Raw genomic sequence first — 60,948 nt, 5'->3', positions numbered from 1 at the left:
GAAGAAATAACATTTAGTTCAATATGTATAGTAAAGATAATACCTGAGGTATGCCCCGCATCCCTCTTATCTTTTAACGCTTTGAGATAGGTCGGACAATTCCTTTTCCAATGACCTATCTCTCCACACTCAAAGCATGGATCTTGCGCCGCAACCTTTTGCTTCTTTTCCTTCGGTTTGATGGGCGTGATGGCTTTCCTCTTTCCCTTTCCTTGGACGTGGCCCTTGCCCTTAGCAACACTTGCTTTGGGGTTGGAGTTATGTCCCCTTTTTCCTTCATTGATTGTTAGAACGGGTAAAACCCTTTTACCCATTCCCGCTTCGGCCGTTCTTAGCATTGCGTGAAGCTCACCAATGCTTTTGTCCCACCCATTCATGTTATAATTCATGACAAAGGTTTCAAACCTTTTGGTCAAAGAGTTGAGGATCAAATCCGTAGCCAACTCATTAGACACGGGACAATTCAACCTACGAAGCTTTTCGATGTAGCTTTTCATCTTTAGGACATAAGATGAGACGCTTTGGGTTTCCTCCATACGACATGCATGAAACGCTCGAACCGTTTCGAAACGTTCCGCTCTAGCTTGTTGAAGGAACATTTCCTTCAATTGAGTTATCATGTCGTATGCCCCATGATGCTCGAAATCCTTTTGGATTTCGGGAATCATAGTCCCCAACATGAGGCAAGAGGCTTGCACCGAATCTTTGGTGTACTTGACCCAATCGTTATAAGCCTCCTCATCTTCCACGTTAGGCTCGTCGGGAATGGGATCGTCTAAGACATATGATATCTCTTCTTGTTTGAGAACTATTCTCAAGTTGCGATACCAATCCATAAAGTTATTATGGTTTAGACGATCCTTTTCAAGGATGGTTCTTAAGGATAGGTTACGGGTGTTATGGGTAGAGGTGTTTGCATTGTTAGCGGCCATCTACAAAATTTAACAAAGTTTTATTTTAGTATTATAAACAATTTTAATTATTAATACCCTTTTATTCCAGATTTTAAAATAATAATTAAATTCTAGAATCCAACGATAAATCAAATTTCGGTTAGGTGACCTTTATCCCGTTATTTGATTTAACAAGGTAGTCAATCTTGACAATTGCAATCCTTTGCAACTTCTAGAGGTATGGGACCATTCGAAATCCTTATTTCGTGTTGGCATGTTTATCCCATCAACACCATTAGATCCCATGCTTAGGTGACCTTTATCACATGGTTTCCAATTCAAGTCGTCCTACTTGTATAAACATGTAAGATTAACATACAAGTGGTTAGGTGACCTTTATCCCACAAATATGTTAATATTACCCTAAGTATATTAGTTTGCTCAAAATGGTTAGGTGACCTTTATCCCATTTAAAGTTCCCTAATACGTTAAGTGTCATACAAAAGGATGGTGTTAGACTTGTTTCCTTGGTAATTATGAAAAAGGGATTTTTAAGTTTTCCAATATTCTAGTTTGAAAAACATTATGCCATATCCTAACATGCATTTAGAAATATGGCGATTTTGAAAACCAATTTTCAAGGTTATAATAAAACCAATTTTATTATATGTGAGTAATCGCTTAGTTTTAATAAACCCATTTAATTAAACTAATTGACGCGATATTACCAAATATATATTAGAACCCGTTTCATGCTTGTTGTCGTTCCTATGTGACGGTTTGGATATCCTAATATCTATCAACCACACATTACATAAAGTAAAACAAACAACCAAGCATACATATGCAAAATATAGTCATAACCGAGAACCGCTAAGTTTGACCATACTTGTTAGCCGAAACAAGTATAGGTCATAAGTCACACCTAAGGGACAAAACATGACACAAGGATGGATTGTTGACTCCCACTTGACCTTGCATCCAAATGCTTCAAGTATCCTTTCCAAGTTGTTGTGTTCTTGTTGGGCTTGTTAATGGGCTCCAAACTTCCAAAAGTCTTCTTGGGCCCAAGAGTGAAATTTATGGGCCTAATGGGCTTGAATCCCATGATGGGCCGGTGAGGCCCAACAAGCCCAAAATTTCGGTCCAAGGCCCAAATCCACCAATTCTTGCATCTTCAATTTTTACAAAATGTATCCTAATACATATTTTTCTAAAAAAAAGAAAATGCAACTAATCTATTTATTACAAACCAACTTATGAATAAATAAATTACACAAGCCTAAGATTATGAATTATTACAACCATATTGAATAATAAACATAATCAACATACACAAACAACAATCAACACATCCAAGGTCTAGGTTTCGGTTATGACACATCCAAACATACCAAATGTTCTAAGCATGCAACCTAAGCAACCAATGCCCAAAATCACCAAATAAAATCGGCCCCCCCCCCCCCCCAAGAGGCTACGGCCCAAAATTTTTTATTATATTTTTTTTTTATTTTCAACATCCAAATGTTAATAATGGTTTCCTAAGATCTTTCCATGCATGTCAAGATCTTACAAATCCATGAGGGGTAAAAACCACCAAAATTTCGGACCCCTTTTTCACCCATGAAAAACCCGAAATCTATGAACATGTAAGAAGCATAAGTCCTTGTAACCGGCTCTTGATGCCATTGTTGGGTTTTAAACAAGAATATCAAAGTTCAAGTTAACCATATTTAACTAGAAAACGCAACGGAAGCTAAGATTTTAAAACTTGTTATGAACATACCATTATGTTAAAACTAAAACCCAAAGAACAAGGATCAATATTACAAGAACAAAATGCTCACAAAATGTAAAATGTACCTCTTCTACCTTTAGAAGAAGATGTAGGTGGATGAAGATGATGATGTCTTCAAATGGCAAGGTTGCAAAGGAGAAACCCTCAAGCTTTGTATACCCCAAGCTTTGTAGCAACAACACCAACTTTATGCTAGGAATTGAACACTATATGAAGCTCACAAAACTCCCCAAAATTGGCCAAAGTGGCCGTGAGTTTAGAGGGAGAAAGAGAGGATGTTTTTGATTACTTGAAATTCAAAAATGAGACAAGAACCAAAATGCATGTCTTGTGAATGGTTATTAATAAAAGGTGGTCAACACAAAAGGACAAAAGTTTGGATGGGACCAAACCCTCCACCCACATGGGGTGGCCGGTTTTGTTTTTTTTTTTTTTTTTTTGTGTTTTGTTTTAACCATTTAAAACACCTCCATTTATTTTATAAAACTCACTTTTATAAAATTGTACATACATTTATGTAATTATTTAACCAATTAAATAATTTATTTATATAAACAAATTATCCAGATAATTTATTTAAATCCTCAAGTGTGTTTGTTTAGAAAACCAATTTTCTAAACACGTAGTGTTCGGTATTCGTTTAAATGATCAAATCACTAAAAGAATACATTTGGTGTTGTCTAGCTTGTTATTGGGTATGACCCGACTTGGATCAAACACAGTTAGCCACATTAGTTTAAGTATGTGTCTCGGGCATACGTAATTCCAACAAGACCGTCACTTGCACTTACAAGGATGGCTAAACTTTACCATCTGACCTGCGTGTAGGTTTTCCTTATTTTTAGCGTTGTGTTTATGCGGGTTTTGCCGCCTTCCACACGTAACGACTTACTTCTTCCCCATTTATGCGGTGAATACCGGCACCAGTGTGAGAAGTTCATAAGTATAAATGTAAAGTTAACACATTATGAAAGGAGAATCATTTCCATTAGAAGTGGCTCTAGGCCTTTTCTTTACAAGTTTTGGAATTGATCTACATATAACATTTGCGTAATTGAGCTCCATTCCATGTTCTTGGGATGGGAGTGCCATCGAGCCTTTCGAGCCGGTATGCGCCCTTTCCCAGGACTTCTTTGATAATGTATGGCCCTTCCCAGACCGGGGCCAGCTTTCCAGGGCGTTCTTGGTTCGAAGCCTCGTTGTTACGCAGTATGTAGTCTCCTATATTGAAGTTGCAGAGTTTTACCCGCGTGTTGTAGTACTTTTGCATTTGTTGCTTATAGTTCTCTTCACGCACTGCGGCTAAGTCTCTGCGTTCCTCGGTTAGCATAAGATCCAACCGTCCCACGGATGGCGCCAATGAAGAAACACTAAGTGAACCCACGGGCAGATTATAGATAATCTGGGAGTTAAGTAATGTTTCCCACGGATGAGGTCTAGCAGAGAAGGTTGTTCTTCTGGAGACCTGCAAAACAGACACCGTAAGCTCGTCACTGAGAAGGGGGGGTTCCTCCTTGTGACCACCCTCCGGCGTGAGAATCAGACTAGATTGCTCTGAATATAAGTGTATATTAAGAGATTGCTAGATAAGATTGAGATATCAGATGATGTCCTTACCATTCCAAGGTGTTGGAGTATTTATAGCCGAAGGTAGGTTTCCAAGCAGGTACAGCCGGCTGAATAGTGTTCCTGTTCTACCAACAGTGGACTGCGCACAGGCCATGCTGGTTGGTGGATAGGTTACGGCCAACAGTAGTAAGGTCGGCTGTATACTGTTCCTTTACTGCCGGCTACGCACTGTTCCACCAACTGTAGGCTGCGCACGTCCCATTGTAAGGGTTGGTGAGTAGGCAGCGGTTAATAGTGAAACAGTACTAGAGGGTGCTCCTCCTCGTATTGTTGTCGGTGAGCTGTCACCCTGTGATTAGTTCATGGGCTGCTCTGGTCAAATTGTCTGTTCCGCCCATACCTTAGTAGGTATAGTACGAAAGACCTTCCAGAAGCATATGGACTGGCTCATTTAGGCGGGAGTGTTCTCGCCTTGCTCATTCCTTCATGTGACTACTGAACGAATGCCTTGTGCGTGTAGCCTTGCTGTTAGTGCGGGTAGCCTTCCCTGATGGCTTGTATCCGCAGCTGCGGGAACAGGCGGGGTACTTCACCATTGGGAGGCTTTCCCTGCGGGTACAGCTGGCGTACTGCGCGTAAGGTTCTTTGAGCATGGTGGGTCCTGCTGGAGCAGTTGGTCATTGCGCAGACGTCCCTGTTCAAGGTGAGTCTTGCGGGTCCAACTGGGCTCTGCTGGGACCTTCCTCTTCACACAACTTTCAGCCTATTACCCTATTTTTAATGTTATTGAAAAAATTACTTGGGAAGTACTGTTTCATAGATTTTGATTTGATCTTTAATCTATATGGGCACTTAAACTGAGGTAATATATCTTAGGGGTTGTTTGGTTCATTCAGATCTAAATGAGTCAGATCTGAATGAGCATCTGTCTCATTCAGCAACAGTAAGTCTGAATGATTCAGACATAATTTTAACCATTTAGATGTTTTTCTGTTTGAAACAAAACAGCCTGAAGTCTGAATGAATCAGATGTTTACGTCTGAATGGTTCCATTCAGATGTAAACAAACAACCCCTTAGTTTTGGTTGTTGTGGCCCATCTGTTTACGCTATAGACTTAAAAGCCTATGTTTGTTATCACACACATTCAATACTAACTAAAAGCTAACTAAATAATAAGTGGTTGAAGTTACAATAAAAGAGTGTTTACGTCCAATTTAACTACATAAATTACGATATGAGTGAGGATGACAATATAAAATATGACAAATGTTCCGCTCTTGCCTCGTTAATTTCACAGCATACGCAATACTAACTTTATAAACACGTGAGTTTATAAAATTATACGTAATTTTTTAAAAAGTTCCAGGCATATTGTTAGTTGTAACTCTTTTTTATTTACATATTTTGTTATGTTATTATTATAATATGCATATTCAATTTGATAAATTATTTAAACGAGCCAATAAAGAGAGCCAATGAACCCACTATCAAGTGAACCACGAACACCTGATCCAGTGGCTCGGCCTATTTACAAACCAACTCCGCTTGACTTGTTTGCATATGAGCTATTTTTGAGCGAGACGCTGGCTTTTTTCCTCCAAATCTTCGATGTGGGTACTTGGTCTTGGTAGTAGCTAGTTGCTACACCTTTCCAGAAAAAAAAAGTTGCTAGCTGCTACATAAGAATTAAGATATTAGAAGATATGACACGAGACAAACATGTGCATTCAAGTAAACAGGTGGAGTCTTGAAAAATTGAAAAGCACTTGCATTTTACGAATTATTCGAATTGAGTTATACAAATGTAAGGGGCCGTTTGGTTCACAGAATGTTTTTAGCGGAATTGGAATCTGTCAAAGGAATTGGAATTTGAAGGAATTGGAATGGATTCCTTTTATACGTTTGGTTTGACAATATGCAATGGAATCCTTTGACATATTATGTTTGGTTGGTAAAATTATCAAAGGAATTGGAATTTAAAATACAAGCAAATGACATAATTACCCTTATATATATATATATATGTTCTTAAATTAATAATGAGAAATTGTAAAAATTTGTAAAATGCATTTTAGAGTAATTTTACAATGCTGTCAATAATTTGCAAAAGTATTATATCAAATAATTATAAATGAAATTAAAATCACAATATTTCAATGTACCATAAACACATCAACCATTGTCTAACAAATCAATAATGATACTATCATGCATAACATAATTATACTGTCATAATCATATTCATAACAAAACTCATTCCTCTATAATAAACCTCACCCAATCCTCCCTTTCTTCTTCACTCAAGTCCCAAAACGTTCACATTATCTTGATCACTCTTTATTTTTTTCATTGCTTTAAACCTTTCAAACTGTGTCATGGATGTCATTTTGGAAAGCTCGTTAGTTATCATGGCTCTCTTTCTTTCCAGATCCAATTCAAACTTAATACCTTCACTCAGTTCTTTTGATGATTCTTTGAGACGATCGGCAAATAAAGAAACTGCATCGTTGAAACTCTTAAGCATAGAATTTGATGTGCTTATATCCTTTCTCTTCTTAGTGCGCACACTTGAAGTTTCTTCAACTTGGACACTTGGAGTGGAATTATTTCCATCATGGTTATCTTCCATCTCTACATCAAAATCATCATCCCTTTCTTGCTCTTGTTCATGTTCATGTTCATGGTCTTCATTGTTCAGTTCATCTTCCATCTCGATAACACTTTTAGCTCGATTACCTAGAGCTCTATCTTTCCCCAAAATGACACATAATTCTTCATAGTGAGGAAGCTTTTTGTTTTGCCATTTGGTTGCCCCCCTATGATTCTTTTTTCCGCAATAATTAATTCCCTTGGAATGTTTTGAAATTCCATCACATACGTGATGGAAAGTTAGAATCCGTGTACGTAGGAATTTAAAGGAAAATTTTACAATTCTATTCAATCATTATCCAACCAAACAAGATTTTAGATGGAAAGTTTTCCAATTCCATTTCCAATTCCATTAGAATCCATGAACCAAACGGCCCCTAAAACTTAAATTTGAATTCAACTTGAATTCTCTAATTTTCAAATAAGTGTACTCGAATTCAAAATTATTCAAATAAATCGTACTAGGAAAATAAACTAACTCTTTTTTCAAAACTATTGAAAAAAAATGTTTCTGAGCTATTATCTAATTCATACATAATACTAACTCCATAACTTGAATCGATCGTATTGTTATTTGTTAAACGCTAGAACGAGTATTGTAGAAAAACTAACTCCATTTTTTCCTAAAAGTATTTGAAGGGCTATTTTAATTTGAAGCACAATGCATGGTATATAAAAGCAAAAAACACATAAATATTATTGAGGTAACTTGAATCGTTCGCACTTGAATAAAAATTTTAAATCGAATAAAGATTCGACTTGAATAAATCGAAATTCAAATTTGGTTTAAATCGAATTTCGGGTTATTCAAGTCCGTTTCAAATAATACACACCTACTTTAAACTGTTATTTACTATCCAAGAATGCAGATTCAGAAACCAAAAGAACAGAAAAAAACATTATATAATATAGAGAAAATGACTGTTTACGTCCCTGTAGTTTCAAGTCGGAGGCACAATGAGTCCTCAAAAGAAAATTTGAACTGGTTGAGTCCCCGTGGTTTCAAAATGAACCATTTGAGTCCATGTCAGATCTAAAATTACTAGTTTACCCTTTTTTATGATTCATATGAGTCCTTGTGGTTAAGTAATTGCTCAGTTTTAATCCCTCTTTAAAAATTACCTCCAAATTACATGATTAACCTCCAAACTATAATCAATCAAGCCATAATCAACTAACTAAACTGTAACCAACCAAAAATAAATGAATCGAACTTTTTTTAACAAAAAAAAAAAACTTAAAAAAACGAACTAAACTAATTTTTTTTAACAAAAATAGACGAACCAGACTTTTTTTAACATAAATACGAACCAAACTATTTTTTAACCGAAATACGAACCGAACTACATTTTAATAAAAATAAACGAATCAAACTACTTTTTTAACAAAAATAAACGATCGAAGTACCTTTTTAGCGAAAATAAACGAACAATTATTTTTAATCATTTTTACTAAACTAAACGAACGTAACTACTTCTACAATAAGCAATTAAATCGCATTCCCACTCCACCTTAGCACAAGCTACGACGATATTTTTGTTAAAATAAGTTCAGTTAGCTTCTTTTGGTTTAAAAAATTTTGGTTCATTTATTTTTGATAAAAAAAAGTAGTTCGTTCTGTTTTTTTAATTTTTGTTAAAAATAAGTTTGGTTCGTTTTTTTAAAGTAATTCTATGTTTGTTTTTGTTTAAGAGAATTGTTCAGTCTATTTAGTTTAGTAAAAAAAGTAGTTTGTTTTGTTTATTTGTATTAAAAAAAGTATTTCGGTGTTTTCTTTTTGTTAAAAAAGTTGTTCAGATAGTTTACTTTTGTCAAAAAAGTAGTTCGGTTAGTTTATTTTTGTTCAAAAATAAGTTTGATTCGTTTTTTTTTTGTTTAGTTTAAATGTAGTTGGATTCGTTTATTTTTGTTAAATGAAATGAACTAAACTACTTGTTAAAAAAAGTGGCTCAGTTTGTTTAGCTTAGTAGAAAAAAAATAGTTCGATTCGTTTATTTTTGTTAAAAGATAAGTTTGGTTTGTTTATTTTTGTTAAAAAAAAAGTTTGGTTCGTTTATTTTTGTTAGAAAGATAGTTTGATTCGTTTATTTTTGTTAAAAAACAAGTTTGGGTCGCTTATTTTTGTTAAAAAATAAGTTTGGTTCGTTAAACGAAATGAACTACTTGTTAAAAAAATGATTCGTTCATATAGTTTGCTTAAAAAGTTAGTTTGGTCCGTTTATTTTTATTAAAAAGTAGTTCGTTTCGTTAATTTTTGTTGAAAAGGTGGTTCAGTTTATTTATTTTTGTTAAAAAAATTGGTCTAAGTTTATTTATTTTTGTTAAAAGGTGAAAGGGACTCAAAGTGACCAATTATGAAAGTTAAAGGACTTAGAGTGACAATGTATATATATAGAAGTGAAATGTCAAATCTACCCTTGAAGCTAACATAGTTAAGTAACAGCAGGGACTCAAATAGTTCATTTTTAAAACCACGGGGACTCAACCAGTTCAAATTTTTATTTGGGGACTCATTGTGCGTCTTTCCTAAAACCACAGGGACGCAAACAGTAATTTTCTCTATAATATATTGTTCCCCGTTAACTCAACCAACTTTTAGAGAGATCTTTACCATTTAAAGTCTTCAACTTTTAATCCTATCCGTCCAAACTAAGAAAAAAAAGCTTATAGAAGGGAAGTTACAAGCGGTTTCACCTATTCACTCTCTTCCCTAATTTTCTCCCACGTTCGTCGCATGAATCGTTCTTCTCCTTCTATTAAACCTACTTGCTTTGCTACATGCAAAATCCCAAGTTTGAGACGATCGTATCTTGTCCAAATAATATATTTTGTTTTTTATTTGTACTTTTCAGAGCGTCTGCTTCTAATAATGCATTTAGTTGCTCAAGTAAATCATTTCTATGCTCTTACTCAGAATAGCTTTGCGTTGGAAATCCAGGTGCGATTTTGATTTTTGTCATCTTATGCAATTGTTTTCTTTATATTTTCGTTTTCGTGTTTTAGTTATAGTTTGGTAACTTGTAGGAATTTTACAAAATTACCGTTAAATCTATGTTATAATTCCCGTTAATAAAATATAGCTCTGTTTTTATGATTTGTTTTTATCTTATACTTTAATTTGATATACACCGGATTGTCCTGCATCACAGCTACGAAGCTAATTTATAGCATGCAATTTCTAGAAATGGATTAGAGAGCAACGAAGCTAATTTATAGCATGCGATTTCTAGAAATGGATTAGAGAGCAACAATTTTTATAACTAGTGGATATGTTCAAAGTTCATTGTTACAGAATGAACGTCTTTTGCTACTAATTTCAGGCCAGTTGTGTCTGTGAGTAATGAAGGGATATACATACAGATCATTGTTACTGAAATCATAAATCGCGTTAAAGGTACTTCAGGGGTATTCTCGGCACTAAGATATTTGCAGGTCCGAAAAGGAATACAGTTATTGTTGTTGGTTTTTGAAATTGATGTTGCAACTTGTAGTTAATGGTAGTTTGGTCAACTTTTCATAGTTAAATTTCGGTACTCAAAGCAGATTACAAGTATTCATAAATTTTTTTTATGGGGCAAGGGCATTTTTGAATAAAGGGCAGTTCTGTAATTTTGCAGCAAATGTAGTCAAAGGTTGATTGTTAACATACAAAGGGTAATCTTGATTTTTGGTTCCTTTTTGTTTTGATCATATTAAAAACTCCTTTGCTAATTCATTGCTTTGTGTTTCTCTTAATGAAGTCGTCGGTCATTTTTTACTTATGATTTAAACAAGATGAGCTTTTATCTTAAACATATACTATTTTGGTTTAGAATGCAAAGAAAAATAGTTATACTATTATGACATTAAACGCCCGTCCACCGGACGGGTATAAAACTAGTTCTCTATTGTTATGGCATAAACCTTATCTTCTATAAATTAAAGAATATAACAGTATCCAACCAACCTCTTATAACAACTCAACAAACTTCAAACTAAAAAACAAACCAAAACTCCATCAGATCCACATAACAAAACACTGAGGATCAGATCATCTCATCTCATCATCACAAGATGAAACAAGGTAACTCAACCAAGCCTATAAAACATTTTAAAAAAAAACTAAGTATACAACCCTGTCACGACTTCGATGACCCCAAAAAAAAAAAGCATCGATCTTGCGAGGTTTAAACTTCAAAATTATTAATCACCTTATTTTAACCGTGCAACATTCTTTACATCTCACCGTGTTCTTAAATCTTAATTTCTCATCCTCCACCTATCCACCATTGCTCGACCTGCGGGTTTCTTCAAATGACCCCTATCCGTTTCCATCTCGAACTGGATCAAAGATTTAACCCGTTTCAGATGCCCAGCACATAGTTTGTGTTGAGAAACAAACGAATCAGAAACGGGTTCGGTTTCAGGGTACATTTGTCTTTGGTAAGAAGAGTCCCATTTTGATTGAAGATATGCAAGTGATCTCCATGGAGGAAGTGGCATGGAGTTTTGCTTAAGTGATGACTTGGCAGCTTCCACCATTACTTGAAGATACTGTTTTAGTTTTGTTAACGGGCCCATGTAAACAACGGGAAGCGAGTTTAATATCCGGTTGTAGGACGGAACGGCTCTAGCTATCTCAAAATGACTTCTGAAATCGATGTCGATGATTAAACGATCGGAGTTTGTAGGATCGGTGTAGTTTATGATATCAATGTATTCATGATCGCCTGTGTTTTTATTATGCAATATTTCTAATGTCAATAACACAAAATAATATAAAAAAAAAACATCAAAAGATTACCTCCGGGAACTTTTCCGGTTCCCTGCCACCTAGAAGTGCAAACAGCAGCATCATAACCGGAAAGTCTGAGAAGTTTGACAAGAGAGAACCTAATGCAACTACTATTACATGAACATTTCATATATTCAAGATCCATGGAATTGATTGATAAGATGAGAGAGTTAACCACTGATAGCATGTCAATCCCGTGTTGATCTTGCAAACCTTTGTAGTACTGCATGAAAGCAAAATAATAACCAAAATTCAAACATTCATGTGTCTAATTCGTCAACTACAAAGGCGTATTCTTTCTTGATTTGTAACAAAAAGTCAAAAACTATACATTATAGCTCCTAAAGTAACATAGGCATAAACTTTTGAAATTTGGACAAACTCAACAAACCTACTTCAAAATCAAGCAAAAGTATTGACGAGAAGTCCAAACTGAACATCACAATATTGTCATTTTCCACCTAATGTGCCTAAACAAATCAAAATCCAATGAATTTAGATAACTCAGACATCTTTATTAAAGATCATTAGGCAAAAAATGGAAAGTAGGATTATAATAATCCAAATTATTACACATTGGCTGATAATAATCCATACTACCAATTTGACTGCTGACAACCTTGACTTTCACTTTCATTATTATGCGCAATCCCAGTATCATAATCGTCAATGATTTACATTTATTTTTTACTCAATTTCGCTCACTATGATGATTAAGAACCAAACTGGGAAACATATTATCGACCAATGGGTCACAGTGTAAATTCTTAAAATCCATTTACCGCAAAAAAAAAAAAAAAAAAAAAAAAAACTTGACAAAATAATCAACAGAAAATATATTAACAAAACTTGCAAACATTTATGAGGCATGAAGCAATAACTAATTTGGACAAACTCAACATACTACTTCAAAATCAAGTAAATATATTAATGGAAAGTCCTAACCGAACATCACAAGATTGTCATTTACTCATGTTCCACCTAATGCATCTAAACATATCAAAATCCAATGAATTTTCGATTTTGGACAACTAATAATCTTCAAAGTATGGCTGAAAAAACAATGGCATAATTAAACTGATCATAAATAAATAACCAATTATGTATAAACACAGATTAACAAAGATCAATAAACAAAAAGTTGACATTTTTTAATGAAAAACAGCAAATATATGAACCAAACTTACCGAAATCTTGTCGGCGAGGTGAGCGAGTTCACAGAAACCCGAATCGCTATCGCTACTGCACCGAGAATCAGCGCCACAACTACTTCCATTCTCCAAGAAATCGCTGACCATCGCCGCCAAATCATGTTCACTTTCATGGCTAAACGCCCCACCCAACACCCTCCCACCACCACCGGACCCACTTCCCGCCACCATCAACCACGGGTCCCCTGTTTCAGGGTACACCCTACAATCCATTTACTCCAATTAAAAATCAATCGCCCAATAAACCACCTTCAATTTAACACCTAATTACAATATAACACCCAATTACAAATTCCAATTTTAAGAAACAAAAACCCTAAATTCACGATGACCCATTTCAATTGAGCGAAAAGGGTATCCGAATCTGTTAATTGATTCGCAAACCGCTCAATTTTTAATTTTTTCCAAGATTATTGTCTCTGTTTGTTTGTTCGCATGTGGGTTTTTTATAGGATTGTGATTACATCAAAAAGAAGGGATTAATAAAATGTTTCACAACAATATTTGAAACAGAGATCCAAAGAGGAATAAGATTGAGAGAAATTGTGTAAATTGAGATACAATCAACCCGCAGAGGATGAGGATGAAGACGAAAGAAACGGGGGAAATTGATATATAGAAGATTTGGGTGGAATGTGAAATGACTAAAAAGGGCATGGAATTGGTAAGTGGAGGATATGGGTGAATGACGTATTTAGACACCAAATTGAAGTATATTCGCTTGTGGGGTACTTTCGTCTTTAGGCCACATATTATTTTAATTTTAAAATATTTGTATGTTTGTTATCCACTCAAGTAACTTTGCAAGAAACATAAAGTCGAAGATCATGATCTTTTCATGATAATTTTGATAACATATTGTTGAATCCAAAATTCGCATCATTGAGGTTTTGAACTCGAGTAGTTAGATCCGGTTTAGATCCGTCTCCCATACAATAATATAGAATTTATCTTTTTGTCGTGTTACAATGCAAGCTGCAACCAGAACCGATTACGAAGTTTACATATTTGAAGCCCAACATACACTTTGACGTATAAGTTAGACATGTCCATCTTGTAAATTATATTTAAGAGAGATCTTAATCTGATTTGTGAGGCTTAATCTTAATCGGAGAGTCCTTAATTTAGGGTCACCAAAGTTTGATTAACAAGGTAATTTCATAAACGTTTTTAGAAATTAAATTTTCAAAAATATAGTATTTTTTGTATGACTTTATAAAATACTAGTTTGAGACCCGTGTATTACACGGGTAATGTTGAAAATTTTAAACTTTGACCATTAAGTAAAATACAGTCAACAAATTGATTATAAATTGTTAATACAATTACAATTAAATTAAAATTACATAACTAAAATTACACAAATATGCTACAAATAGGTAAAAACTTCCTTTTACTTTACATTTGTGATTGTATTAGTAGGTATACATTGTTTATTAAAAATCAAAATATTTAGTCCATGTCTGCTTGTAACTATTAATGAGAGTAACATATAGACATGTTTATAACTCTTGATATAGCCATATATAGTTGTTCGTGTAACAAAAAAGGTTCTCCAAGTAGATAACAACTCTAGATATTCATACACATAAAATATTCATACACATAAAATATCAGAGCTTTTAATCAATTAATATGATATAATTTGAGAACATCTGCTCATGTTTATAAAAAAAACATAATTATCTCAAAAACAATATACCTGAACTTTGATAATATAATCATCCTTAGAATCTTTAAAATTTGAAATTGATTGATCATGATAAATTGTTATCATTAATATTCAGTGTATGACAAATTTTTAATTGACTTTATATTTTACAACTAAAAATTGTATAATCAAACAACATAAAAACCGAAAATTTGAATATAACAAAATGATTTTATTATTTCATATGAATGTAATTGTCAGGAAAATGAAAAATACATACTAACATTAAGAACATGTTCAAATAATAGTGATTATTCTAAGTTAGAAGAATATTAGAAGATTTAAAGTTGCATAAAGTGAATGTAGTGATTCTTATTTATAATTGTTGAAAGTATGGCTGTCACTTTTACCCGTAACATGAAACCTAACCCAAGAAAACCCGTACCTGAACCGAAACTAACCCGACCAAGAAACTCGAACCCAAGAAAATACTAGCCTGAACCGAAGTAATTCGGTTTGATTCTTATGTCCGAATTCTAGGTTTCGGGTCAACCCCGAAAACTTTTAGTTTTAAAATCATATGTATTTTTTGGTATTAAAGGCTAAGTCTTAGCCGCTGACGTTATCAGGATTTAGTCCAAGTCGATTTTTCTCATTCCAAATATTATTAATCGAATGTTTATTATTTATTATTTTGAATATAAACCAAAATAACACTTTAATTAACACTTCAAAATTCACTAATCGTCTCTAGTCAATCCATATAGAGAATACTTATTAAATGTAGTAATGGATTTAGTTGGAATAAACATATAATTTTAATGTTATATATTGAAATAACTTAAAAGATAAAGACCATATATGAAAATTGGTTAAAAAAAAGTGAGAAGGACTATGAGATTGACAAGTGGTAAAAATGGTTGGCTTTTATTAGAATAGATAGATTATTAAATCAATATATTTGAAGGTTCTAACGAAGGGTAAAGGATAACATTAATTGTCACCTAAGCTAAGATAGTGACACGACTTTTAGAGGTGTCACACCATATGATAAATAAGTTATACCACACATTTGTGTTCTGGCCATCCTTTCTTCTATGATAGTAACGTTCTTCATTTTGTTAACTAATCAGCATTTGGGTATTAATTATGGTGGTTATGTAATTTTTGTTAAGTTCAATTTGTTATATATAAACTGGGGGTGTGTATGGAGTCAGTTTAGGGCGGTTTTGAGCCAAACCCATAACCATAACCGATATGTCGGTTAATGAATAACTATAACCATAACCGACCCGTTATGGCGGTTATGGTTAATCGGTTTTGTAGGTTATAGTGAGCGGTTATGGGTCAGTTAACCGTAAACCATAAAAATGTAATTGGTCTTAAAAGTTGGTACTGATTATTACAAAAAACAACATGGCATATTCTAACAAAAGTATATAATCGTTAATATTAATACCAAATATTAAAAAGAATGACATTATATAATCAAACAATGAATTTAACTTCATTTGATAAAAAAAACGTCGAACCAAAAACATCAAAATGATATAATCCAATAACATGCTTGGTGGAAGTTAATCCCAAACATATTGTTGGTTAAATAAATGGGTCGGTTCGGTTATGGCGGTTTTGGAATTATCTTTAACCAAAACCGACTCATATTTGACGGTTTTTAAAATTTCATTAAACTGATCCACCGGTTATGTCGGTTATTGGTTAAATCGGTTCGGGTTATGTCGGTTATGGTTCAGTTAAACGGTTATGGCGGTTAAGTTGCTCACCCCTAATATAAACAACATTACGTGTGCGTTGTCTTGTCTATATTGAACCCAACACAGGTAAGGGTTTAACAGTTAACTTGGTGCGTTATATAAGGTCCGTTATATTTACACAGATAATATACTTCTTTAAGCTCACGAGTTTTATTTGTCATATAATTTAGATTTATTTTATATCATATGAGCTCTAATTTTTATTTTTTTTAAAAAAGCTTGTCTAAATATGAACTCGTTTAAGCTGGCTCAATTCAAATTTTGATAGAGATATAATATATTTAAATAAAATTATAAGTTATTATTGATTTTTTATATAGTTATAAGATAACATGAATCAGTGATATAATGCTAAATATATATGTTTTTCCTTGTTTATTTTATTTAATATTTTAATTGTTTTTGTTCGTTTTGAGTCAAGATTTGTATACTACTAACGTTTTTGTGTGTCGTAGGTTCCGGGATTTGATCGTGATTAAAAAGGGCGAAAAACGAGCTAAAACGAGCCGAAACGGAGATCCGGAACGCGCCAGGAAGGGTCAGAACAGAGAAGCCGGTCAGACCGGGCCAGTCTGACCGGCCCCCATGGAGGAGCACGCCGCGCCGCGCGAAGGCAGAAGGCTAAAAGCCCTTGGCGGCGCCTAGGCACAGTTGGGCTAGATTATTTTCGTTTTTGCTTCTTGTCGGGCCTTGTTTTGGGTATTTAAACACCTTTAACTTAATCCTGACATAACCTTAAGCAACCAACCGATTTTGGAGTTCTTGGAAGGATATTTTCGAGTCTTGTGGTGATTTTGAAGGCAATGAGAACATCCGGTGAAGAGCTAGACGTTTTAGGATCGAAGAATACGGGTTTTATCGCCTTTAATCTTTCGTTCTATATTATTACACCATGTTTTCAGTTTCCATTACTTTTTTTTGATTTAGACTTTATGATGCTAGGCTAAATTCCATAGACTGCCTAGGTCGTGATGAACCTTAGTTCGGGTTGATTTTTATTTGGATTTTCGTTTTGTTATGGATTTTATGTTTTAAGTAAACGGTTGAGTTTGATTCAATTAATGCGTATGATTACTTGGTTTTGTTTACTTGAATTTATTGTTTCACATTGCCCTTGTTGATTGTTTCATAGGATATGGTTTTGTTAGATCATTTACTGTGTGTTCTTGACTAGTTTGTGATTAATATGCATTAAAATCATATAAACAATAAAATCAATTAAATAGATAAAAGTGAACTGCCAGCCTAGAAAGCTGTAAGGTGATAGGTTGTTGATAGATCTTTGCTTGTCGGGATTGCTAGATTTAGTTCTTCGTAAGGAGTCCGTCTAGGTTTGATTGTCAGCTTAGTCTATTAAATTAATTGAGTCTGGTTTGCTATCTTTTGAATTCCGCGCTGTAAGGTAGGTTTTCGTCATAAAAGATACTTAGACATAAGCGATTAAATAATCGTAAAGAAGTTTAATATAAAACTAGTGAGTCTTAAAACTTGTTAGAAATCCATAGGCGTCTTCTTGAAGTTCAAGGGTCCTGTTCGGGTTTTCTGTCAAGGGTCTATTTTGTGATCCTGGTTCCATAACTTACGTTTTTTCATTTAAATTAATAACCGTAACTTTGGGGATTCCGGTCTGGGTAGTTATTCTAATCATCTGAATTAATCCAAGTTTTCTAAATTGTTTATTAGTTAAAATTAAATTAGGTTTAAAGTTTTATTAATTAATTAATAAGTAATGATTATGTTTTATTATTATTTAAATAATTAGGGTTTGATTTATTATTATATTGTTAGTTTATTAATAGTTTAATTAAAGTAATCATTAGTTAATTATTATTAGAGTTTTAATTAATTAGTTTTAAAATCCCTCTCAAATATTATTAATAAATAGTCTTGTAGTTGAGTCTAATTTGCTAGTTTCGTAATTTAAAGAGTCTCGTGGGTTCGATATCCGGACTTACTTAGCTGTACTAGAGTCGACCGGTTCACTTGTCGGTTAGTAGTTTAAGTTAAGTTTAAGGGTCTAGAGTATTACTTAGTGTCTAGATTAGTATAATTTTAGTTATTTATTTTATAACTACTTCAAGCACATCAATCACTCATTTTTGAATTATATGTTTCTACAAGACTCAATGTTATAAGCAAGTAAAAGTTATGCCTTGATCCAAGTGGTTCATTAGGAATCTCATTTTTTCCACTTTATTTTGATCATACTTGAATTTTTTATATTCCTTTTTATGAACAAATGAAATGAAAGTTTCATGTTTGGTTTTGATGCATCATAACAAAACAAGCATTTTATTATCTATAATTCGAATATGGTATTGCTATAAATATGTTTTTTTTTATTTTGACATGTTATCGTTTATTACGTGATTACAAGAGCCTATGTTCCATGTCGAATCGCGCAACCATCATTTGGTATAAAAAGGGGTTGCAAACAAACTGAGCGGCTCGTGAGGTACATGAGATTGGCTTATCAAAAAGCTCGATCGATCCGGACTTAAACGAGCAAGAGCCTAAAAATAAGCTCGGGCTGGCTCACGAGCCTAAACGAACATGCTATTTATATAATATATATACGTATTAAATAATTATATATAATGTTATAAAAATAACTAAATAATATATAATATTTTATATATAAAAATATAATTAAAATATACATAGTTAATTAATAAATAGAAAACGAGTCAAGCCCGAGCCAAACTCGAATTGGATAATTTACTCACGCGTCGAGCATGAGCTTTGAAAATACAAAACAAACTGAGCTCGAGCTTTGTATAAATTAAACGAGTGAAGCTCATACTTAACTCGTTTACCCCCCTTTAAATAACAAAAAAAGCAAAAGTAATAACTCCAAACATAAAGGGTGTGTTTGAGATTGCTTATTCGAGTAAAAAAAGACTTTTTGTCAAAATAACTTGTTTAAGTTATAAATTTTTAAAACAAGCTTTTTAGTATTTGGATTAACTTATGTCGTGGAAAAAACCAAAACTACCAAAAAAGGCGTAATGAGTTTTGAGAATTTAAGAGATGTAATAAGTACTTACCAATAATAAGTTATAAGAAGTTCTAAAACGTCACATACCACAAACTTATCAAAAACGACATTATTAACACTATATGAAAACTTAAAACAAAAAAGTCTTTTTGACTTTACCGAAATAATTTATCAATGTTTTAAAAAAATTAATAAGTTATAAGTAGGTATAAACAAATGATACCGGTACCGAACTGATTCAAACGGTACGGTTCAGAATCAGCATTTTATTGACTTTATTGAATTTTACATTCGATATCGGTACCATACCAAAACAAATTATTATTATTTTTTTTTGGAATTTTGGTATCGGTTCGATCCGATACTTTTCTTGAGCTGAATAAGTAAATCCCAAACAGACCGACCGAACACAAAGAGGACAAGGAGGTAGCAAAGCCGGCCCCTTTTTCCTTGAGCTGTATCTCTTTCTATTTCTAGGGCACCGATTTTCATTTCAAATTCTCGATCCGGTAAACATCTCATTCTCATCTTATCTTATTATATTCGCAATTTAACAATCACCTTTATATTCCGATTATTATTGTTCTAATTACAAACAATATTCGTATTCTTGTCTTAATTTCGTTATGTTTATATGATATGGAATTGAACTTTATGTTAGGGTTTGAAATTTGAATAATGCGGAGATACAGTCCAGCGTATCACAGTCCTCCACGCAGAGGCCATGGCGGTGGTCGACCTCGAAGCCCTCCTCCTCCTCCGAGACGAGGATATGGCGGTGGTGGTGACCGAGGCAGGTTGTCGAAAGACCAGAATCAAGGCAGCCTTTTGGTTCGCAACATTCCGTTAAATTGCAGGTTAAATTTTAAAAAAATCTCGATTTATATGTGTTTTGTCCGCTGAGCTGTTCACGAACAGGCAACAGAAATGGAGTTTTTTTGTTTGTGTTCGTTCATTAAGGATATGAGCTTGTTCGTTAATGGTTCACGAACATAAATGAACGCAAACAGTGTTTTATTTGAGTTGGCTAACTGAGAATGGTCGGTGTCAATGGTTTGGTTCGGCTACCGAGTTTGTGCTGTTTTTTTTTACCTTCATATTCATATGGTAGTTTTACATATAAATTATCACAAAATACTTGTATATAATTTTGTTTTATAATTAATAATTTTGCTTAAATCTATATAATAAAAATAGAAAAGTCATTAAAAAGTATTAAAATATTTTAGTAAACAAACATAAATGGTACGTAAACGAACACGTTATCGAACGGTTATGAATGCAATTGGACGGGCATGGCCTCCGTTCGTGTTTTTTCATTTAGTTAATCAAACGAAGTTCGTTGTCCGTGTTTGTTCATCTGTTAAATGGAGGAGCGTAAACAAACTTCCGCTGAATGTTTGGTTTGTTTACAACCCTATTAATATGATTTATCAATTTGTGTTTTTTTTGTTGGACGTTTAGGCCCGAAGAGCTTCGCATCCCGTTTGAACGGTATGGAGTGGTAAGGGATGTTTATCTTCCAAAGAACTATTACACAGGGTGAGTGTGCATACTGTTTGTAAAGAATAAGATGGTTGTAGTGAAGTAATGTTTATTACTTGAAGGTGTGAGAAATACATAAACAACTACATCTATTTATACACAAATAAACCCTAGCTATTAACCCATAAAAGGCCCATGGGCTTTAGCCAACTATATGGGCTAAAACCCTAATTATAACTAAATACAACTAACACTCCTCCTCAAGTTGGAGCATAGATGTTAATCATGCCCAACTTGTTACAAATAAAATCTATCTGAGCTTTCCGGAGCGGTTTAGTTAGAATGTCTGCTAGCTGAAAATTTGTCTTCACATGAACTGGTTGAATGGAAGGAGGATCAGTTTGTGTGCCTACTACTCGATCTCTGATAAGGTGGCAGTCGACCTCAATATGTTTTGTCCTCTCATGAAATACTTGATTCTTGGCTATGTGAATGGCTGACTGACTATCACAGTATAACCTCATTAAGTCATTAGAAACAACCCCGAGCTCTCTGAGAAGACGACGAACCCATGTCATCTCTGATGTTACATCTGCCATGGCTCTATACTCCGATTCGGCACTCGACCGGGAAACCGTGTGTTGCTTCTTACTCTTCCATGATACAAGATTTCCTCCAACAAACACACAATATCCGGTGGTAGATCGTCGAGAAATCGGACAACCTGCCCAATCTGCATCTGAGAACCCTGATATCCGACCATCTCCTTCTTCCGTGAAGGCACCTACACGACAATGACCCTGATCGGAGTATAATATACCTAAGCCAGGTGAGGTCTTAAGATATCTTAAGACACGAAGGGCAGCATCCCAGTGACCGGTGTATGGTGTAGCCATAAATTGGCTCAGAACACTGACAGTAAAGGAGATATCCGGTCGTGTGACGGTTAAATAATTAAGTTTACCAACCAACCGTCTGTATCGCTCAGGATCTTTCATTGGATCTCCTTCCTTTGGGAGGAGTTTCTTTGTAGGAAGCATTGGGGTATCAACAGGTTTACAACCCAGTAAGCCACATTCAGTTAACATATCAAGAACATACTTTCGTTGGGAGAGAAGTATTCCTTGTGGAGAGCGGGATACTTCTATGCCAAGGAAATACCTCAATCGACCTAAGTCGCTGACCTGAAACTGAGACTGAAGAAACTGCTTGAGTTCGGTAATCCCGACCTCGTCATCACCTGTGATTATAATGTCATCCACATAAACAACTACGATAATCCTCTTTCCTTTCTGGTGTCTAAAGAAGACAGAGTGATCGTAGGCACTCCGAGTCATCCCAAACTGTCCCATAACACTAGAGAATCGACCAAACGATGCCCTGGGAGACTGTTTAAGACCATATAGTGAACGACGTAGTCTGCAAATTTTCGAGGCCTCCTCCTCAACAACGAACCCTGGGGGCTGCTCCATATATACCTCCTCCTCAAGAACACCATTAAGAAAGGCGTTCTTGACATCAAGCTGGTGGAGCGGCCAATGATTAATGGCAGCAAGAGCGATACAAATACGGACAGATTGCATTTTAGCAACCGGAGAGAAGGTTTCATCGTAATCAATGCCATATGCCTGAGAATGCCCTTTTGCAACCAACCGAGCCTTTAAGCGGTGTAAGGAGCCACCCGGGTGTAGTTTAACCGTAAACACCCAACGACAACCAACAATACGCTTCCCTTTAGGAAGTGTTTCAAGATCCCATGTATGATTGGACTTTAGAGCCCCAATTTCATCTTCCATAGCCTGTCTCCATCCTGGGTGAGCGAGAGCGCTCGTCACATTTTTGGGAATCGGGTAGGAATCAAGGGTAGTGGTGTACACATGAGATTCAGGAGATAGGTGGGTGTAGGCAACATAGTCCTGAATTGAGTAACGAGTACATTTCCGGGGTTCCTTGCGAAAGGAAATAGGTATGTCGGGAAGTGGGGGCACCAGGAGGATCATAAACGGGTGTATCAGAGGTTGTTGGATCGGGTAAGGATGTATTAGTGAGAGGTGTGGATTGCTCAGATGTAGACGGAGTATCGGAGGGTATTCCGGGGTCGTGGCCAGGGTGTGAATCAAGAGTCGCTGATGTTTGACCCCTACCTCGCCTAGCATATGTGAAAAGCAGTGGCGGAGATTCTGTCGGTGGGTCAGAATCAGTAGAGATTGGATCGGTAGAAGGAATTGACACAGGGGGTGGGGATGAAGGGATATGTGGGTATATCGAGGTCAGGAAATGGGTCAGAAACAGGAGTGGAACACTCAGGAAAGTATGGACAGGACTCATTAAAAGTGACATCGGCACTAGTAAAGTATCAGTGAAGAGATGGGCTATAGCACCGATACCCTTTTTGAACACGTGAGTAACCAACAAAGATACAACGAAGGGCTCGGGGATCAAGTTTGATTGTTTTCGGACGATGGTCATGAACATAGGCAACGCAACCAAAGACTTTAGGTGCGAGAGGAAAAGGAGTACCGGTGGGACATAGTACAGAAAACGGTTTTTACCATGAAGAACGGGTGTGGGCATACGGTTAATCAGATATGCAGCTGTGAGAACGGCATCTCCCCAAAAACGATGAGGGACACGTGATTGGATCATGAGTGTGCGAGCAACATCCAATAGGTGACGATTTTTGCGTTCGGACACACCATTTTGTTGAGATGTATATGCACATGATGATTCATGAATAATGCCGTTGTTTTTTAAGTACGAAGAAAAGTCGGTGGAAAAATATTCCTTAGCATTATCGGATCGGAAAGTTTTAACGGTGGTGTTAAATTGGTTTTGAACATAAGCATTAAATTCTTGAAATATGGAAAAAACCTCACTACGAGATTTCATCAAATAAATCCAAGTAGTGCGAGAATAGTCATCAATAAAGCTAACAAAATATTCAAAACCCAAAGTAGATTTGGTAGGGCAAGGCCCCCATACATCAGAATGCAAAAGTTCAAAACAAAAACTGACTCGATTAGACACTCTAGGGGGATAGGGACGCCTGGTATGTTTACCAAGTTGACACGACTCACAATGAAAATTAAAAGACGAAATTGGTAAATCTGGACGCATTTGCCTCATAACCGCTGTAGAGGGATGACCTAACCGACAGTGGTCCTCCAATAGTAAGGATTTGTGTATTCATAGCATTCCATAGGGCCATTAGGATTCCGCTATCATCAATTTTCCATTCTTTGGTAATCGGGTCCGGGGGTGGTTTAGTGAGATGATCGTCTTTGTCCATACTTTCAAGACCCTTTTGGACAAAGAGACTCCACGAACCTCAATTTTTTGAGTCAAGTTTGATCGGAATGCGAAGAACAGCTGAATAATTAATAATACCTGGAGCAATCTGATTTTCTGAAGCCTTTTTATCATCCATTGGACCTGAAAGCTTCTTATCCGAACGAATACACACGCGAACTGAGACTGAAAACTAAAAGTTCCCGGATTGAAAAACTAACAACACAGGGTGGCGCGGAAGCAGAAAATAAGTAACCTGAAAAAATACGGCGGCCGAAGATGGAGCACGCGCCGTTACGCGGCGGCGCGTGGGTGGCATGGCGTCGAGACGGTGGCGCGTGGGGGTGCGTCCGGCGTCGGTTGGACGTCGAACTCTCAGGGAGGGTGAATCGGGATATGGTGAGTACGATGGTGGCGGCAGTGAGTTGTAAAGGTCTGCCGAAAAAAGATTTGTTTCGGACAGCAGCTGACTTGGAACTTTTAAACAGATCTGAACTTGAACAGATCTTGGAACAGAAGTCGGGACGGGAACCGGGATTCAGGTTTGTACCGAGAGCCTTGGCTCTGCTACCATGTAAAGAATAAGATGGTTGTAGTGAAGTAATGTTTATTACTTGAAGGTGTGAGAAATACATAAACAACTACATCTATTTATACACAAATAAACCCTAGCTATTAACCCATAAAAGGCCCATGGGCTCTAGCCAACTATATGGGCTAAAACCCTAATTATAACTAAATACAACTAACACTGCTAATAAGTAATAATAAGTTAGCTCTTATTGTTTCAATAACTTCATAACTTAAAAGGGACAATTGATTGTTGTTAATAATCATAAATCAAAAAAATAAATCATAATCATAATATTTGTGTTACAAATGTAACCGGATCTAGGGAGTTATGTTTTGACCTGGTTTGTCATCAGGGGGTATGGTTGGTTTGAACTTTGAAGTTAAAACAAGCCCAAGCCCCACATTGCTTAACATTATTTCAACCAAGATTGTAATTCAAGAATGTTCGATTATGAAGAGAAATTATATAAATCGATCGGTTCTTCACCAATTGAGAAGAAGTTGAAGCAAGTTTTGTATTTGGACACCATTGATTTCAAGTTCAAATCTTTACAAGATTTTTGAATGTAGAGGAAAAGGTCAGCCCTTTGGATCTTAGCTGCTTCCATGTACTTATGTATAATAAGAAAGGTATAATAAGAAAAATGTGAGTCAACTCGTGTCGGATATTGGTTGGCTTGTTATCAGGAATCCTATGTGTACTTGGTGCTTTTGTTAAAGATACTTTTAGTTGTACGCAGGGAGCCACGTGGACTTGCATTTGTGCAGTTTGTGGACCCGTATGATGCTGTAGAAGCCCAACATCATATGAACAGACGTATGTTTGCTGGTCGGGAGATTTCTGTTGTTCTTGCTTCAGACACAAGAAAGAGGCCCGAGGAGATGCGTAGAAGAGCTAGGGTTAGGTAATTATTAATTAACACGCTGGTCGCTTTTTATTCATTTAATGTTATATATGTCATGGTGTTCTGATTATCTTGTTATTTTGAAAAATAATCAGGGGACCCTCGGGTCATGAAGGCAGGAGATCTTATCACGGGCGATCTCGGTCGCGATCCCGTTCTCGCTCTCCTCGCCATCCTTCAGGCTCTAGAAACCGTCATCGGTCAAGGTAAATTTTGGTTTTTAAGAGGATTTGTGTAAATTAGAATTAGTTACATGAATTGTCCATGAGGTGTGGTCACATTGCAAATCTAGTTTTCAAGATACGGAAATTACCGGTTTAGACCGATTTTTTGTCAACACGTAACACTAATGATCTATGAAATGGAAGATGGTTAACCTTTTTTGTTAATTGCATTTGAAATGACCAAAATACCCTGAACTTTATAAAATAAAATTAATAAATCTATCAAGTCAAGGACAGTTTTCTTTTGTAATAGGTAGGGGTTTATTAGTCATTTTTAAAAATTTAACAGAACAGGTTAACTTATATCCAATTTAGGGACCGGGGTATTACGTTTTGACAAATGGTTGGTCTAAACCTGTAACTTTTGAAACAAGAGGACTAAAGCGGACATCCACATGGACTATCTGTGTAATTAATTCTTTATTTTGTTTAAGAGGGTGAACCTATTGTAATTGAACAGGTCTTATTCTCCTGCTCCCAAAAGAAGACGGGATTATTCTCCATCCCCTGTAAGAAGGGCACCCCGATCACCCAGTGATTCCCCGGGTTACAATGGAGCTGCTGATCATAATGATGATAGGTATTGTTAGAGCAAGTACTCTGTTAAATATTTATGTTGTTATTATTATCATTATTTTTTCAACAACGATTTTTTTGAACAAGGCGAATGTGATAATGTTGTAGGAGGTTTCCAGACAGAGGAAGCACACGGTACAGGCCATCTCCAGGTGGAGCATCGAGGTCGCCATCTGGTTCTAGGTCTCGGTCTGCTGATATGTCACCACCGCGCGATTAGAATATACAAGTTTCAGTTGGGTTGGTTATTATGTGCATGCATTATATTTACTTAAAACTTAAGCCTGGTGACTTCCGCGACCTGCCCTGTACGTTCCTAGAATTCTCATGTGAAGACTTTCTGTTGTGTTGCATGTTTTATGGATTATGGAACTTTATGAATGCTTAAGGTGTATTTTCTTTGTATCCTTTTTAAAATGTGATTTTTGTTTGATAACAAATCAAGTTTTATGACTAGACAAATCTTATTTAAAGCTTGTAATAGATAGAAAAAGACGGTGGTTGTTTTGTTGACCATACCCGGAACCAGTTATGTTCCAACACCCAATTTGTGCACCCTATATCTCTCCAATAGGTGGATGAGGACTATACTTACACCTAGCTCAGCACCCACTCCCTCAATCACTACACGCTGTGTCCCCCTTAAGGGCACATAAAAAACACTAAGCAACTGCATCAAAGAGTGACACGTAACGAAAAAATTACCCTCTTTATTGTTTAGTATAGATATAGATTTTTCGTGATAACTCATGAGTGAAAAGCTGTTACGTATGTTACCCATTGCGAATGAGATGATTTTATGTCTACATTTACAGGATTTAATTCTTGTATGAGAATGAAAGTAGATACATATCTTTGAGGTGGCATATCTTATAAACATAAATGTAATTATTTTCTAACATGACTACAGAAAATAATAGTACACTAATGAGTTTCTAGTAAGCATTTTCCTAAAAACCTTAAATTTGATTTAAACATTGCATTCTATGAACAACTTTGAAGAGGTCAAAGACGACATTGAAGTATTCCTCAAGTTATACCACTCTTTAAATAAATTAAAATTTTAAAAACAATTACAAGTGGACTGAACTGACACGAGTTCAACTTTTGGGGGCTTAACTTATTTTTGAACATTATTTTCAGTTCATAATTTTCAGTTCATTCGAAGGTGTGATTTGGCAAGAGAAAGATATATATATATAGAGAGAGGAATTTGAAGTTAAGAGAGAGATGACGATCGGAATATTGGAGGTGAATCTGGTGGATGCTCGCGGTCTCAGAAAATCCGATTTCCTCAGTACGTATTTATTCAATATATGTATGTTGGACCGTCTAAATAGCTCATGGCTTGAAAGTTGAAACTCACTTGAGAAAAACTCAAAATCAGCCGAGCTGGCTCAGTTAGTTTCAGCTCGGTTTATAATTCGAGCCGAGCTGAGTAGGTTCGGCTTAGAATTTAAGCTGAGCCTAAGTTGGCCCTTGCTCGAACCCAGTTCGATGATCAAATGAATTAATCCAAATAACTTTATTCATTTTTGTGCAGACAAAATAGATCCATATGTATTGATCCAATACAGGAGTCAAGAACACAAAACCAGTATTGCCAAAGGTATGGCTTAAATCCTGTCAAGTATAAACATGTTCACCTCAACGAAATGGCAAAATCATAATATAAATCTTAAATATATAATGCAGGCCAGGGAAGTAACCCAAAATGGAACGAGAAATTCAAATTCCGGGTAGAATATCCAGGAGACGACAAGCAACCTAAGCTTTTTCTCAAGATTATGGACCATGACACATTCTTGTCTGATGACTACATCGGACAAACAACGTAAGTAAACTGGCTTAGGATATATTAAGAAACCAATGTACCATAGATGTCAAACTGATATTGTTTTAATTCTGATAAAATAATGAATTCAGGATATACTTGAAACAAGTATTGGAAAGAGGAGTAATTGAGAATGGATGTGCGGAACTACATCCACAAAAATATCGCGTTGTGGGTAGTAATCAAAACTACCGTGGAGATATGCAAGTCGGGGTCACCTTCACTCCAAGGGTACTTAATCACTTTATCTCACAGTTCTCTAATTAAAATTGGTTGTGTATTATGTGTATTTTATATAAAGGTCTTGTGACTTATATATTTTCACTGATTGTTTTGACGGATACAGGTTGAAACCCAAAGTTATGGACAAGAGTTTGGTGGATGGAAAGATAACCAGTGGCATTGATTTTGTATTTTGGAGTTGTAGATTGTTCATTGTGTAAAATGTTTATGATTGCTTAATTTAAAGGTGAAAATGTTCATATGTGTAAATAGAGATTGTATAAATTTATACATGATGTAATGTGGATGTTGTAATTGATGATATTTTTTTGATAGAAGTATTGCATTTTACAAGATTTACCATGTGTCCAAGTGCATTGCTTCTTTACAGATTTACCATGTGTCAAACCTCAAACCATAATGGTGTGTCATGTTGGAAGAATAATCATGTTTCTAGCTTAAGTTACTGTTATTGTATTACTTATAACTTAAGCTAGAAACATGATTATATTGGCGGCTAAATGTAGTTATTTGAAGGGTATTTGCAGTTAAGGGTATTATCTATCTTACCCTAAGTTTTTATCCTACGTGTAAGACCGACGACCCAAGTGTCGAAAAGTTTGAGCCTAGAAAAGGTAGATATATCCAATCATGAGATAGGACCATAGATGCCGACAATGTGAATAAGTAGGCAATGTCCTAGATGATATGTATGAATCGTGTAATTATTTTCAGATTGAAGTTTTTTGATGGGCACTCGAAATCGTCATTGGAAAAGTCAAGAACCAGTATGTATGTTTTTTTCTGTGAAACTATACTCAATATAGAAAAAAATACTTGGTGACGGCGTACCCGATCGAGTTCAACCTACTTACACTCTAAATGCATGATTAAAAAATTGTTATGCGATAGGCCCATCAAATGTGACGTGCCTTTACGACTCACATGCATGAGAGAAAGGAGACCGTGTCAAAGCTATATGGCTCTTAACTTGTTGTCCGTTTGCCAGTCATTTTATTGTAATCGTTTTGAGTTTAATGAGATATGACGTATAATTAGAGTGTTTAAAATTTGGCTCTCTATGTAAATGTTTTCTACACGTGAGGAAATTAATGAGTATTTTTGTGATTTTATAATACTTTATTTACTATAGGTCATAGGTTCTTGTGTCCAGAAACAACTCAACAAGGCATTACGATATTATTACATAAATAAATGAGGAGTTATGGAAGCATTGTACTTAAATAATTTGAATCGAATTAGATGAAAAGTATTGCTAACTTTGAAGATGTCAAAGACGCCATGGAATTACCAAAGGTTCCAAGTCTTATTCAAAATAGTGACACCCAACCACCATTTTAAAGTTTTAAACAACTAAGAAACAATTACAAGTGGACTGGTTGACATGACTTGATCAACTTTTGGAGGCCTAACTTCTGAACATTATAAATACATTCACTTCCATAATTTTCAGTTCATTCAAAGGTGTGATTTGGCAAGAGAAAGAGATACATAGAGAGAAAGGAATTTGAAGTTAAGAGAGAAATGGCGATCGGAATATTGGAGGTCAGTCTAGTGGATGCTCGTGGTCTAAGCAAATCCGATTTCCTCAGTACGCATTTTTTTTTCTATTTATGTATATTGCACCTCAGAAATCTACTCAGTTTTAAACCGAGCCAACTTATATATGAGCCAAGCTTGAGCTCAGCTTGGCTCGGTGCGATGATCAAATAAATTAATCCAAATAACTTTATCCATTTTGGTGTAGACAAAATAGATCCATATGTGTTGATACAATACAGGAGTCAGGAACACAAAACCAATATTGCTAAAGGTATGATTTAAAATGTTTTCAAATATTAAGATGTTCATATCATTAAGTAAGATTATAACCATAACCTTAAATACATAACGCAGGGCAAGGAAGTAACCCAAAATGGAACGAAAAGTTCAAATTCAGGGTGGAATATCCAGGGGCTGACAAACAGCCTAAGCTTGTTCTCAAGATTATGGACCATGACACCTTCTCATCTGATGACTACATCGGACAAACAACGTAAGCATGTGGTTTAGGATATATTGAGTTAAAAAAACAAACAAACGTACCCAGTAAAATTCACTTATAACAGAGCAATTAGTAGGGTGGGGCGAGAGTAGGCTTCAATTTTTTTTTATTTTTTTTGGTTCCGTGTACATCTTAGTACAATAAATTAAGTTAATATCGTTTTCATTTGGATTAATTGATCAATTTCAGGATATATTTGAAAGAAGTATTGGAAAAAGGAGTCGAGAATGGAAGCGCTGAACTACATCCTCAAAAATATCGTGTTGTGGGTAGTAGTCAAAACTATTGCGGAGATATGCAAGTCGGGGTCACCTTCACGCCAAGGGTACAGCTTACTTCGTTTTATAGTTCTCTGCTTAAAACTGATTGTGTATTGATTGTAACTATATACATATATAATCTTTATTGTCTTAACTTATGTATCTTCCTTGTACTGTTTTAATGGATACAGGTTGAAACCCAAAGTTATGAACAAGAATTTGGTGGATGGAAAGAGAGCCAGTTATACAATTAATGCCTGCCTTGATTTTGTAGTTTTAAATTGTAGATGTTGATTATTAAATTGTTAATTATATTTGGTTCCTTAATTAATTTAGTGGTAAAATATGTTCAAAAATTGTAATAGAGATTTTATGTAAGAAGATGTATAGATGATGTAACTAAGTTGTAGCCTTGTAGGTGATGCAAAGTTTTTTTATACAAGTATTGTGTTCTTAAACGATTTATAATGACTTTAAAAACAATTCTTTATAATGACGATTTATAAACAATTCTTAATATCATCAGGTGATCCAAATTACATTTTAACTGAACCGAATCATCTTCATATTCTTTAGCTTGCTTTGGTCTTATTGAACTACCATCATACTCCCTGAATCGTATCAACTTGACCACCCTTCATCATAATCTTTGGTGCGTATTGGATATACCGAACCATCATTATACTATCAAAACCATTCGAGGTTTCATTAGTCAAAATATCAATCTAAATTGTAAATTGCCTACTGGTTATTGAAAATAGTTTAGATTATCCAAAGTCAATTCGTAAGGACACTTGTACACTTCTTTCAATTTTCGGCATGTCCTTTAGCGCTTTTTCTACTTTTAATTGTTTTAAGTTCTTGTAAGTATATAAATTGCTCATCCGTGGTTTGGATTATCAAGAGTTCAATTAGTAAAGACACTTGAACACTTCTTACAACTTTTCAACATGTCTTTTGGCGAACATGTATACTTTTAATTGTTTAATCTTTTTATTTGTTTATAAATTGCTCATTCCTACTTTACAAAACTAAAATTTACATGTTTACAAAACCAAATTGCTCATCCCTAATTTAAGTGGCATAATTTTAGTTTTGTGAATTTTCTGCTGCAATTGACATAGTGGCAGATCCAGACATTTAACTCAGTGGGGGTAAAATATAACCAATAAAAATACATGACATGAAAATGTAAAAATAGACTTCATTAAATATAACAAAACAAAACAAAACACATATTACAATTGTCCTATATGAGATTTCATCTTTTGGAAACGGTTAATTACAGCTTCATTCGTAACACTTTCAAACGCTTCTTTTTCGATGCTACAAACCACACAAGCATTCATAAAATCCGGACCAATTCGATTACGAACTTTGTCTTTACGTTCTCCACCACCGAAAAACATCTTTCAACCGTTGCGGTTGCAACAAGTAAAACTAATATAAGCTTTAATAATCGATACACCAAAGGAAATGAAATATGTTTTCTTGTTTCCATCATAACTCTAGCAAGATCGGCAATACCATTCAAGTTAGCGTATCTTTCATCTTTTCGCACACTATCAATGTACAAGCCAAGTTGATGTGAAAGAGCGATTTTCTCCCGACTATCAAAATCATATGGATAAAATTCACATAGTCTCATTAACTTCGACTCATCAAACTTAGAAAATGAGTCATACGGGATGAAAGCCGTCATATTTTGAAGTAATTCCGTGTTTATCTCATTAAAACGATCACCAAACTCTTGAATTAGCATATCAACAACGGTGTTAAAATACTCAAAGTTATAGTAATGTTGATTGTTATTGACATGTTTGTACCAAAGGATTTTAGTTTCTTGCCGGAAGTAATTTATTTTAATAAATCACCTCGCTTCCAAAAAAATATTTAGACTAAAAAAATTTTTATTAATATATTTTTGAGAAAAAAGATGAGACTTCAAAGTAGATTGGTGTATCATGTGTGTGGTAATAAAAAAACATATTATAAACTATTTCGGTTTGCTTTTATATGATTTCGTTTCGGCATATGACACGGAAAAAGGTAAATAAAAAAGGTTTTTTTTAAGGAAAAAAAAAAGAAAAGTGTGTGAACGGTTTGTACTTTAAACTGATTGAAAACTGAATATATGACTTTTGCTTTAATACGATTTCGGTAAAGTTCGGTTTTACTTTAATCAGTTTGTAACTAGATAGTAGTGTACACGTCTAAATGTTTTTCCTAAGCTAAACTATATTTATTTTAGAATTCATCGTCAGGAAAAAGCAAAGAACTTTTAAGTTTTAACGTTAAATCATAAGTTGGATTAATGATGTTATGTTCATTTTCTATGAGCACTCTCGAATAACTAGAATACTAGATACTCACAAATACACAATATCCAAATATTTTTTTGAAAATAATAATTAGAAAGTAAAACTGGAGCTTGGATTTTAAACCACGGGTTTAAACCTTCCCACCGTTGTCCCCTGACTACCAAACAGTTTATTGAATCCGGCTGTCTGCTCCTTCTAAACACCTTCTAATGAGGGATAATATGCCGGTTACTTTATGTGTAGACCAGTAGAATAAACTATAAATGAAAGCGCATTTATAATATTTAGAACAACGAATTATATTACAATAAAATGTCTCCTATGTTAATTGTATCTAAATGTTTGCTAGAACATCTAACTCCTTTATGAATTCATTTCCGTTTTACCTTCCCCGGCTTTGTTATTACGTCGTCCTATAAATAGTGACGAATGAAAACAACGAACAGTAGCAAGAGACACCAAGACTCTAAACCACAATTACATAGCCTCTTCCGAGACCGCTGAGAACAATAACTGGTAACGTGTTGAGTGTTGACACTTTAAAAACTTTCTAAAGATACGACGAAATCTAAAGACCCAATAGTTGCAACGTTCGATTTCGATAACATCAAGTAGTCAAGAACACATGCTTTAATAATAATTTTAAAGTAGTTTTAAAAAATTATGTAATGGACATATTAACTGAGACAACTGCTGACTTTGAAATAATCAAAGATGTCACAATAGGAATCTTCAAATTTTGATGTCTCGTTCATGACAAGTACACCATTTTAATAACCATTAAGAAACTAAAAGTAGGTTGTTTGGCCATTGCTTGAACAGACACGGACATAAAATGTAAATATTGTAATGGAAAATGACTAAAATGTCCATCCAATCAGTTAAACTAAACAAAATGTCCATTTGACCAGCTTTTTCTATAACGTCCACCTTCAATCTCGTCGACCAGCACACTTTTTATTCATTAGCCGACGAGATTTTTAACCAACAAAATTTTGTCACCCATAAAAAAACTGTCGAATCAATATTTTTTTCTTTAAATCGCCAGAGGCGACACATTTTTTAGAGATCCGACGAGATTTTTTTAGCTTTTGGCGAGATTAATGACACGTAGCAGAATCTTGTTGGTTGAAAATCTCGTCGGCTATTATTAAAAAGTGTACCGGTCTACAAGACTGAGGGTGAACATTGCAAGAAAAGTTAGTCAATTATACTTTTTATTTACTTTAACCGGCAAAATGTACATTTTCGTCATTTTCCCATACTACAAGTTGTTAGCAGTCACGTCTTTTATTCTATATATGACGCTGCCATCTGCGTGTTATTATCACTTTCATCATATTAAGCCAATTCTCCTCTGTAAGTTTGTTTAGTGTGTGTGAGTGAGAGAGAATTAAACATAATTCGACATGACGATCGGAGTAATGGAAGTGAATCTGGTGGATGCTCACGGTCTCACCAAATCCGATTTCTTTAGTAAGTATTCAAACTCTTATAATCCTAGTGTATTTGACGTTAATTTTGACTGTTCTTGTAGTTCTGATGAAAATATATGATTATTGTTCAGTTTTATGCGTAATCGCACCTGTTTTAATCGAATTTGTTTAATATATGATATGATGTTCATGTTGGACCGTCAATTGATCAGGTGACCGGTGTTTGCTAGATTTACGAACTTATTGTCATCGGTTAATTAACTCATCTGTAGCATTATTATTTTCTCTTCAATTTAGAGACTCAAAAGTCAAAACGACGTCATGTTGTTTATTACTTTTGGTGGTAGATATTAGATAACCATTGAATGTTCAATAATCAATATTATTCGGCTTGTGTTAGTTGGAACCTGGAACTACTATAATTAGCTGTAAAATTATTGTGACACTGTATTGATCCTAACATTATATAAATTCATTTTAGTCATATTTAGGCCTCCTCTGATGATATTTTGATATATCAGCTTGGTCTGCAGCATGTGAAAAAATTATTTTTATATAATCTTTTTCGGAGCTTTAATTTCCATATGAACACATGTAGAAGCCGTTTTAATTATTAAAAAATGTAAAGAACAAAAAAACATTTATTTACAAAAATGAGTTATTTTTTTAGTTACAAAGTCGAAACATGTGTTTATGTACAAAAGCTTGGAAAAAAATTATTCAAAAATGAATCTTTTACATGTAAAACTCATGGTTCTTTGGTTCCCCACTTTTTTGTGAAACCTTAATGAGCCTCCCTCATTAAAGAATTACAATCACCTATTAACCTTATTCTCTTTCATTCATTTTGGTGCAGACAAAATAGACCCATATGTGTTGATCATATACAGGAATCAAGAGCACAAGAGCAGTATTGCCAAAGGTAATAATACCCTTACATTGCTTGGTTGAAATAAACACAATGTGAAAAAACAAAAAGACTTAACATTATTAATGTATAATCTAAGTTGCTTTTCAAAAAAAAAAGGAATGTGACAATAAATGTGATTAAGATAAAGAAAAAAAAATCCTGAAAGTGATCCACCAAAGCTTTGGTTTTATGAGAATAAGAAAAGAAAGTCAGTTTAGTATAAATAAATTGTTTAATGACTTGGATCCATATTATTATTTTGAGTTTGAAATAATTATGAAAATATGTAACATTCAAATGATGCAGGGCAGGGCAAGAACCCAAAGTGGAATGAAAAGTTCACATTCCGGGTTGAATATCCAGGAGCAGACGATCAACCGACACTTGTTCTCAAGATCATGGACCATGACACCTTGTCATCTGATGACTACATTGGACAAACAACGTAAGACCGTGCAATCTTTATTATTGTTTCACAAAAGAATCTACTTGTTAATAATGTATGCATACAGAATATACTTGAAAGAGTTATTGGAGCTAGGGGTAGAGAATGGAACCGCAGAACTACGTGCTCAAAAGTACAGTGTTGTGGATAGCAATCAAAGCTACTCTGGAGATATTCGAGTGAGGATCACTTTCACCCCAAAGGTATTTAATATACTTCATAGTTCATACATACCATTTGAGAATTTTATATTCAAGAATTGGATTTTAATCGATGCAGGCGGAAAATGAAACTTATGGACAAGAATTTGGAGGGTGGAAAGAGACCCAGTGGTGATTTATGTGTAATGTTTGATTTCAGTTGTGGAAGTTGTGTAGGTTCTGTGTCTGAATTTTAGATGTTTGCAATGTGAGTTGTGTTGTGTCGTGTTGTGGTTGTTTTAGTGGCGAAGAGTTCATAAACCTGTTAAAAGAATCTGTTAGCGGTTGCAGTTTGTTATGTTAGTTGGTGATGGCTAAGAGGTTTGTCTATGTTGTGTATCTGGTTTGGAGGCCCTGGATAATCCTTTGAATCGTGTGTTCTCCGCTTTCAGATTAAGATTTCTTTGGTGGTACGTCAAAATTCTTAGTCGGATAAGACAAGGGGTTCAAGAACGAGTGTGTGATTTCTGTGAAATAGCTACCATAATTTGCGAGAATTCGATGCCCAAAATCAGACCAAATGATTTCTTATATAGAGGTCAAAACAGCTGTGGTTATAATCGCCATAACTGCCAAACATGAGTTTGCTATCGAAGACCAATGTTGCTACCAAATTTCATACGCTACCGAAGATCAGGTTTTTATCGATGATTGATGTTAATATTAATAAGCAATATTTTCCAATTTAGTGATTTCGACCCCATGCTAGGGTTCTCACCCCTTGGATCAAGCTACTGGGGGCGCTGCTTGTTGTTCAATGAGCTTCGCTCACTTAAACTATTGAGGCTATTAAGGTCCATATATTAGAAACTAGTCTTGATCAAGTGTACCTCTTAACTTGTATTAATATATATTATAATATTCTAATTTCTCATTTGGTCTCAAGTGAATCACTAATTACCCAAAATGGCCTAATGACACTAAAATAATCAACCGTCTACAGTGATAGGATTGTTTGTTTCTTTTACTTCTCTCTTGCAAGTGGACAAAATCTGTTTTTCAAAGCAAATATTACGAAATCTATACAAGTAAAATCGAATGGTGAGAATTACAAAGTAAAATTGCATAACTATTTATGAGTTCAACTCCACAAAACCATGTGTGATGACCTATTGCAATTCGTCACCAAAAACGTGAACGAATTCGATATCAACCAAGTCGAGATGTAGGGATAGTTGGGATGCTCATTTACACTTGGTAAGAGTTTTCATATCTAATAATGCTCCATGAAATGAATTTAGTGAAATGCATATAATCTTGAGTCGTTGAGCTGAAATGAGTCAACACGACCTTGATGGAAAAGTGATTATGCACAAAACCATCAAGAAGATTTATCAACTTCGAGAACTACTGGAAGCGGTTGAACGTCAACAAAAGTTCGTATGCTGATAAAAAGAAAAAAAACATTAAACGGTGAAGAAACACAGATCTACTCCCCACTAATGGGTCCTAGATCCAGTGAGTCCACAAGGTAGGATACGGTTACTGCCAACACGATATGAATACAATTCCTAAAGTCCAGTGACGTGAATCCTGCAAAACAGAACACCGTGAGCTCGTTACGGGAAGGACAAGGGGGGGGGGGGGGGTCTTCCCGTAACCACCCTCCGGCGTGAGAATAAGTACCGTTCTTACGAAGAGATAAAGTACTTAAGTAAATCGAGAGAGTACAATGATAGTCGATCCCTACCTCATGATGATTGAGAGGGTATTTATAGCCGGAGGATGTAAGGAAGTGATTGGGCCAGCTGTCCCTTTAGAAGATACCTTATAACCGTCTAGACGCGTGTCCTCACATGATAGGTTTAGCTTACACGCCGCATGTGCATGTATAACAACCTGGACACATGTCACTTTATTATCGGTTGATGAGGTAACATTGGCCATGTGCACGGTTATAACGGCCTTGTCACGTGTCACTAGCTAATTGGCTAAAGGGTCACATATTGCCCAAGAAAGCATCTTGGCAAGTCTTCTAGAAGGTAATTGGTTATTGACAGCTGTCCCGAAGCATTACCTTGTAGTTATTTACGCGGAAGGGTATTCCTTCATGCGGGTGACTTTTGAGGTTGCTGTGAGGCTTCTGCATATGTTATGAGGGTGTTTCTTCCTCAGATGTTTATGCGGATGGTTTATATGTCCCGCGGGTGCCTTATGAGGGACTTCCGATTGACCCGCGTGTATTTCTTACGGGTATTTGGGTCCTTTTGGTACCCTATCTCTATAAGTCCCCCTAGTCCAGTGTTTCTTCCGTGTGGAGTATTTTACGCGGGTGAAATTCTGGACTCAATCGTGGATTTGGGGGTTTTTAATTTTGCGAGTTGGTGAGAAATATCTTTTGTTGCTGTGGATAATCATGAAAAAGGACAAGTTGATCACTCGCAGGCGCGTGTGCAGGTGACAAGACGTTTTTGACGGCTGTTACTGTACCCGACTGTACAACTGTTTCCCTTTTTTCGAATTTCCCGCGTGACGTGGCGGTTTGTGATTGGGCGATGAATTTCTCTCTCCACTGTTCATATCCCATCGCATTAATTGCGATGGGTATAAAAGGAAGAGAAAACTTCCTATTGAAGCTTTATCGCCTTTGTTTTTCTTTCTTTGTTCTCCTTCTGATTTAGAGTTTTGGAATTTCTCTATAACCCTTATGCCAAAATCGCCTGCAATGTCGAATGTTCAAACCGAAGTTGATGAGATAGAGATCTCACGGGACTACTCTGAGTATGAAAGATTACTGGAGACGTATGGCATTCCACCGGAGTGGGAGCCAGAGTTTCCTTCACCGGGCTCTATAGCCAGTTTATCTCCACTCGGTAAAATGGTTATTTATGCCGATTACTTTTCCTGTGGGAATTCCCGTCTTCCTTTGACGAAATTCTTTATGAATTTGCTGACCGCCTATGGAATTCATTTGTCTCAACAGCATCCACGTGCTGTGATGCGAATTCAACATTATGAATTCGTATGTATAGCACGTGACCTGGTGCCGTATGTCGATCGATTTCCGGTTTTGTACCGTCTTGCCATTCGTGACGGTTGGTATTCCTGCCAGGGGTTCTCCGACCGAAGTATTGGATACGAGGTCGAGAAGGTGTCCGCCGATTGGCGTAGCAAGTTCTTTTGGATTTCTGAGGACGTGGTACCTGTTGCCATGGTCCGCCGTCCGGTTAACTCTCGTTTTCCGGACGTTGTCACAGCTGCCCATGAAGGGCGTGATTGGTTCCGTATTCTAATGCAGAACCAACACCGATGCGGGCGTTACCGGAGGAAGCCCTGGTGTGGGCAGGCATGAGCCGTTTATGGGCCTCAGAGTTTATGGAGCCCATTTTTGTTGACTTGTATGAACGTAAGTTATCCCTGCTGTTCTCCTCTTCTTTTAAAGTATTTCATGATTAAACTTTTTATCCTTTCAGGTCGAGGTTCTATGTTCAATGTCCTTTTTGAGGATAGAGGTTGTGTCCGACATGGCATTCGAGATGCCGGGGACCTACCTATTCTTGAGAAGACCAAGTCTCGTTTCCTTTTTCCAAAAAAGGTGCGAGCTGAACCTATTGTCTCTATCGCCACCTTTGAGACAGGTGCGTATGTTCTAAACCCTCATCCGCTTATTGCTATTACTTCTGATGGGATGATCACCACTTTATTATCGAGTGATGATGATGGCGATGGTTCCGATTTTTCCTCCTCTCCAGAGGAGAAAGAGTCCGATGACGATATACCTGAGTCTTCTTCTATCTCCCAATTATTGGCAGAATTAGAGAAGAAGAGTGCTTTTATGGCTTTTCAAGCAGTTCAAGCGGGTGCCAAGACTGCAGGTGCTGAGGCGGGACCTTAGAAGAAAAAACGAAAGACCCATCGTCCTAAGAAGCCACTGCACTGTCTTGCTGATCGTATTGACACGGTAGAAGGTACGTATTGCTTTTAAAATATTTTGCTGTTTTGGACTGTTTAGCTAAACGTGACTTTTGTGTAGATCCGTCGATCTTGCCGGAAAATGTGTTTGAGAGGTTGCCTACTCCTACCCCTCAAATGGAAAAGCAACCTTCGCCTTTTCCGGAAAATGAGGTAGAAGATCGACCTTCTACTCCGCCGAGTACTACCAACGCGGAAGATCAACCGACCTCTCCTCCAACTGATACTATTATAGAAAGGAGAGTGTCGACTCCTCCCGTTGACACTTCAGCGGAAGATCCCAACAACCAATCAGGGAATGATAATCGTTTTGACTATCTTTTCCAGGCTGGGGGTGGTACAGGTTTTCAGGGGGATGACCCGCCTGTTGATGTAGGAGGTTTTAGGAGTAATGAGACTCCTCCGTGCCCCCCTCCTCAACAATCATCACCTTTCCCAACTCGCCTAGAGCCTTCAGGTTCCCGCTATTATGGGGATGCGAACTTGGTTGACAGGCACGACTTGTTTGTCCCCCCTTGGGACATTACCATCGGATCCCGGTTCACTGACCCCAGGGTCTGTATGAGTTTTATGGAGCACTGTGCGCCCCCTGCTGAAATGTCATATCTACGTGATCTTTCCCGCCACGACCTTCATACAAACGTGGCCTATCATTTGGCAAATGCCTTAGCTGGTAGCCAAGAGGTTTTATGCGAATGGCGCACTCTAGGCAGGAAAGTGGGGGAGGCTCGCCGAGTTGCTGAAGCTGTAAAGAAGGAGGATGAGGAGCACCGTGTCGCGGCTCAAACTGCTAAATGGAAGCAGGTCGACGCGGAGAATGCCCTCAAGAGCGAACAAGATCGTAATGCTGCAGCTGCTCGCCGATGGAAGGAAGCTTGTGAAAAGCAAAACTCCCTTCTTGAGGCCGCTCGGGTAAAGACTCAAAAGGAGAAAGATGATTTGGCCCGGACGCAAAAAGCAAACTCGGCCCTAGAAAATCAAGTGTCTCTACAAGGTACTCGAATTCAGGAACTTGAGGCCGAGTTAAAGTTGCAGAGGGAGTGGAACGACCTTAAAGAAAAAGTGCCCTTGAGGTTCAAACCGCTTACGACTCCCTTCTGCAAGCTCATGAGAAAATGTCCGCGGAATCTCGGGTGCTTCAAGAACGAGCCGAATGTGCGGAACGAGATCGTCAGTGGTTTCTCACCCGGGGGATTGATGCTGTAAGTTATTTCCCGTTTGGATGTTCGTTGCTTACTTCTTATTCTTGATACTGAAACTTTTGTATTTTTATTCTTGCAGGTCGTCCGCTATATCAAAGGAAGCAAGGAGCTTACTGACAGCTTTGCTAATGTAATGACTGATTCTTCTTCCCTTGGATGTGTGATAGGATTTCATGAAGGGATGAACTACACTCAAAGTAATCGCTCATTCAAAGATCATCCTCTTCATGGCCTTGATGTCAAACAGGAGCGGAAAATACAGGTCGAGGAACACGATGATCTGCGCTTCCCGCTTCAGGACATGCTTCCGGAATTCGCTTCCGCTCATGACGGTGTGCAACAATTGAAGGTCTACTTGGACGAGAAGTGTCACACCCTCAAAATCCACTAACGGAGTTTTACCGTCAGAGGGTGTGAACTGGCAGGATCGGAATCATCAGTTATAATCAAACCATAAAATAAAGTTTCAAAACCATGAAAACGTTTACGAGTAATTAAATGCGGAAGCGTAAAAACCTTTAATCAAAAGTTGCGTCACGCTGGACGACTTAAAACCAAAGATAACCGTTAAAAATAAGTTTGCAAGACAAAAGCGTTTTCAATCAATGCATGTTCCTAAACCGCGCGCCCGCCTCGGCTACCTGAGAATAACATACTAAAAGTGTCAACACAAGGTTGGTGAGTTCACAAGTTATATAAAGATAAATCGTTTAGCGTTTGCGTTCAGCGTTACAGCGTTTTGCGTTACCAGATAGTGTTATGTCAAATTATATATCGATAGGTAGCTAGTCTATACAACAAGTATTACTAAGTGTTCGACACCGAAGCTGACTCGTTTAATAAGTGCCTTGTCACCAGGTCCTCCAGACCATGGTACGTGTTAGCCAAAATTACACCCGCTCGACCTCCAGTCGAGTTTAGCGTTGGGTGGGGTTTGTCAAACCCAGTAGTACTACTCAACAGTGACTCGCTATTCTAAATATTAACCGGTTCGATGTGTAGGACTTCAAATATTTCGTTTGCCACTTAGCATTTACAAGTGATATATAATTTATAACAAAATCTTAAGTGCGTTGTGGAGTATGTTATCTCCCCCAAGTGAAAAACGTTTGAAAACAGTTTAAAGAGGGGAAAGTGAAACTCACTGTTTGCGAAGAATTTCCCAAAATAAATCACCAAGATGCGCGTCACCGAAAAACTCTCTCTAACGTTCTAAAACAACAAAGAGATTTTTCTAAGCGTCGGAATATTATCGAGTCTCTAGACCCGGCACATAATACCTATGCACATAACATGTTTCGTGTTTCGTTTGTGAATCGTGGGTGACTTAAACAAGTGTTTTTGTGACACATTACATGTGTAAGCAATCATATACGTGTCATGTATTCATAACGTACGTTACTAGCAATTATTCCCCGTAAGGGCATTTTGGTCAACAAATAACAATTAACTAGCCATTATTCCCCATGAGGGCAATTTGGTCAAATCATGGCAATCAATTAGAAATTATTCCCCGCAAGGGTATTTTGGTCAAAACATAACAATTATATAACAAGTATCATGTTTCATGCATTTTTACACAACTCAGCAGCTAGTTTCACCGAGACAGAAATCCTACTAGAAAGATTGTACTATTTCACCGATCATAGCATCTCAATTAATTTACCAAAAATCATCACAGAAGCACATATGTCTTAGGTTTCCAGAACATATTTTATCACATTTTTATTCCTCACAGTTTTCTCACAATCATCAAATCATTACATCAAACTCATAACAGTCAAATTCATGCGCAACAGAATGTTATTTGCAATTCCCGTTAAACGAAAAATCCAATAAATACAAGACCACTTGGGTTAGGTTCCTAACTTAATGAGTCAACTTCCAGAAGTGGAACCAACCCAATTGGTCTCGTAGTTCATGAGATATAACATTTACAACATAACCTAACAGCAGGTCTAACAGCTCAGTTTTGCACAACGTTTTTGTAAAATCATAAAAGTTAACCTTTACTTGTCCAAAAATTACAAATTTATATTCTATAGAAACTAGACTCAACCTAGTTTACTGTAGTACCAATAATCTCAACCAATTTTCGTGTTTACACTTTGTTACAGTCACTTAAACATCAATTACACATTCTGTCCAGAAACTGTTTGCATCCAAACTCAATATATTCACAACCTATGAACTATCATGCATTCATATGATCCTCTAAACTCCATAAAAACCATCCATGCACATCAATTACATATTACATACTTGATTAGGGTTTGTGTTTGAACTCAAATCAAAGACACAACAATCAACATGCAACAAAATTCAATCTAGTTATCAATTTATCATTCAATCAACCACAATCATATTAGCTATACACACTCACAAAATCGGCAGCTTAGGGTTTGTGGTTAACCCAACAAACATCAAAATCAAGCAACAAGAATGTATAGGAAACTCAAATATACATTCCTAGCACCTAGTTCTTCAATCAAGGGCTTGAATTGATGTTGTATGTGTGTGTATTGATGGACGGCAGCCAAGGGACAAGGGGGTGGGGTCGATCGGGTTGGGATTAATAATAATAATAATAGTTAGGGTTAAGTGTTAAGGATCTATTTATAAACACACAAGTTACACTCAAGTCCCTCCACTTCTAAGTATTACTTTTCTAGCCTAACTAACTTGTTTTCATCTTGAGTTAACGTTTATAACCATGTTATCACCTAACACATAATTATCACATAATTACTGTTTTGACGTTTTTCGTTTATTTATCAATCGTTTGCGTCAACTCGTTTGCATTTCGGTGCAATTCCCGAAAGACTAAACATGTAGTAAGTGTTAAGCGTCATTTAAACCCTAGTTTAAATGTAATGAAGTGTGCGTTATAGATTTAGTGATCTTAAGTTTGAATTGACGGAGTTGAGTTAACGGAGTTAACCTGAAATTGACGATTGTCACAAGGAGTCTGAGGATGACTCTTCGGGAGACACGTCATTGAAGGATCCGGAAGACAAAGCCACCTCGAACCCTTAGAATAGGTTTAGATGTTGTGACTTGTAACTTTTCTTTCTATATTTGTAATATTTTCTTTTGAATATTTAATGAAAAAGAACTTTTCATTTTTTGTAAGTGTCCAACTGTTTTGAAGGAAATATCCTTAGAAGATATTTTTAAATTTTGAAAGTCGAACAACTTGGATGACGTGGCGGGGAGAGAAACTTTTTTTTAGGGGCAACTGACAAGACATGCATGACGTCTTTGACAGTCTGTCTATAGTTTCTTGAGTTTCCCGCCTAACGTGTCAACCATCTGGTGGTCCGTATTTTCTCTCACTTCTGGCACGCCATCAGTCGCATTAATTGCGATGAGTATAAATATATCGCCTCAGATGCCATATGGTTCTTATTGTTTTCCAACTCTTTTTCTTTCAATCCTTCAAAGCAAAAGAGTTTTCTGAAATTTCTTTCTTTTTCGTATTCAATGGCTGGAGAAAAGAAAGGGACTCCTACTATTACCGATGTCGCTGTGGCTCTTAAAAGGAAAGACTACGACGACGTTGTAAACGTTTATGGTTTGGCACCGGAGTGGGAGCCGGAACGTCCGGCTGACGGTTCCGTTGCCACTAGTCATCCTCCGAAGAAAATGGCTGTATATATAGACCACTTTACGACCGGGAATTTCCGTATTCCGGTAACGAAGTTTGTCCAGTCTATCTTGATAACCTATGGAATTCATCTCTCACAGATCCATCCCTTCGCGATGCTGAGGATTCGACATTTCGAATTCTGTTGCCAAGCTCGTGACCTTGAACCCTCCGTTGGCATGTTTGTCGTTTTCTATAAAATGACCTTCCGCGATGGGTGGTACAGTTTTTCATCCATAGAAAATAGGGTTATATGTACGGAATGGATCCGTAGCCTCCATGGTTGGAAACCAAAATTTTTCTGGATTCGAGAGGATGTTATTCCTTTGGCGATGACCAAGCGTAAGGCGTAGGAGGCCATGCCTGTGATTGTGGCCGCTGCTCATGAGGGTCAAGCATGGTTTACGACTCTGAACTCTACACCGACTCCTATGCGCCCCATTCATGAGGGGGCGATGGTGAGTGCGAGGATGAGTCGGCTATGGCCATTTCCGACCTTGGAACCTTACTACGAGAAAACTGATAAGGGTAAGTTTAGGGAGCATCCCGTCTGTTATTTTAATATTTTTCCGATTTCTGACTGTAATCATTATCCGTGTAGGTGAGGGTTCCGCCTTCAGCACCTTGTTGGATCACGAGGGGGGAATGATGGTGCGCCGCTCTATCGACGAAAGGGATGCTCCTTTCCTTGAGCGCACCCGCCCGAATTTTGTGTTTCCCACCGCTTTCTGCCCGGAACCCATAGTCTCCGAGGCGATGTATGCTAAAGGTGAGGCATACGTTAAAGATTGCATCTAAAAAGGTGAGGGCATTCAAAAACCCTAACCTGTGAGTGCTGTTACTTCTAGCGGGGTGATCGTACTCTTTTCTTCCAGCGAAGAGTCATCACTTTGTGAAGGAAGTTTTCCAGCTGATGTTAATAAAGCTGTGGATTCAACTGCAGGTCTTACCCGGCAGAGAGCTACCGCTAGCCAGGCAGTTGGTCCAGATAATGTTGACGCTGCTGCGGTGGAAGGCCGTCCTCAGCCTGATGATGTTACCGCTGAAGGTGAACGTCCCGCTGCTGATGCGGACACCTCTAAGGTGGCTGGCAAGCATAAGGGTAATCCTGCCAAGGCCGCCCCTAAGAAGAAGTCCAAGAAGACGAAGCCTTTCGCTTTGGGGACTCGTTTGTACGAACTTGATGCAAACGATCCTTCGTTAGGTAAGCAAGCTTTTTATTTTGCTAAACGTTTTTAATTAGAATGTTTCTAATCCCTTTTTTTTTGATGTTTTTCAGTGAACCTGGATAACCTTTCTGAAGGTGTTTCCGGACTGAAAAGTTCTACTCCTCTTCCACCACCACCGCATGATAGTGCTAAGGATCCGATTGAGGTGGCGGATGACTCTCCTCTGAAGAATAAGGAGGTTGACAATACTGAACATATCAGTATGTCGCCTTCTTATAATGTTAATCACTTCAGGGATCAAGGAGGCGTGAGCATGTTCCCTCATGTTGCTCAAAGCTCTCCAGCTCCTCAGGAGGAAGATCCGACTCCGCACCAACCACGCTGGTCATTACGTCGGGATTCCACATTCCGTGACGTGGACCTGTGTTTTGAATATTTTTGGGAGAGTCTTCCTCCTGGTGAAAGGGAGCGACGTCGCCGTAGTATTCGCCAAGAATTGCTGAACTCCAATTCTTATTACTTGGCGAATACTATTTCCACCAATCAGAAAATAACCAGGGATTGGTTGGCGATGAATGAGCAATGCGATGAGTTGGCGGCCTCTGCAACTGAGGCCAAGGAGGAGGGCCTGAAAGCTATAAACGAGGCCCTAGAGGCCCGCCAAGATCTAGAGGAGGAGAAGGCTGTTCGGTCCGCTGCCGAGGATGCCAATGATGCTCTCCAAAAACAACTGGATGATCAAGCCAAATTGATGGCGGAGCAAGCCAAATAGGTGGAGGCACTTCAAGCTGAATCGGCAGCTAAGGATAGGCGTTTGACTGGCCTTAATGCCAAGAACCGAGAACAAACCTTAGAATGTGCTGGCCATAAGATGGATCTCGTCCGGGCCAAGGCGGACCAAAAATGGCTGTTATCGGAAGCTATCCCCAAGGTATGTACCCCTCTTTTTTTTATATAAATAAATAATCTAAGGGTTGCTTAGGGTTATTTATACGCTATTGTTCCACAGGTCATCGCCGATGTTCAGGCGAGTGATGAGCTTGGGAACTGCGTTGCCATTCTTCTTAAAGCTTCCAAGCAAGCTGGTCGCAAACTGGATTTTGAGGAAGGTTGCCAATTTGGTTCGACTTCCAAACTCCCTGAGGAATACATTTTGGCTGGACAGGATACTACTGCCGTCCTTAAACAGAAGTCAAAGGATTTTGATTCTTTGAAATTTTCTTTGACGGAACAGATATCCGAGCTTGCGGATAAGGAGGACGCCATAGATCAACTAAAAGAGCTATTAGATCTCGATGTTGAAGAAGAAGAAGAGGAAGCTGATGACATTGTCGGCAATGAAAATGTCGCTCCGTAGATGTATATATATTTTTACTTGTGATTTTTTCTTCGTTTTTGTAATCTCTTTTGATCTATAATAAGAAGTCTTGTTTTCCTTCCGTGCACTTTGTCTTATGTACTATAATATAAGTGTCTGTCCGGAACTTCGTTTTTGTCAATAAAAGATTACAACTTACCAAGATAACATAGAACTGACTTGACATTTTCTTACATTGGGCATAAGCCTTCTTACAATAAAAGAAATTGCAAACTTGCTAGTCTATGTGGGCACGCAGGCCAAAGTAAAGAGTAAGTCAAACAGCTAAATATAGCATTTCTTTAATTGTGTTGCGTTCCATGTTCGAGGTATTTCCGTCCCATCCAACTTTTCCAACTTATAGGCACCTTTGGATAGTACTTGTTTGATTCTATAAGGTCCTTCCCAAGTTGGGGCTAGTTTGCCCGGAGGCTCTTGTCCGGAGACCTCGTTGTTGCGGAAGACAAAGTCTCCCGCATCGAATTCGCATGTTTGGACCCGCGAGTTATAGTATTTCTGAAGCTAACGCTTGTAATTATGCTCGCGGATCAATGCTAATTCTCTTCTTTCTTCCAGTAAATCAAGATTCATTCTAAGTTCGTGATCATTATCATCAATCAATAGGACCCTTGCGGATGGAATCCCGATTTCTGCGGGGATCATGGCTTCAGTACCATAGGTTAGGCTAAAGGGTGTCTCCAAATTGCTGTTGTTCTTTTGAGTGCGGAAGGCCCAGAGTACATGGGGCAATTCGTCTACCCAACCCGTTCGTTTCGTTCCTAGCCTTGCCTTGATCCCTTCTTTGATAGTTCGGTTGGTCCTTTCGACCTAACCGTTTGCCTGCGGATGAGCTATGGATGTAAAGGTCTGAATGACATGAAGTTCTTTCAACTCTATGGATGCTCCTATTCTAACTCTTCCCGATGGAAACGACGATTTTGTTGTATTTTGTGATGCATCCCATCAAGGACTTGGTTGTGTTCTCATGCAACGAGGTCAAGTCGTCGCATACGCATCAAGGCAACTTAAGGTCAACGAGAAGAACTATACGACTCACGATCTCGAACTTGGTGCCATCGTTTTCGCTCTCAAAATATGGAGACATTACCTTTATGGAACAAAATGTGTGGTTTTTACCGATCATAAAAGCCTTCAACACATTTTTGACCAAAAATATCTCAACATGAGACAACGACGATGGGCCGAATTACTTAGTGATTACGACTGCGAGATTCGCTACCACCCCGGTAAAGCAAATGTTGTCGCCGACGCCCTAAGTCGAAAGGTTAATGTTAAATCCGTTCTGCTTCTAAGCGTCATTGTTCAAACCGATCTTCAAATTAGTATCTTTCAAGCTCAACGCACCTCTGTTAAAGAAGGTAACATGTATAACGAAATGTCATGTGGAGCCTAACTTCAACTCGAAACCAAACCCGATGGCCTTTTGTATTTTCTCAATCGTTTGTGGGTTCCCGATCGCGATGACCTTCGTACTTGTATTCTCGACGAAGCTCATAATTCGCACTATTCCGTTCATCCCGGTGCGGATAAGATGTACTTCGATCTTCGTGCTACCTTTTGGTGGCCGGGTATGAAAAAGGACGTAGCGTTGTTTGTATCTAAATGTCTTACTTGCTCGAAAGTCAAAGCCGAACATCAAAGACCTTTTGGTCTACTCGAGCAACCACCGATTCCCGTTTGGAAATAGGAAGACATTGCTATGGACTTTATCACCAAATTACCCAAAACCCAAAAAGGCAACGATAGCATTTGGGTGATCATCGATCGATTAACCAAATCTGCTCATTTCATTCCGATCCGCGAGAAGTATTCTGTTGAGCAGCTTGCTCAAATCTATGTTCGGGAAATCGTGTGCCGACACGGTTTGCCATTGTCTATCATCTCCGACCGCGATTCCCGTTTTACCTCTCATTTTTGGCGTTCACTTCAAGAAGCTTTGGGAACACGTCTCGATCTTAGCACCGCTTATCATCCTCAAACGGACGGTCAATCCGAACGTACAATCCAAACACTCGAGGATATGCTACGAGCATGTGTTCTTGATTTTGGTGGGAATTGGGATTCCCATCTTCCGTTCATCGAGTTCTCTTACAACAATAGCTACCACTCTAGCATTGATGTGGCTCCTTTTCAAGCTCTTTACGGTCGTAAATGTCGTTCCCCGATTTGTTGGAACGAAATCGGTGAAGCTCAAATCACGGGACCCGAAATGGTCCAATAAGCCACCGACGTCATTGATCAAATCCGTAAAAATCTCCTAACCGCTAGAAATCGTCAAAAGAGTTACGCCGACAAACGGCGAAAACCAATCGAATTTAATGTTGACGATCTTGTCATTCTAAAAGTATCTCCTTGGAAGGGGGTAGTCCGTTTTGGAAAGAAGGGTAAACTAGCTCCTCGTTTCGTTGGTCCTTTTAAAATTCTTGAGCGTGTTGGGAAAGTAGCGTATCGACTTGAACTACCGCAAGAACTTGCCGGTGTTCATCCGATATTTCATGTTTCGAATCTCAAAAAGTGCCTAGCCGAGGGTAATCTTCATATACCCCTCGATGAAGTTCATGTTGATGAGTCTATGATTATGGTTGAACGACCCGTTGAGATTATGGATCGCAACGAGAAGAAAATCAAGCGTAGTCGTATTCGGTTAGTAAAAGTTCGTTGGGAATCACGGCGTGGCACGGAGTTTACTTGGGAGCGAGAAGACGCAATGAAAGAGAAGTATCCACATTTGTTTGCATCGTCGTCTTCATCTTAATTTCGGGACGAAATTTCCTAATGTAGGGAATACCGTGACATTCGTCAAATTCGGGTCACTTTTGTTATGTAAACCCGACCCGTTTGTAACCCGAACATTTCAAATATATAAAATATTGGATCTTGTCATTTAAAATATATAAAATATATAAAATATTGGTTTTTTTTTATATTATGCATTGTTTGACCATTTAAACATACCCATTTTTATGAAAACCATAAAAGAATCTTTATACCCAACCCTTCACTCCTTCCCTATATATACACACCCATCTTCTTCATTTTACTCTTGCTACATCTCCAAAAACTCTCTCAAAACTCCATAGATTCAATGTTGTTATTTCTTATGTATTCTTGAAGTTTTGACTTCTCAAGTCAAACTAACTATAGTCTTTCATTCTAACTTGTTCATCTAACATTGCTAACTCTTGAATATGGTGGTACAACATATATATAATACACACCCCTTGTTTCCTTTATTTGTTACTTCACCGACTTTGGTTGGTTAAGTTTCGAATGTCATAAGTCAAGGCTTCATGGAGGACTTCGTGTTCTTGATATATATTTACACACACATAACTTATTATACATATCGCTTATGACTAACTTCTAAGTCTTTAGTTTGTTCATCTTATTTACAGTTCCATGGTGTGGGTTTCTATAAGACTAACCTCGGTTTAACCGAAACTAGTCCAAACTTGAAACCGAACTTTTGTTTACTAGTTTTGTTAAAATAGTTGTTTAAACATGTTTATTGCTAGATTTGAGTTTCAAAAATCATTTTTACAAGTTCTTTGATATTAAGCATATGAAATCCATCTATGAACTCGTTGGGAGATGGAAACCGAACTAAACCGAAACTTTTGCTCAAAAGACTTGTAGTTAACTTTTTTTGTTGTAAAATTTAAGTTTTCTTCATTTATAAACCAATATACAAGTTCTATGATATTTGGGCACGTAGAAACCATCTATGAACTATTTGCGAGATGGAGACCGAACCAAACCGAACTATACCGACTTTTACTCGCTTAAGACACACAAGTGTGTTTTTAGCTATCAAGACTTGTATATTTCTTTAAAAAATAGTTTACAAACTGATTTTAATTATTTTCTTAAGTACTTGGAATAGTTGGATCCAACTTGATCTCATAACATAGTTTGGACCGACAAAACCGAACACTCGCTTAACGTGCGTTGTTAGTTCTAAACAATAGATCTACATACTTGGTTAAGTGTTAGTATGTTTTAATGAGTTATCTCATAACAATTAATATTTTGGAAAGTTGACTTTGGGTTTGACCATTTGTCAAGACCCGAACCGACAACCCGAACACTCGTTAAAAACCCGTTTTAGTATCTTTAGCCTAATGGAACTTGCATTTTAGCATTTTCCCCACCTTATTACTTAACATTGGTTAAGTAAATATTAAGGTTAGATACTTTAACCCGGTTTTGAGCAAACTTACATTTTTTTAAAAGGGTTATTATTATAAATTCTTAAATAGTTACATTTTAAACCTTGAACTTTAATTGATTAGTTTTTGCAACAATTATTTTATTTAAAGATCTTCAAGACAACCTTTCTAAATCCAAAACTTTCTTTTATTTAGGCTTCATACGTTAAACTCTTCGTTCCGGCAAATCTCCAAATAATCAATCTTTCAAGTTTATTACTTGAACGTGAGTAACTTCATACCCCGTTTTCTATCTTTTATTTTGGGGGTGACATTTCAACTTATCTAAACTAAATGTTTTATACTTGGGTCTTAAACCACAAACGTTGTTGTATACCTTACTTGAATAATTGCTCGATTTGGTGTTCTATGCTTATTTGACTATGTGTTTATCGCTTTTGGATGGTGGAACTATAAATCCTAGACCATTTGGCAACCCCTCATGGCAAGGTGTCATTAACGTAATGCACTTAACGATAACTATAAAATCCTAAACTATTTGGCAACCCCTTATAGTTGGGTGTCGCTAACTTGTTAGCGATAACTATTTATCCAAGTTTATAGCTATTATTTATGGTTTTGTATACTAGTTTTGTGGCTTTTCATACTATATATCTATTGTTCAAACTTATGAATTGCTCACCAACCTTTCTGTTGATAAACTTTATTTTATGAAATGTTACAGGTTTGCATCTAGGTTGATTATGGAGTTCGGTGAAGAAAACGTCACAAATACCGTTAGGATATTAGCAAAAATGAACAATATTTGATTTGCTATATTATGTTATATTTTGTTGTATTTGAGTTATGAATATTTGGTTATGTGACATTTTCGATGTTGTGAAATGAAATGAGTTTGTTAAATATTGTCGCTTTAAATAGTGTCATGCGCTTATGAGCAATCGTTGCACCCCGGCATGTTCCGCCGCCTTTGGTCGGGGTGTGACAATGACGCTGGCATGAATCACACTTTCTGATTTCCTGCACAGTGTCTAAATGCATGCCAGGCCAATAGTACCCTGCGTTCATGATCTTTGCAACCGTCATTATTGGTCCCGCGTGTAACCCACAAATACCTTCATAAATTTCTCGAATTAGGTAATTTGCGTCTTCCGCGTCCATGCAACGTAACAGTGGACCTAGGAATGACCTCGGTATAAGATGCCATCAATCATCTGGTAATTCAGAGCTTTATGCTTAATCTTCCGAGCCTCAGCCTTTCCTGCTGGAAGTGCTCCAGAAGATAGGTAAGCTATAATGGGTGACATCCAAGACTCAACACTAGTTTGAATTACTAGGACTTGATTTTCTGGAACGGATGGATGGTCTAGAACTTCTACACGAATATCTTTGGCGAGATGCTCAAAATTCGTTGAAGCTAGTTTGCTAAGAGCGTTCGCCGATTTGTTCTCGCTCCTCTTAATGTGAACAATACTGAAGGAGGAAAATTGGCGAATCAAGACTCTTGCTTCTGACAAATAAGAATCCATGACATCGCTTTAGGCTTCATATGTTTTGTTTATTTGTCCCGCAATTAGCATAGAATCCACCTGAGCCTCTAAATGTTTCACCCCCAGTTTTTTCGCTATCCGCAGTCTTGCCAGGAAGGCTTCGTATTCCGCCTCATTGTTGGTACTATTGAAGTCCAACTTGATGGCGTACGTAAATTCATGCCCCTCGGGGTTGACTAACCTTAAACCTGCACCTGACCCTTCGCTGCTGGAAGCTCCGTCCGTGAACAATGACCAAACTTTCCCTTGTTCAGGAGGTGCTTGGGGCTGTTGTTCGATTAAGCATTCTTGCTCTTTGTACTGCGGAACCTCTGTAACGAAGTCCGCGAGTACCAGCTTTTATTCGATCGAGTGTTCACCCAATTCAATAGCCCACTTTGCCAGTCGTCCGGACAACTCAGGTTTACTCAACACGTTCTTGAGTTTGTATCCGGTTAATACGTTGATAGGGTGGCCCTGGAAATATCTGCGGAGCCTTCTGGTGGCATAAACCAATGCCGAAACCAGCTTTTCCAACATCGAATATCTTGTTTCCGGGTCCGATAACGTTCTACTGACGTAGTAGATTGGTGTCTGAACATTTTTTCTATCGGTTAGCAGAACGGCCCCTATGGCAATGTCCGAGGCAGATAAATACAGTGACAGAGGTTCACCCGCGTGTGGTGCTGTTAGAGTAGGAAGCTCCATTAAGCATTTCTTAACTTCTAAGAATGCTTTTTCAGCCTCCGCAGTCCACTTGAAATGTGCCTTTTTAAGGCAATTTCTGAGTGTTGACACGAATGGATGAGACTTGGCCGCGTGATTTGCTAAGAATCGGTTCAACGCCACAAGTCTTCCATTAAGTGTTTGAACCTCCTTGAGGGAAGAGGGTGAAGGCATGCGGGCTATAGCCTGGACCTTATCTGGGTTGGCTTTAAAGCCCGCGCCTGTTACTATGACCCCAAGGAATTTACCCTCTTCCATGCCAAATGAACACTTAGCCGGATTCAACTTCATGTTGATGCTTCGTAGTGTTTCAAAGGTCTCTTCGATATCTCTTAACATCTGATCTTCTTCAATGCTTTTTATTACCAAATCATCCATATAAACTTCGAGATTCCGACTTATTTGACTTTTGAAAGCCTGATCCATCAGTCGTTGATATGTGGCCCCCGCGTTCTTTAATCCGAAAGGCATCATTCTGTAACAGAATGTTCCTTGGTCGGTTCGGAACGCTGTCTTGTCCTCGTCGCCAGCAGGCATATGAATCTGGTGGTACCCTTTGTAGACATCGAGGAAGCACTTGAATTTAAATGGGGCCACAGCATCTACTTTTAAGTCGATCTCCGGAAGCGGGTAACAATCTTTTGGACATGCCTTGTTCAAGTCTTTATAATCTATGCACATCCTCCATGTTCCGTTGCTTTTTGGGACAATCACTGGGTTAGCCACCCATGTTTGGTACTTGATTTCTCGTATAATCCCAGAGTGAAGAAGGTCTTGTACTTGTTCATTCATAGCCTTTGTTTGTTCTGTACCCATCTTTCGTTTCTTCTGTACAATTGGGGTGATTAACGGATTCACCCTTAACTTGTGTTCCGAAATGCTCCGCGGGACACCGGTCATGTCCGCGGGTTGCCAAGCAAAAATGTCAATGTTCTTGATCAATAATTGTTTTAAAAAGGTTCTCACTATTTCCGAGATAGCGGGTCCTATTGTAACTGTCTGGTCTGGAAACTTTTTGTTTAAAACCCATTTTTCGGATTCGGTCCTCTTAGCATGTCTTGGAACCTTGCTTGGTCTTGAACTTTCGGTTGTAAAACAATGTCGGTTTAAATGAATTATTGCCACACCAGTGCGGGTTGGAACTCCTACTGCACCATGTGCTGTGGACGGGTGGGCATTGAAATCTCCAATTGCTTCTCGTCCCAAGATAACGTCATGTTTAGAAGTTGCTGGTAAGACCAAAAATTCAACTTCCTCTGTTCTTGAATGTACTCCGTCACTTAGTGTGACCGGGAAAGTGATGACACCCCGCGGGTGCATTATCTCTCCCCCGAAACCATAAACAGGAGCATGAATTGGCTGTAATCTTTCTTTGTCTTCCTCATCCAATTATTCGAAACATTGTTCGTACATAATATCGGACGTACTACTTGTGTCAAAGAACACATATTGTGACCGATAATGACCAAACTCGGCAGTAATTATCAGTGGGTTTTTGTTGCACGGGCCCCCTTTAATCCGAGGAAAAATAACGGGCTCGTTTTTCCATTCTTCGTCCGAATATTCCCTCCGTTTTCCCTTACCCAAGTGTCCCCCTTGAATCATGTGGACATTCAAATCTTTGATTTGCCTTTTGGCCGGGCCCTGGCTATCCTTTGCGGGAGGTTTTCCAGTCCCTCCTCGTACGCCTTTGACCAAATGTTCAAGTTTACCATTTTTAACAGCTGCTTCAATTTCATTTCTGAGAGCCACACACTCATTCGTGTTGTGTCCAACATCATTATGATATGAGCAATGTTTTTTGGTATCAAGAAATGACTTCTGCGGTATTGGTTGAGGTTTCCGGAAAGTCAGATTTTCAGTAGTGAGAATTTCTGAGGGAGTCTTTGATAACTGGGTCCAACTGTCAGTGGAGCGAGCTGAAAAATTACGTTTACCCTTGTTGCCGATCAAAGATCTTGCATCAAAAGGTTTAGGTGTTTCCGCACTAGGCTGAAGTCTTGACCATATTGGTCCCTTAGCTTGTCTGTTTGGTCTCGGAGTTTGAAACTCGACCCTTGGGGACTGCTTTTGACTACTGGAACTTAGAGTTTTTTCAGTTCTTGCGAACAATTTTAATGCCTTCATGATTTCATCCCATGAATCAGGCATTCCGTCCTTTCCCGTCAGGGTACGGATTAAGGCATCACTATGAACATTCTTACAAAATGCTCCGCGCAACATATCTTCACTCACTCCTCCGATATTAAGGCTCTCGTTAGTAAAACGAGTAATGAAGTCCTCAATAGACTCATTATTTCATCTTGTAACATCTAGTATTTCTGAAGGATTACAGGTATGTTTCTTTTGTTGACTAAAATGCTGAGAGAATTTTGCTACAAAGTCTTTCCAACTTGTAATCTTTCCGCATGGCAATTTCTCAAACTATTCCCGTGCCGCCCCGGTGAATGTTAGTGTGAACATGTGACACCAGTATGGAAGAGTCCAACCGTTGACTCCTCCAACTGCTTCAAACCTTAACAGATGATCGCTAGGATCAGTCATTCCATTATATGTTCCCACAAATGTTGGAAATTTTGCATTAATCGGGAATGGAGCTGTCGCGATGCTCGGAATGAATTTTGATTTTTCCGCGAAGGACTCCGGACGATATGGTTTGGAAAAATTATATTAAGCATTGCTATGATACTCCGCATGGCGGACAACTGGGCGCGGATAGCTAGCTCCTCCGTACGAAGGGAGACGGCTATCTCCGCTATAAAAACTACCATCCGGTCGATAAGATGAGTCGTACCCATCAAGTTCGTCCTCATAAGATGGCACCTGCATATCTACGCGGGGACGAGGACGTAACCTTCGGATTTCACTCGTGTTCCGCTCCGGTGGCAAACTGTACTGGATGTGGCTTCCCCTTATGGGAGGAGAAATCGATCTCCTGGGAGGCTCGTCATACGTCAGGGTCCGGCCATGGAAACGCTCATTCCGGACCCGACGTTCATACTCGGCTTTCAAACTTTCTTGTTGAATACGAAGCCACTCGTTTGGAGATAAGGTTTCTCCAGTCCTGAGGTTATGACGGTGAGCTCTTCTTGGATTAGAGTCACTGGAATCTTCTTCCAAACCTAACTCCGACTGAGTTCGATGGACTTCTCTTGGAACACGCTCTAGATTCCTTATATTAGAACCTCCTGGGGCTGTGACGTACCCCAAGTCAGTAGTTGGTGTAACAATGTTTCCGGTGTCTACCGGGGTAACACCCTCTTGTTGAGTAAACAACCCCCGAGCCGTCGAACCATCCAAGGAAAAGATTCCTGGATTGACGGTTTCAGCTCTTGCAACAGGGTTCGAAATTCGAGCAAACACAGACGTTGCTCCTTCACGTGTTTCAAGGTTGAGATCACGCAGAAGTTGTGCTTGATTCTCCATCGGCCCTTTAGGTAACTGACTCATATCGTAAAGAGAACGGAAAATTTTTTAGCTGTTCTAACAAAGCACGGATGGCGCCAATGAACAAACACAGATCTACTCCCCACTAATGGGTCCTAGATCCAATGAGTCCACATGGTAGGATACGGTTACTGCCAACACGATATGAACACAATTCCTAAAGTCCAGTGACGTGAATCCTGCAAAACAGAACACCGTGAGCTCGTTACAGGAAGGACGGGGGGGGGGTGGGGGGGGGGGGTCTTCCCGTAACCACCCTCCGGCGTGAGAATAAGTACCGTTCTTACGAAGAGATAAAGTACTTAAGTAAATCGAGAGAGTACAATGATGGTCGATCCCTACCTCATGATGATTGAGAGGGTATTTATAGCCGGAGGATGTAAGGAAGTGATTGGGCCAGCTGTCCCTTTAAAAGATACCTTATAACTGTCTGGACGCGTGTCCTCACATGATAGGTTTAGCTTACACGCTGCATGTGCATGTATAACAACCTGGACACCTGTCACTTTATTATTGGTTGACGAGTTAACATTGGCCATGTGCACGGTTATAACGGCCTTGTCACGTGTCACTAGCTAATTGGCAAAAGAGTCACGTATTGCCCAAGAAAGCATCTTGGCAAGTCTTCTAGAAGGTAATTGGTTATTGACAGCTGTCCCAAAGCATTACCTTGTAGTTATTTACGCGGAAGGGTATCCTTCATGCGGGTGACTTTTGAGGTTGCTGCCCGCATATGTTATGAGGGTGTTTCTGTAAGTCCCCCCGGGCGTCGCCGATCGATACGAGATCCGCACGAGGTCTAGGAGTGCGGAATCCTCCTAGACTCGTTTATTGGTGTAAAGATGAAGAACACAAACACGTACACGAACAAATACAAGAACGGGATAATCAAATCTGCAGATTCTTATATAATAATCAAAACACTTACATACCAAACATGAAAACAAATGACACGGCCGACCCGAGGTGAGCTCTACCTCGGGCCGTCCCACACGGCTCACTCTCTCGGTTTCTCTCTAGCTAATTAAACTTATCACACAATACTCTGATTTCTGGATTACTAACCCTAAACACGACACACATATATATATATAAACTTCACGGGCTTGGGCCTGTAGGCGAAGTTGTTACAACTTCACTTCGCCTATGGCGAAGTTGATATAACTTCGCCCATGGCAGAAGTTGTGCTAACTTCGCCTATGGCGAAGTTGTTCTAACTTCGCCTGTGGCGTTCTGCTGGTCAGAATTGCATAGCGACGGTCACAAAATGCACCAACAGACTCCCCTTTGACCGTTGCTCTCAATTCTAACAAACACGAAAGATCATCTGTTACAAAAACATGCACCAACAGACTCCCTCTTAACTGATGATCTTCTGTTTGCCCTTCAACCAGCCGTGTTCGAAACTGTCATGTAGCTTCACAAATCTACCAATCACCCAGCGTCTTCCATATCAGATCTCCCCTTCAGTGTAAGCTTCTCCGACTATAACGATTGAGGTCTTTGAAATGCATGCATCCTCGTGCCAATAGATCATCTCAACCAATCACGTGAGTCCATCTGACTTCACCAACACGTGAAGTTGGGCTTCCTCCACAACTTCACCAACTCGTCGGCATACGATAAGGTTTAATCTTCAACTACTCAACATCAAGTGATCAATTTCATCACAAAACCACCTTGACAGAATCTAACACATGACCATTAATTAATCCGAAGCATCTTCAATCACCAGGGATAACGATCAAGAACAAAAACACTTTAGTTCCCGATTAAATCCAACTTGTTCCAGAATTTTCACTCTAATAAATAAGCATCACGTTTCAGGATCAAATTCTCGAACGCCTTGAAAATAACATAAATAATATGCTCTGACCGCAATCCAGTAATGACAAAAACCTTCAGTTCAATTTGACTTTCTTCAGTTGGTCAACCTCGAACAACAACTATTTCATTGCCCACAAACACCCAAATATGTGTCAATATCCAGTTTCAATCAATATCCCATTCACAAACTCAACTCCATATCCAGAGTTGACACGTATTTGTTCACACGTAAGACCCAGAGATAACAAGTTCACTCGTTGACGGTACAACATCTTCGGTCTCACAATAATCGTGTACACCGGGCCATACAGACGAAAACACCAAAATACTCTTTTTTTTTCCTCGTTAACTTCGCCTAAAGTTAACTTCGCCTAAAAGTCAACTTCGCCTAAAAGTCAACTTCGCATGTCCATAACTTCGCCTGGCTATAACTTCGCCTGGCTAAAACTTCGCTTGGCTGCTAACTTCGCCTGGCCAATAACATCGCCGAAACCCTACGAACAGTGACGGCAACTTCGCCTGAATCCCATAACTTCGCCTGCGGCGCTGTTCAGCCAAGAACGCATCAGATTCGTGCCAGAAACACCAAAACGCCGATCTCGAACCATAGCATAAGAGCCTAAGGCTCTGATACCATATGTAAGTCCCCCCGGGGCGTCGCCGATCGATACGAGATCCGCACGAGGTCTAGGAGTGCGGAATCCTCCTAGACTCGTTTATTGGTGTAAAGATGAAGAACACAAACACGTACACGAACAAATACACGAACAAATACAAGAACGGGATAATCAAATCTGCAGATTCTTATATAATAATCAAAACACTTACATACCAAACATGAAAACAAATGACACGGCCGACCCGAGGTGAGCTCTACCTCGGGCCGTCCCACACGGCTCACTCTCTCGGTTTCTCTCTAGCTAATTAAACTTATCACACAATACTCTGATTTCTGGATTACTAACCCTAAACACGACACACATATATATATATATAAACTTCACGGGCTTGGGCCTGTAGGCGAAGTTGGCGAAGTTGATATAACTTCGCCTATGGCAGAAGTTGTGCTAACTTCGCCTATGGCGAAGTTGTTATAACTTCGCCTGTGGCGTTCCGCTGGTCAGAATTGCATAGCGACGGTCACAAAATGCACCAACAGACTCCCCTTTGACCGTTGCTCTCAATTCTAACAAACACGAAAGATCATCTGTTACAAAAACATGCACCAACAGTTTCTTCCTCAGATGTTTATGAGGATGGTTTATATGTCCCGCGGGTGCCTTATGAGGGACTTCCGATTGACCCGCGGGTATTTCTTACGGGTATTTGGGTCCTTTTGGTACCCTACCTTTATAAACGGTTTTTCTCGTCTTTTCTTTTTTAAGAATTACTAGAAAACTTCAAGCTATACAATTGTGTTTTTCTTATCAAATGGTAGCACACTATAGCACTTCGAACTGATCAAATGAAAAGAGTGCTTGTAAAAACAAGTATGACTTAAAAATTTTAATAAGAAACCATTCATGAAAGGACATTTCAATAAGCCGTTCTAGCTCAGTTGGTAGAGCGCGTGGCTTTTAACCACGTGGTCGTGGGTTCGAGTCCCACGGATGTCGTTTTATATTTTTGGTCAAGTTATCTCAACCGTGAGTTCGTGACAATCATTCCTGTCTTCTTGTCCGGCCCACTACACTCGTGACCAGACCACCAGTGTTCCCTATCGTATCCCCATGCCACATCCATATCTAACAAATTACTTACTTTTTACTTAACAAAACAAGACTTCATTCATCAAACAAAGACTAAATTGTAGTTTTTTGTAACTCATTTAATAATACAAAATAAGATTCTTGTTTTGTTAGCGGTTTTGGCCATTTAA

General features: G+C 37.9%; 4 protein-coding genes and 1 non-coding gene across 9 annotated transcripts; 4 read left to right on the top strand and 1 right to left on the bottom strand.

The window, feature by feature from the left end:
* Positions 1–10,810: 10,810 nt before the first annotated feature.
* LOC143561891 (uncharacterized) lies at positions 10,811–13,658 on the bottom strand. Of its 2 annotated transcripts, XM_077049859.1 has the most exons (4): positions 13,158–13,658; positions 12,873–13,112; positions 11,695–11,908; positions 10,811–11,620 (listed from the first exon to the last, which is right to left on the bottom strand). In XM_077049859.1, the coding sequence occupies exons 2-4, from the start codon at positions 13,107–13,109 to the stop codon at positions 11,151–11,153; spliced, it is 921 nt and encodes a 306-aa protein (XP_076905974.1). In that variant the 5' UTR covers positions 13,110–13,112; positions 13,158–13,658; the 3' UTR covers positions 10,811–11,150. The 2 variants fall into 2 exon arrangements, with proteins under 2 accessions (XP_076905974.1, XP_076905973.1); XM_077049858.1 differs by having other exon boundaries at positions 12,873–13,658.
* A 6,328-nt stretch (positions 13,659–19,986) lies between these two features.
* LOC143561910 (serine/arginine-rich SC35-like splicing factor SCL30) lies at positions 19,987–26,725 on the top strand. Its single transcript, XM_077049873.1, has 6 exons — positions 19,987–20,177; positions 20,785–20,862; positions 25,407–25,571; positions 25,667–25,777; positions 26,256–26,375; positions 26,480–26,725. The coding sequence occupies exons 1-6, from the start codon at positions 19,999–20,001 to the stop codon at positions 26,589–26,591; spliced, it is 765 nt and encodes a 254-aa protein (XP_076905988.1). The 5' UTR covers positions 19,987–19,998; the 3' UTR covers positions 26,592–26,725.
* Positions 26,726–27,554: 829 nt separating this feature from the next.
* LOC143561890 (16 kDa phloem protein 1-like) lies at positions 27,555–36,312 on the top strand. 3 transcript variants are annotated; one of them, XM_077049855.1, is made up of 5 exons: positions 27,555–27,668; positions 27,915–27,980; positions 28,067–28,205; positions 28,298–28,436; positions 28,552–28,739. In XM_077049855.1, exons 1-5 carry the CDS (start codon positions 27,602–27,604, stop codon positions 28,609–28,611), a joined length of 471 nt encoding a protein of 156 aa, XP_076905970.1. In that variant the 5' UTR covers positions 27,555–27,601; the 3' UTR covers positions 28,612–28,739. The 3 variants fall into 3 exon arrangements, with proteins under 3 accessions (XP_076905970.1, XP_076905972.1, XP_076905971.1); XM_077049857.1 differs by lacking the exons at positions 27,915–27,980; positions 28,067–28,205; positions 28,298–28,436; positions 28,552–28,739 and adding exons at positions 35,366–35,431; positions 35,726–35,864; positions 35,932–36,067; positions 36,144–36,312 and having other exon boundaries at positions 27,602–27,668; XM_077049856.1 differs by lacking the exons at positions 27,555–27,668; positions 27,915–27,980; positions 28,067–28,205; positions 28,298–28,436; positions 28,552–28,739 and adding exons at positions 34,338–34,549; positions 35,366–35,431; positions 35,726–35,864; positions 35,932–36,067; positions 36,144–36,312.
* Positions 29,806–31,064, top strand: LOC143561889 (16 kDa phloem protein 1-like). Of its 2 annotated transcripts, XM_077049854.1 has the most exons (5): positions 29,806–30,039; positions 30,196–30,261; positions 30,345–30,483; positions 30,682–30,817; positions 30,944–31,062. In XM_077049854.1, the coding sequence occupies exons 1-5, from the start codon at positions 29,973–29,975 to the stop codon at positions 31,004–31,006; spliced, it is 471 nt and encodes a 156-aa protein (XP_076905969.1). In that variant the 5' UTR covers positions 29,806–29,972; the 3' UTR covers positions 31,007–31,062. The 2 variants fall into 2 exon arrangements, with proteins under 2 accessions (XP_076905969.1, XP_076905968.1); XM_077049853.1 differs by having other exon boundaries at positions 30,682–31,064.
* Positions 36,313–60,612: 24,300 nt separating the features above from the next.
* TRNAK-UUU (transfer RNA lysine (anticodon UUU)) lies at positions 60,613–60,685 on the top strand. Its single transcript has one exon. It is a non-coding gene; the product is annotated as a tRNA-Lys (tRNA).
* Positions 60,686–60,948: the final 263 nt, after the last annotated feature.

Source organism: Bidens hawaiensis, unplaced genomic scaffold, assembly GCF_021521415.1.
Source record: "Bidens hawaiensis isolate Kalapana, Puna unplaced genomic scaffold, B.hawaiensis_p1.1 tig00020885_1, whole genome shotgun sequence".
Taxonomy (NCBI): domain Eukaryota; kingdom Viridiplantae; phylum Streptophyta; class Magnoliopsida; order Asterales; family Asteraceae; genus Bidens; species Bidens hawaiensis.
The sequence above is the reverse complement of the archived record's forward strand: the minus strand, read 5'-3'. Positions and strand labels throughout refer to the sequence as shown.

Excerpts from the sequence above, each read along its gene's own strand:
- LOC143561891 (XM_077049858.1), bottom strand. The coding sequence starts at position 13,109 with ATGGATTGTAGGGTGTACCCTGAAACAGGGGACCCGTGGTTGATGGTG. Across the intron at positions 11,909-12,872 it reads ACCTCGCCGACAAGATTTCG|TACTACAAAGGTTTGCAAGA; the intron begins GTAAGTTTGGTT and ends GCTTTCATGCAG. Across the intron at positions 11,621-11,694 it reads AACCGGAAAAGTTCCCGGAG|GCGATCATGAATACATTGAT; the intron begins GTAATCTTTTGA and ends ATAAAAACACAG.
- LOC143561910 (XM_077049873.1), top strand. The coding sequence starts at position 19,999 with ATGCGGAGATACAGTCCAGCGTATCACAGTCCTCCACGCAGAGGCCAT. Across the intron at positions 20,863-25,406 it reads CCAAAGAACTATTACACAGG|GGAGCCACGTGGACTTGCAT; the intron begins GTGAGTGTGCAT and ends AGTTGTACGCAG. Across the intron at positions 26,376-26,479 it reads GCTGATCATAATGATGATAG|GAGGTTTCCAGACAGAGGAA; the intron begins GTATTGTTAGAG and ends ATAATGTTGTAG.
- LOC143561890 (XM_077049855.1), top strand. The coding sequence starts at position 27,602 with ATGACGATCGGAATATTGGAGGTGAATCTGGTGGATGCTCGCGGTCTC. Across the intron at positions 27,669-27,914 it reads CAGAAAATCCGATTTCCTCA|ACAAAATAGATCCATATGTA; the intron begins GTACGTATTTAT and ends ATTTTTGTGCAG. Across the intron at positions 28,437-28,551 it reads GGGTCACCTTCACTCCAAGG|GTTGAAACCCAAAGTTATGG; the intron begins GTACTTAATCAC and ends TGACGGATACAG.
- LOC143561889 (XM_077049853.1), top strand. The coding sequence starts at position 29,973 with ATGGCGATCGGAATATTGGAGGTCAGTCTAGTGGATGCTCGTGGTCTA. Across the intron at positions 30,262-30,344 it reads CAAAACCAATATTGCTAAAG|GGCAAGGAAGTAACCCAAAA; the intron begins GTATGATTTAAA and ends TACATAACGCAG. Across the intron at positions 30,484-30,681 it reads GACTACATCGGACAAACAAC|GATATATTTGAAAGAAGTAT; the intron begins GTAAGCATGTGG and ends GATCAATTTCAG.